The 55,859-nt window shown below is 52.4% G+C and overlaps 1 protein-coding gene across 1 annotated transcript; it reads left to right on the top strand.

The window, feature by feature from the left end:
- The first annotated feature begins 7,536 nt into the window (after positions 1-7,536).
- On the top strand, positions 7,537-53,863 carry SLC29A3 (solute carrier family 29 member 3). The gene is made up of 7 exons (XM_052639728.1): positions 7,537-7,545; positions 8,229-8,295; positions 12,074-12,372; positions 36,014-36,096; positions 43,741-43,967; positions 48,221-48,383; positions 52,692-53,863. The coding sequence occupies exons 1-7, from the start codon at positions 7,537-7,539 to the stop codon at positions 53,341-53,343; spliced, it is 1,500 nt and encodes a 499-aa protein (XP_052495688.1). The 3' UTR covers positions 53,344-53,863.
- The last annotated feature ends 1,996 nt before the right edge of the window (positions 53,864-55,859 follow it).

The following is a 55,859-nucleotide window of genomic DNA, read 5'->3' as shown; positions in this document are numbered from 1 at the left end:
TGGGCTGGGTCCTTTGGGAGCTTATGGCCTGGTGGGGAAGGCGGGATAAACAAGGCATATGTGCATACACACACATAGACCTCCGACTCAGACTGTCATCCTTTCCTGGAGTCCAGGAGTACTGTGAGCCATCACATGTGTGTGTGTGTCTGTGTGTGTGTACAAAGGGAAAGAGGGTATAGCCTGAGGTGGGCAGCAGCCCAGGGAGGGGGTGGGAAGTAGCCCCCATAGGCAGTTAGGTTATCTGTAGTCCCCCCAGGAGTCACCCATTTAAAACCCCTAAGTCTATCCCATCACCTAAGCAGGAAGGCCTTGATTGCCACCTGCTCCTTGGTGGGGTGCAAAGAGTTCCAGCCTAGGAGGCAGGGGCACTGGATTCTGGCCCTGATGTTGTGGGGGTCACTTTTCCTTCCCAAGCCTCAGTTTCCCCATGAATGAAATGGCAGCCCTAGACCTGCTGCTCTGTAAGCCTTCCCTGGCTGGTGTGGTTCTGTAACTGGGGGAAGGGAGGAGACAGTCCCACCCCTTGGACCCTCCTCTATCACTGTCCCAGGGTGGGTGATGGAAAACCAGGAGCAGGCAGAAGATGGGCCAGTTCTGCCCTTGTAACCGGGTGGCCCCAGTGAGATGCTCTAGAGCAGAGCAGCAAGGCGACAAGGCTGCCGCACATGCCAGCCAACCTGGCACAGCCACGGTCTTCAGGCCACCTGCTGTTGCCCTGGAAGGGTTTCTGGGTTCAGGTTTCACCAGCTGCCCCTTCCTTCACTAGGGGCCAGAAGGCGAGAAAGTCCATTGCAACCCCAGCTGACAGCTTAAGATCAGACTCAGGAAGACTTCATCCATCTCTGTTTGGCAAATTTTTGAAACTTTGCCCATTTTAATTAAAAATGCTATAATGCCTATGGTTTAAAAATTAAGGTACAAAAGAATAGGTGAAAAGTAGGTACCCCACCTCCTCCTGTCTCACCCCTCCCCAGCCACCCTCCCCATTCCCAGGCCTTCCCCCATAGAGGCAATTGTTACTTTTCTTATATATCCCCTCAGGAAGATCTATGCATATGCACGCATATATTTGTACATGTAAATATTTAAATATAATGGGTTTGATCCAAGAGTCTCAACCCCTCAAGGTATAAACATGAACTAGTTTTATTTTTCCAATAACTGCTCAGATATTCATTTTGTTGACACCGTCTTTCCCGCTGGATAGCAAACTCCCTTAACGATGTCTCCACGGGGGTCCCTAACTTTTCTCTCCCTTGCAGTTACTGAGACAGATTCATTTTGGTTGCTAAGGCTCAACCGGTCCATCTTGGAACTCCAACCACGTTTAACTAAGTCCCTGGGAGCGCCCTCTACAGGCCACTGGGGGCTGTGCTGCCCGCTCTCTGCGCCTTCCCCTCGCCCTCCCCTCTCTACTGCCTCTGCCAACCACTCCCAGCTTCCAACTTCCGAATATCTTCCTTCCTCTCAACCTCCACCCTTGTCACTTCATCCGAAAAGCTGCCATCAAACCAGCTGCCGCCTCCTGCACCAGGTACCCGAATCTCACACCAAAACCCCAGCCTTCTCCAAGTGGACGCGGGGGCGGATCTAGCGACCGTTATCCACAGGTTGCCGTTTCTAACCATAATCCCTGCCCTGGACCATCGTTACAGGGACAGGAGGCATTCGAGATTAGGAACCGCCAGGACCTGATATTTCAAAACACAAGCTGGGGGGGCAGGGAGTGGCCCCATGCTGCTGCACAGCTCACTGGGCACAGGGGCCATCACTGCTGGGTACCAGTCCAGGCAGCACACACTGCCCCCAGAGCCATGCCGAGGGGGAGACAAGGCAAACAGATGGGCAAGGGGGCCACAGAAGCTCCAACTCACCCTGGAGCTTCCTCAAAGACTTTATGGAATGATGATGCTTTAGAACGCTAGGGTTGGTGTCTCTGAATCAGTTTCTTGATTGTGTATTCTGTTGAAGATGCTTTTAGGCAAATGTCGGCAGCAACTTTTTTTTTTTAATGAAACTTCTTACAAAGAGAAGGTGCTGATGTCCTTTTAGCAGGTGATGGGCCAGATGTAAAGGCTGCTGTCTGCCAGAGGTGCTGGGGTGGCCTCAGGGCCCTGTGTGTGTGTGTGTGTGTGTGTGTGTGTGTGTGTGTGTGTATGAGTGTGAGGGGTGTGGGTTGGCTGGTGTCCCCTTAAGGATCCTAACCTGGGAGAGGGAGGCGGGGGAGAGTCCGTGGGAGGGGGAACCAGCGAGTCTGCTATCCCTGCAGTGGTGAAGGGTTCGCCCAGCTCAGGCCACACTGCAGGGGATTTGAATCTGCCCATCCCAGTTCTTCAGCCCAAGGACCTTCCTCAAGGAGAAGGTCTGGATATTTGGAAATTCAATCAATATTTATTGGGCTGATCCATAGACTGACACAGCACAGGGAATACACAGGGGTGAATCAGACCTGGACTCGGCCCTCAAACAGCTCAACAGAATGAAAAGCAAATTCTTATAGTGGGTACACCAGGACCGGGCAGAAGCCAGGCTGAGAGGGGCACCCAGGACGTGCTCCTGAGCCCCTGGTCCTCTCTGCAGACTGCCAGAGGCCCTGCCTGGTTGTGTCAGTGGGACAGTGGCCCCTGTCCCAGCCCCCTCCTGCATCCCTGCGCCGGATGGCGGCCTCAGCTGCTCCTCTCCCCAGGAAGGGCAGGGCTAAGCTGCCAGCCCTCAGGTCCCAGCAATGTCTCCATGACCAGGAACCCAGGCACAGATGCCCTGCACTCACACCAGTAAATACTGTGACTACCCAAGGGGGTTACACTGGGCAGAGGCAGTCCCTGCGGACTGCAGGGGTTCGTTGGGATCCATTTCACAGACATCTAGGATGGCAGAGCTGGGGTTCTTGACCATTCGCTAATCTATCCTCACCCGATGCCAGCATTCCCTTCACAATGGCCTACACATGGGCTTGACCAATCTCTGCTTGAATACTTTCAGAGTTGGCAAACTTATCACTTACTAACAGTAATAATGGCTGGCATCTGAGTGCTGACTGACTTTCACTGTAGGGGGCTGATTTTATCCTCAGGAACCAATAAGAATAAGTCTAAAGTCTTCTAGTCCCTAAAAGCTTCTCAAACATTTGAAAACAGCCCTCGTGGTCCACCCTGGAGCCATTTCTCCCCAACCAAATGCTCCCAGGCCCTCACGTGATGTGGCTCAGCGTCCCCATGTGGTTTGTGCTCCCTAGGTTCCTGGTCACCTGCCTCTGCTACTTGGACTCCCACAAGGGAGTGACAATGGTGCCCACATCTAGGGTGTGGGAGGCATAAAAGCCACCAACTGGGAGGTGCCAAGCATGAGGGGTGGCACTGAGGAGGCTCAGGAAATAGTTAATTTTACCCATAGCCCCATCTCAGCTGTGGCTTTAAGGGGACAAGTTCAGGGGTCTGCCTGTCCTAGGTCTGAACCCAGACTCCATCATCTGCTTTCCAAGTGACCTTGAGCCAATTGCTTAAACCAAATTCCTGACCCACAGAATCTGTAATATAATAAACAGTTGTTTTATAACGACATTTTGGGGTCATTCATTTTGCAGCCATAGTAACTGGAACACAGGAGTTTCCCGGGTGCCAGTGTTCTGACCTGGGTTCTTAGACTCGTTGGTGGTGGTGTTTAGTCACTAAACTATGTCTACTCTTTGAGACCTTTGGACTCTTTGTGCTGTGTGCTGTGCTTAGTAGCTCAGCTGCGTCTGACTCTTTGCGGTCCCATGGGCTGCACCCCACCAAGCTCCTCTGTCATGGGGATTCTCCAGGCAAGAATACTGGAGTGGGTTGCCATGCCCTCCTCCAGGGGATCTTCCCAACCTAGGGGTCGAACCCAGGTCTTCTGCATTGCAGGCAGATTCTTTACCAGCTGAGCCAGAAGGGAAGCCCAAGAATAATGGAGTGGGTAGCCTATCCCTTCTCCAGGGGATCTTCCCAATGCAGGAATTGAACTGGGGTCTCCTGCATTGCAGGCAGATTCTTTACCAGCTGAGTTACCAGGGAAGCCTGACTCTTTAAACAATAGCAATTGATGAGACCAGGTGAGGAATTCCAGTGAGGCTTTACTAGGACTCATGCGAGCATGAAAGAGCAAGAGCAAGTAACAGGCACCCTTGCTCATTCTCCATGGAGGGCAAGCTGGTTCCTTCAGTGGGATGAGGGCAGGGGTGTATCAATAGGTGGGGCCCAAGAGGTGGCTTAGGTGTTCTGCCCGGCCCCTTGGAGCTGCTGTGTGCAGGGATCACGCCCAGAACCCTGCTTTTGCTCTGGGCACCTCAGAAGTGGCGGTTGAGTTTTGGCCTTTTTGTATCTTGTTGCTCTTGATTTGCCCCAATTGTGCATGCCTGCAGTTACTTTTTAGCCCCTTGTAGTTTCTTGGTGTTCTGTTGCTCGAGGAGACAAGAAGACATTTGTCCAGGTGCAAGCACTGCAGCAGAGGGTCCCAGGCTCCAGCCTGTGTCACTTACTAATGTTCCATTTCTTGATCCAGGTGCTGATGGCATAAATACGTCCATTGTGTGGTCATTCATAAACGCTACACTTACAATTTGTAGGTTATACTTCCATCAGAAAACGTCAAACAAGGAAACAAAAGAAGCAGTGGAAAGAATGCATTAAGGAATGTTAGACTAAAGGTGTAAGAAAAAGAAGCTTTGATGGATCCTGAAAGGCTCCTGAGCTGGGGGGAGGGGAGGGTTTAGGATCTGGAGCGATAGAGGGTAGACCTAGGACAGAGAGGAGAACTTTCCTGTTGTAACTGGAAAGAGGAAAACAGGAGCAGACGGGGGGCATTTTGGTGCTGAGAAATGAGGAAGTTCCTCCCTGATGGTTTCCGTTTTATCTGCCAGGTAGGAGGCAGGAGGCAAGGCCGTCTCAGGGTGGGACGTGTTCAGATGTTTGAGATGAGTGGAGAAGGAAGATGGCAGCCGTTTCTATGGAGAGCAGGAGCTAGGACTGCCATGGGACAACCAGAATCCTGGATGCCCAGCCCAGATGGTAACTTGAATTCCGAGTGGAGCCACTGGCCTGCTGGGGACTTTCTGCAGGAAGGCTCATCCACTTGGGCGTAGGGAGTGCCACTGGGAGTCGAGGGCTGTGAGAACTGAGAGTATTATCAAGATGTTACTGAGATGATGAGCCATGTAATCTAAGCTGGCTCCAAGTGGAAGGAAGATGCCCAATGCATGGAGGGAAGAGATGGGTCAGGGCTGGAGTCTCCAGCAGGTCCAGAACGTTCCTCAGTGGGAGCAGTTAGGCAAAGCAAAGGAGAGGTGGTTCAAGTCAGAGAGATGGTTAGGACTTGAGCTAGTGATGTGGGCGCAGAGAGTTATGGGTCAGCAGTTATGGATAATTCTTTATCTCCCAGGAGCCACATGCCCTGCTTGGCGGCCCAGGAAATCCTAGAAAGCAGGAAGTGCGCCGAGGCAACCCAGCTCGCGAGAACAGCAGTGACAGGGAAGGGCCACAAGGTGGCAGCATCAGCCCGATGAGGCTTCCGCCTCCAGTGGTGGCCCGCCTTCTGGGCAGGCTCTTATTGCTTAATTGCCTACAGGTTTGCAGGCTTTGGAGCAATGAGTTTATGTGAGCCACCCCTCCACCCCCACCCCCCGTCCCCACTCCAAACCACCTTGGATGGAGCCCCTGACTGAGCTCAGGAGGCAGAAAGGTGACAATTTGAATCTTGGCTCTGTGGTTTATCAGCTGTGTGTCTCTGAAAAGCTCTCTCTCAGCACCCCAGGTTCCTCACATGTGAAGGTGAAAGTCGCTCAGTCGTGTCTGACTCTTTTCAATCCCATGAACTATAAGTCCATGGAATTCTCCAGGCCAGAATACTGGAGTGGGTAGCCTTTCCCTTCTCCAGGGGATCTTCCCAACCCAGGGATCAAACCCAGGTCTCCTGCGTTGCAGGTGGATGCTTTTACCAGCTGAGCCACATGGGAAGCCCAAGAATATTGGAGTTGGTCCTCATATGTAAAAGAAGCTAACTAGAGTACCAGCCTCAAAGGAGATGGTTGCTGGGGATAGGGGAAGGCAGCCAGAGCGTCCTTGAGAGCTATCAATATTACTTTTAAACCCCCCAATCCTCCTCATAGAAGGCTATTAGCTTGGGCTGATATGAGTAGGGAAACCAGGCTTGACTTCATAGGGATACCTAGACAGCGTCTAAGCCTAAGCCCAGGTTCATACGGCCCCAGTTTGTCCACCACACCAGGAGACGTCCCCAGCCAGTCCTCGTCATGCCATCGCAGCTCCCCAGAGCCAGAAGCAAGTCCCTTTGTAATGCTGAGATAGCTTCTGTTCAATTGTCAGGACTTTCAGAGTATTTCCAAGCCAAGGTGTGGCAGGATGCTTTACTCTGAGAATTGTAAATTATCAACCCAGTGAAGAGCGCTTGGGATGTTTTGAATTTTCATTTGTTCTTTCTTCTTTCTTCCTCTCTCTCCCTTCTCTTCCCTTGCTCTCCTCCTTCTCTTTTTTACTCTCCCTCTCTTCCTCCGTCCTCTCCCCACTTCTCTCTTCTTCATGTGCATTTCAGAACAGTGGTGACGCCCAGTAGCTGTGCAGCACTGCACCATTTACAAATATTTCCCTGACATTCTCTGCCTACCCGCAAACAGGCATCAACTCCGCCCAGTTGAAATGCCTGAACTCATCTCCACCCCGGACACAGAGTAAATGGCCCTCAGGCAGGAAAGTGTTGCTTCCATTCCCGTGCATGCCTGCTAAGTCACTTCAGTCATGTCTGACTCTTTGCAACCCTATGGACTGTAGTCCACCAGGCTCCTCTGTCCACTAAATTCTTCAGGCAAGAATACTGGAATGAGTCGCCATGCCCTCCTCCAGGGGATCTTCCCAACCCAGGGATCGAACCCGAGTCTCCTGCATTGGCAGGCGGGTTCTTACCTCTAGCACCACCTATCAAAAGGGGCCTCCACAGCCAGTCCACAACATCCGGCCAAACCAATCACCATGGCCTGCCCACGTATTCCCATCCCCTTGGTCCTGAAATCAGTCTGCCCTCAAGTCGGCTGTAGGTTGCAGGGCTTCTGACGTCCTCTGCCCCTTCTGGCCTGTCCCCCGGGGAGAGTGCAAGCTCCTCCCAAGCAAGACCCCAGCCCTTTCCACCCTTGGCTCTTTGCACTGTTTTTACTCTCTCAACACTTCTGACAACAGATGCGGTGGGTTTCTTTTTTACATGTATACTCCAACAAATTCTCCAACTCTCTGGACACCAGCTGGGGACCCAACAATTCAATTCTGACAGTATCTGGAGCTACAGATCCCATACATTGAAGGGTCCCACAAGGCTGCCCCTACTTCAACTTCAGACTCCAGCCGTAGGTATAGAGTACCCAGGGTGCCCAGACTTTTGTCCAACTTGGTGACAAAATCAGGGGTTCCCACACACTCCCTCCAGTTTCAATAATTTGCTAGGATGGCCTACAGAATTCAGGAAAAAACTTACTATCACTGGCTTATTTTATATAAAGGGTACAAAATGAACAAGGTACCAGGTCCCAAGTTTCTGTCCCCATGGAGTTGGGGTGTGCCACCCTCCCTGAAGGTGGATGTGTTTGCCAACCCAGAAGCTCTCTGAACTTGATCATTTAGGGGTTTTATGGAGGTTCATTATGTAGGCATGGTTAATTAACTCATTGGTCATGGATGGTTAGGTCATCACCAGCTCCTCTCCCCTCCCTGGAGGCAGGGCATGGAGCTGAAAGTTCCAACCTTCTAATCCCCAGGGTGGGTTCCACCAGCCCTCAACCAGAAGCTATCTGGGGCCCACCACGCCCACCTCATTAGCATAAATTCAGGTGTGGCTTAAATGGGCTTGAATAACAAAAAAAATCACCCCCATCACTCAGGAAATTCTATGGGTTTTAGAAACATTCTATCAGGAACCAGGGACCAGATCCCATATTTCTGATCCTAACACACCACAGGCCCCACCGCAGGGCCTGGCACATGGTAGGTCTGCTTAATGAAGGACGCACAGTATTCTGCCAGCCTCACCATGAAACAAGGCTGCCACCTCCCCGCGGCCCTGAGAGCACCCAGCGCTGACCCACCACTGTGGGGTCAGGGGACTCTCAACAGTTTTAGAACCAGACAGAGCTAGCGTTACATCACACTTCCGTCGGGGCTTCCCACAAGCCCAGCTTTCTCAGGTCCGTGAGAGGGGCACAGGGCAACTCCGGCCCCTCCGGGCATGTGACAATAACGAGCGTAGACGTCAGGTCAAAGCAGAGAGACGGTGACTGCCTCGGGCGGTAATTTAGACAGGAAGTTCTGGCGGCCGGTGGGAGGGCCTGGTAGGGTCGGAGTGGTCCTGGGGACTAGCTTACTCCTCTGCCTCAGCTAGTGAGCTTCTGGAAGGCGCTGGCTCCCGGGAGGGTTCCCGCGGGTGCGGGGAACAGTAGGGGATCAGAGAGGTGCAGGTGCGACTCCGCCGCTGCCTGGGCGGGGGCGGGGGTGCGGCGGGTGGAGAGCTCTTCGGGTCCTGGGGAGCAGGGCTCTGGGAGCTGACGGGGTGGTCGGGCTCCACGGTGGGGAAGCAGCGGCGGAAGCACCGGGAGCCGCCTCACTGCGCACTTGCGCGCTAGCCTGGGCGGTGCACCTGGCGGCCGGAGCCTCACTCCCTCCACCTGTGAAATGGGCGCGTGCCCACAGCATGCCGCCCGCGTAACTGCGCGCGGAGCCGCGAAAGGAGACCCGTTTGCAAACCCGGAAGCGCCGGCGGGGGTGGGGCAGGGGGCGGGGCCTGGAGGCGGAGCCCGGCCTCAGGGCCGGCCGAGCCCCGAGTCGCAGTGGCCGCGGCAGCCGGGGAGGCAGCGGCGGTGGCGGCGAGCGACGGCGACAGTAAGTGCGGGCCGGCGGTCGGGCGCGGGCCTGGCCCCAGCCCAGCTCTTCAGGCTCCTGGTGGCTCCCCGGGCTCTCGCTGGGGGCGGCCTCCCCCCTCCCCAACCCCGCGGCCCTCCCGGGGGTGCTCCCCTGGAGCCTCAGAACCCCGACCCAGCCTCCAGCTCGGTGCGACGCCTCTCGCTCTGACCCCCCTTCCCCGGCGTCCATTCCCTTCCTTCCTTGCTCTCGCCTCTCACTTTCCTCTCACGTTCCCTCCTCCTGGGTCTGCGTTCTCCTCCAGATTCTCTTCCCGCCCCCTCATGAACTTCCTGAGATCGGACCTCACCGTTTGGATGTGGAGGGCCTGGGTATGGACAAGTTAGCCCAAAGTATCCAGAAGGTGGCTGAGAGCCCAAATTGGGGCGCCTGAGTCTGGGGGTGTCCCCGACCTCAAGGCAAATTCTGCCGTGGCCTCTGCCTGGCGCCCTGTGTTTCCCACAGTGCTTTCCCATAGGGTAGCCTCCCCAGCCCCTTGCCCCCATTTCACAGGTGAGGAAATCGAGGCACAAAGGCGAGATTGACTTAAGAGTCAGTCAAAAACTTCCTGGGAACCAGCGCCCAGACCTGAAAGATGGTCTGCGGTGGCCCCAGGCCCGACGAGTTTCTGCTGCGTTGAGCAGGGTCTACCCCTTGCCCCAAGTCAACCAGGACAGGAGCAGGGCTGAGCGCTGCGGATTCCTACAGGTGCCTGAGGAACACACCCCAGGCATCGCCAGCCCGGCCCCGGGGATGCCAGGACTCTTCCTTGCCTTTCTTCTTTTTTAATCCAAAGCCAGCAGCTAGCTTTCATAAAGAGTAATAAGACTTTGCTCACTCCAGTGCCCCAGCCTGTGACCTGAGTGAGAGAAAATTCCTGGCTCTTTCAGAAGCTTGGTCAAGGCCGAATGGTCCTGGACAAATAGGCCCCTGGAGCTGAGAATGGACTCCAGCCGAGTGTGGCCTGAGTGACTGAACGTTAGCCCCGGCACCTACCCCTGGAGTTTGAGCATCTGGAAAGGACCACTTGCCCATTGTCTGTTGTCCTATATGGGTCATAATTTTTACATTTTTAAACACTAATATAGAAACTGTATGTGTGTATGTGCACGTGTGTGTGCACGCATGGCCATGCTGTCTGGTTAGTTTGTTAGTGCTGAGCTCCCTGTGAACCAAAGCTGGGAAAAGGCTCTGCTCAACCAGGGGAGTTTAAAATAGACTTGCTGACACAGATGCTCTGGGCTTCCGGCCGCCTCCTGCCTGCCTGCTGCAGGGTACGTGCTGCCCCAGTAGGGGTACATATCCTGGCTGTTCAGAACCCATTCATTCAGCAGGTACTGATAAGGGTGCCCTGCAGTGCTGCCTTCGCCTCGGTTCACAGCTCACTGACCAGGAATTCTTCCAGAAGGTCTGTACTTGGAGCCAGTAGACAAGAATGCACATTGCCAACCACCTTCCTCCCAGGGAGGCCAAGGAATCCACATGGCCCTCAGACTGATTGGCTGAGTAACCTCACTTTTCCCATTTGTTAGCTGCATGACTTTGGGCAAATTACTCAACCTCTCTGAGCCTCACTCTTCGCCTATGAAATGGGTCTTAGAGTAGCACCTAACATATTGGGCTGTTGTCAGCCTCAAGTGCCAGGTACAGACCTGAACATGCCCCAGTGCTGGATTTAACTATTGGGAATTCTCACTGTTTGAATGTGGGACAAATCAATGTGGGACAAACTTTACATCCTCGTTCTTTGCATCTGATAAAAAGGAAGCAATAATTCCTGCCTAATTCTGAGAAATACTGTGCGGCTCTCCTGAAATAGCAGATAAGGCCCTATACTATACCTCTGTGACAGTGTTCGCATTTCTCCTGGTCTGGCTTAATGCTGAGTTAAGGCTCAGCCTCCTATGTGAGCCTAGATGCACTGATTTATTTATTGCAGAAGGGACTACAGACTGTCCCATCCTCAGTTTTATGGAAATTTTTCCCATTTATCAAGCTGCTGACACAGCCTAGGTGCTATATAGAGCATAGAAGTAGGCATGCTACCTTGCAGCCAAACTCCACAGCCAGCCAGCCAGCTGACAAGCCCAGGATGGCAGGGAAGATGCTGACACTTATCAGCATTGCCAGCCAGTTGCAATTTACAATACCATTGTAAAAAGGCTTCCCCGGGTTTGCAGATGGGGAAAGTGAGGCTCAGAACTTGGTGCCTTGCCCGAGGCCGTGTACACAATTGTTACTGGCAACCCAGAATCTTTAGTTTGTTTTAGCTGCTACTGCAGATGGGGAGTTGCTGTCTCGTGGTGGGATGTAGTGAACAGAGGTGGGGGCCCAGGCAGGAGCTGCAAACCCAGGCTTGGCCATTTGCCTGGTCTGTGACCTGTTCTTTGGACCTCAGTTTTCCCACAGTGAAATGAGGGAGTGGACTATTAGGTGTTTCAAACCAGCTTCTGGGGGCAGCTCTAGACACTATGAGGTTTACTTTTTTTAATGTTATTTGAATGCCTTTATTTTTATTTATAGTTTTTATTTTTGAACAGACAATACACTCACAAAGTTCAAAATTCAAGAGGCACAAAAGAACATGCAGTGAAGTCCCCAGCCTCGCTCCTCAGAGGCAACCACTGTTTGAAATTCCTTGTGTATCCTTCCAGAGGGTATACTTACATATGTGTGTATCTCCCCTCCTCACCGACCTGATCTGTGCTTCTTATGTACAGATAGTACCATATTCTACACAATTTCCTCCTCCTTAATTTTCTCCCACAAAGTTGAAAAGAGTTTAGAGAGCATTCTTGGCTCATCGAGGGGCCTAATTCTTTTTGTTGTGGCTGCTTAGAAATTTGAATGCCTTGAGACCAGGTTTGGCCTTCTGGACTGACTGCTACAGGCCCCACTATGCCACATTGCCTTACTCCCAGCCAACCTGTCTGCTACCATGTGGCCTCTGTATAGTTTGGGGGCATCCTGAGGTCACTTACAATGCTGACGTCTTGTCTTTGCCCCTAATAATTAAACCTGGAGCTCTCTAATCACACTTTGGTGACTCCACAGATCCCCAGGTAGGGGCAGAATCAGCTCTGTAAGATGGGTGAGTCTCCAGCTGTACCTGATCTCAGCTTCTGATCACCCTCCCTGTCTCTCCGCTCCAACAGTGGCCATCATCTCAGAAGATGACTTTCGTCATACCTCCAATTCCACCTACAGAACTGCAAGCAGCTCCCTCCAAGCTGACCAAGAAGCACTGCTTGAGAAGCTGCTGGACTGCCCGCCACCCAGCCTGCAGAGGCCCGAGGACCGCTACAACGGTACCTACATCATCTTCTTCAGCTTGGGCATCGGCAGCCTGCTGCCATGGAACTTCTTTGTCACGGCCCAGGAGTACTGGATATTCAAACTCAGCAACTGCTCCAGCCCAGCCACTGGGGAGGAGCCTAAGGACTCAGACATCCTGGTAAGGCGAGCTTCTCCCAGGGGGTTGGAGGTTAGTGGGGAACAAGCTTCCTGGAAGGGACAAAGGCTGAGTTCACTTGGGTACACCTTTCCAGGAAGGCTTGTTGCATGTTGCGAGTATGGATGCAAGTTGGGAGGCTGTGTAGAGTGTAGTACGTAGACGGAATTCATTTCAGCCCTAAGACATGCTCTGTGTTATGTATGAGGCCTTTTGTTTCGCATGGCAGGATAACATGGAATTGGATAAGACACAGTCCCAGCCTTCACATTGCTTAGTATTTAACTTGGGGAGGAGATGCAAATGATGAGTCTGTGTAGTGTGGTATAGTAATTGACCCCAAAATCCTGAGTCTATGCCTCCATGGGTTTGAAAGGGTGACTCTAATAGCATCAAGTTCAGCTATGACTTGCAGAAAATTCCAAAAGAGCAGTGGCTACCACAAGATGGAAGGAAGGTCATTTTCTCTCATGTGCAAGCCTGGAGGGGCCAGCCCAATGCTGGCATGATATTCCATGTTGTCAGGAACCTAGCTGCTCCACCATCTGTAGCTTCCATGTTCAAGATCACTTCATAGCCCAAGATGGCTGTAGGAGTTCTTGCCATTACATCACATAGGAAGAGGAGGAGAGGCGTAAGAACATAAACACTCTGGGAATTAAGCACATGGCTTCTGCTCATATTGTATTGGCCATAACGCAGTCATGTGACCACATGCACCTCAAAGGAGGCTGGGAAATATAGTCTTTAAGCATAGTCTTTATTCCAGAGAACCATGTACCCAGCTCAGATGAGAGTTTGTGTAGTTGTGGAAGACAGGGGCAATCGAAGAATGGGGATAAGTAGTCTTGTCATAAAGGGAGAGATCTCTGCAACTTAGAAGAATGGGGAGGAGACATTCCAGGTGGAAGGCAAAGTCTGAGCTATGGTAGGATGGGAGGAAAGTTCAGTCGTCTCTGAGGAACAGGGAACCGTCTAGTTTTCCCGAATGTGGGGCACCCACACACATAAGAGACAGATAAGGCTTGATTTTATTGCCTCGGCCTTGAAGTCCTTGCTCGGGACTTGAATGTCAAGGTGAGGAGTCTCAGTTTGGTTGGCAGTGGCATCAGGTCTACCCTTGCCACCTGGGGCTGCTCACTTTGTGGGCTGACTTTTCCCTCAAACAGGGCAAGTGTTAAAGAAAAAATAATTCTGCCACTTGTTAAAGCAGTAGGGAAGCCTTTACTCAAGACTGTTGCAGTAAGGGAGAGAGACTGGGCTCACCTACTGCAAGGACCGGAGAAGGCAATGGCACCCCACTCCAGTTCTCTTGCCTGGAAAATCCCATGGATGGAGGAGCCTGGTGGGCTGCAGTCCATGGCGTCGCTAAGAGTTGGACAAGACTGGGTGACTTCACTTTCACTTTTCACTTTCATGCATTGGAGAAGGAAATGGCAACCCACTCCAGTATTCTTGCCTGGAGAATCCCAGGGATGGGGGAGCCTGGTGGGCGGCCATCTATGGGGTCGCACAGAGTCAGACACGACTAAAGCGACTTAGCAGCAGCACTGCAAGGACAAGAGGGGATTTATGGCCAGGGAGCAAAGCGAGAGGTCAATGGATGGAAAATTCCTAAGAGGAGCTGTCAAGGATAGGGTTTTTTTTTTTTTCTCTCATAAATTAATGTTTTATTATACTTTGGTTTAGTATAAAAATTGTCAGTAACCTTACTTGGGAAATAGCCAGAGCATTTGAGAATTCTTTTAAAAATTTATTTTATTGAAGTATGGTTGAAAGAGCCTCAGTTTCCACAACTGATCCAGAGCAGTGTCTGTTCTCTCTTGAAAGCTCATGGATGGGGGAAGTAGGGTGTCTCTGAAGGCAAGCCAGACTGGGGCTTGCCAGCTGCCACCTGTCGCCTCTAGGGCTGCCCCAGGGAACAGGAACAGGATACCCTAGCTGACCCAGCCATACCCCTCAACTGGCCTGGGAGTTGGCTCACCAACCCTCTTCTGAAAGTACATTTGAGATCCCTGACCTAACCCCGTGGAACTTTCGATGAGTCTGACATTAACTGAGGCTTCCCTCTTGTCTGACTGGAAGGGCTTTTCCAGTTACATGGTCACCCAGGGAGCTTTTTCAAAAATTCCAGTCTGGGCTCCTCCCCCTGACATTCTGATTGAATCAGGCAGAGATGAAGTGGACATGGGAATTTTAAGACTTCACGTCTCCTCCTCCAGCCCCAGCCCCTAGATTCTGACACCCTGCGAGTGCCTCTCTCTGTTAACTGAGGAATTCATAGATGCTTCTAGGGACCAGAGCAGCCAGTATAAACTCATTTCGCTGCTGAAGGGCTGTCACAGGAATATAATGTAGTAATTTAGAGCGTCCTGCTCTAGGTGTGGTCTTGGAACCAGGCTTCACTGGGAGCGTGTTCGTGAGGCAGTCTCAAGCCCCTGGACTGGCTGAGTCAGGAGTTGCTAACATGCCACCCTGGTGACTGGCAGGCATGGTGGAGCTAGGGCAGGGCTTCTAGAAACAGACTGTGTGGGTTCAAACCCTACCTCTGCTCTTAGCTCCCTGGCGTCTCAGTGCTCATCTTGCAGTATGTAACAGGAGGATTATACCCCCACCAGCTTCTTAGGGTTGTTATGAGGATTAAGTAAATTAACATGCACACACAGCACTTAGAGTCTGGTACCACTGCTGTGAGTGCCGTATAAACATTATTATTATTATCATTCGAGCGATGGGGCCCACACTCTGAGCTGCATGTGGCCCTGGTGTATTTCCAGACGGCTGGCTTAGCCGGGGTGCTTTATGATCCACTTTTGTTTACCAGTGACTCAAGCGTCCCAGCTTTCTGCCAGCCTCGGTAAATCAGCCAGCCCACTTGGGCTTCATCCAGAAGATCCCCGTCTGCCTGGGCCAGCACCCGGCCTCGGGCAGCCCCCAGGGCTGGTTCCATGTGCACCTGTCCCGCCTCCCCCTCTGCCTGGTGGCCCGGGTGGGGAGGACATGCAGTCCCATGTCTGGGAGCCTGCCCTTGCCCGGTGGCCGTGTGCCGTGAGCCGCTCTGGCTGCAAGGCAGTCCTTTCCCAGCTGCAGGCACTTAGCATTCCAGGCCCTGCTACTGTGCTTTATTGCCTCTTTCCAAGTGCTGGCAGGTGCAGATGCAGTACCAGCGGCTGCCCGGAGCTCCTGGCTCCTGGCATCAGAGATGAGAGACCTGTCACCCTTCGATTCATGGGCCGGGTTTGGGAAGCAAGCATGCTGGGGTGTTTCTGCATTTTGTGGACCATTTTTCTTTGCCTAATTCCTCATTTCTGCCACCCTCCTCCCCAGTTCTTTTCCCCTCTCTTCCTGATTTCCCTGTGAGAGGTGATTGGTCTGTGCTGTCACCTGAGGGCTACATCTTGGGGAGGGAGCCGGAAGAGTCAGACATCCGCCTTCAGCCGCCCCTGCAGCTCAGTTAGCTGTGGGTCTGGCTGTTGTGTTTTCTCTGTACTTTCTTTTGTATTTCCCAGGGATGGATACCTTTGGGTGGGGAGTTTGACTCTATAGGAATTTTGCACAGACTGCCTCCCCCCCCAACCCCCACTACCCAAATTATGTACTTTCAAGGTCACCTGCCTTCTCAGGCTCATTTCCTTCGGCCTGGAGCAGCCTTGGGATGGTTTAGAAAGCTTTCTGCTCACCTGTCCCCTTGTCTCCATTTTCTGGAATAAGAACTTTGAATAAACTCACCACAAGAATGTGGGCCCAGAGCCAAAAAAAATTAGAGCGTAAACAAGGAAGAATTGACAGGAAAATCTGATGCAGGGGGAACCACGATGACTGCCATATTCTGAGCCCGACTATAGGCCCACCATGCTGGCAAGGGTGTTAAACACGGTGTCTCTTGTTAACCCTGTTTGTTTGTTTTTTTTTTTCCAGACAAAAAAGCTAAAGGCTCAAAGAGGTTCGATAGCCTGCCCCTAATCAGATAGCTAGAAGGGTTGTAAACAATTTTACGGAGAACTTAGGTGGATGGATGACTGCAACATTTGTCATGTTCAGAGGGTGGTGCAGAGGGGACTGTTGTGGAGACAGGGGCCGACCCACACCTGGATTGGGCCAAACCCTGTCTTTCTTCCTATGGAGAGCCTGACTCTGGTCTGGTCTCCTTTCTACCCAGGAAGCCCAGGGCCCTTAGCTCTACTCCTGGATTCTGGACCCAGTTTCCAAGGTGTCAGCTGATCCCTCCCCAACCCCCCACTTTCTCCACCCCGGCCCCAGTCCTCCCTTGGCTCTGGGGTTTTTAAACCATCCCTGATCCTGTGGGGCCTTCTTGCCCTCCCCTCGGCCTTTCCTGCAAGCCTGTAGACTGCTGCTTGGCCAGGGACTGTCCGTCGGCCACACACCCCCTTTCTGACACAGAGAGGACAGTGGTGACGTTTTCCCCTGGTCATTCTCTGTCACGAGGCTGCCATGGCCCCTCCCCACACACCCAGGGCTCCTTTCTGAGAGGGCTGTGGACACGGCCAGGTCATAGGTGGGACCCACAGTCTGAGTTGGTGTCAGCAGGGCCAGAACCCGGGCCTGGCAATCTATAGCTGTCCCATCCATCAGCTGACCAGAGGGGGTCCCAGTGGCCCAGTCCTAAGGAGTGGAGGCAGGAGGCGGGTGCATCTCTGACTCTTGGGAACCTCCCCTGCTGCCAGCCGTCTGAGCTATGGGCTTCTCATCGGCATCCCCAGCCTCCAGTGCACTTCCCCCTCAGGCCCTCACCCCACAGCTGCTGGTCCTGACCACTTATTCTGGGGAGCCATGCTCTCAGCACTTTGCATTAGCTTGTTTGACCCCACTGCACCCTGTGAGGTGGGAAGTGTTGTCTTCCATGGTGACAGCACACTTTTCACAGACCGTTCGCTCCTCAGGGGTAGTGAAATCAGGCCTCTGACTGTATGTCCCTGTGTTCCCAGCAAAGAGTTGCACATGATAAATATTCGTTGCATTAGTTATTATACGACTGGGGAGGAAAGCCTCGTGACCCCAGTCCAAAAGAGGGCTTTGCAAGGGAGCAGAAGGTCTGGAGGTCACAGTGGTCACCACTGAAGGAGTTCTGATGTTTCAGGTGGTGGGCAGAGACATGAAGTGGGGTTCCTGCCTCGGGAAGGGACCCAGGTTGATCTGATTTAGCAGGTGGGGATCTTGAGCATCTTCCCACTTATGGTAGCTTTGTCCTCACCCAACCCCTCAGCCCCACCCAGCGGGGCAGGATAGCATGACTGGGGAGCTATTCTTACAGCTAAGGGCAGGCATCCCAGTCCAGGGAGGAGGGTTCAGAGCAACCAGGATGAACTAGTTTAGAGAAGGACACATTATCAGATGCCTTGGTTATGACTTGTTGGTTTTACAGAGTCCCCACCACGCAGCCTGTGCCCGGCACCAGTGGACCCACCATCTTACTAATATTTCGTCTGCAGGATGACCTGGTGAGTTAGGTGCTAGGCCCAGTTTTCAGATGGAGAAGCTGAGGCTCACAGATTTGGAGCTAGTGACCCAACGTCACTGACTCCCAAGTGACAGAACTGGGCTATGGACCAGTCTGGAAGTTAGCAAGAGCCTGTGCTGGTAAGCAACATGCTCTGGACTCTCCATCTCCCCTGGTGTCCTCGGTTCTGGCTCCCCACTAGAATCACCCAGTGAGCTGTGAAACCTACCTGCCTGCCCCACCCATCCAATTCTGGTAACACTGAAGGAGGGGCCTGGACACAAGTATTCTAAAGCTTTCTGGGTGAGGCTAAATGTGCAGCCACATGATCTAAGAGAAGGGTTACCAGGTGGGGGTAAGGAGCAGCCTCCACCAGATCATCCATCAGACAGGCTTAGGCTACCTCATGAGAGATGTAAGTGAGCCCTCTGAAAGGACCTCCTACAGTGCAGGTTGTCAAAGCTGGCAGTGGAGGGGAGGATGAAAGTAGGCTCCCTGCTGGAAGTCCAAGGAATGGCTTTCCTTGACCTGGGCTTCTTCAGAGAGAGTGGGGTCCTCACTGGGACCCTTCCAAACAGAAATGATGGTGCTGAAAGCTCAGCTTCTATGCACCGGTGCTGAATCAAATCTGGGAGACAGAGTTTGGGGTGAAGTAGAGAAGAATAGCTTTGTTGCTTTGCCGGGCAAAGGGAGACACAGCAGGCTCCTGCCCAAAATATTATGTGTCCCTACATGGGAGGATTTGGTGAGGAGTTTTATAGCAATAGTTCAAGAGTGGGGTTGCTGATAAGAGGAGTGTGTGTGTGTGCAGGGCCTGCACGCCTTTAATCTGGCCTCAGGTCGTCTTCTGTGCAGTGAAGAATGCTAATTCCATTTGTTGGGGGTTTTGATTCTGTAAAGATCTCAGAGATATTGTGTATCCCATGAGGTGGAACCAGAACCCAGCCCCAAGGCTGCACTGTTTTTTCTTGGCTGCCCTTCCCTTATCTCTGTATAGCTTCCCAGATTAGCAGCTGCTGGAATCTGCCCTTTGGAAGCTGGAGTCTGTTCCCTGCAAGAAGAAAGGACAGAAAGGCTCCCGTGCTCAGAAGCCCTGCAGGGTCCTGCTCAGTTTCACTGAACGGGAGTTCTGGTATTCCTTTGACCTAAACACTTCAGGCTCGATTAATTCCTCAGCATGCCTCTGCCGTTCCCCCAGGGCCTGACAACCTGGGGAAGAGGCTTCAGCCCTTCCTCCGGTCACGCGCTTAGCCACCCTCCTCTTACTCCTCACTTGCCAGCCTCCTGGAAGAGGAGCAGTAGGGCCGACTGGGTCCTGAGGTGGACGTCCTAGCACCTGGGGTGACACGGGCAAGAGCAGGGGGGCCATGAGGCTGGAGGCCCACCGTTCAGTGGAGGTGGTCCTGGTCTCCCCTCTCCTGCGCGGCTGCCTCTGTGAGGACCAGCCAGTGGGCTGTGACCTGCTCCTGGAGTTTCAGAGCCACGGGTCATTTCTTCGGTAAATGCTCAGTGCCTGGGAGGAAGCTGGGTCTGTCTGTCCCCTGCAGGGGAGTTGGGAGGAGCCCAGGAGGGTGACAGGACTTTATTCAGCTCCAGTTTTAGTGGTGCCCTCCCTCACTATGTGGCTTGGGGTCAGGCTCTGTGGCTTCTGGGTCTTTTGCACGCAGACCCACCTGCAGTCTCTACAGAGTGCTCAGGATATTATTGCTGGGAGGGAAGCCTGGTATTTACTGAGCATCTCCTGTGAGGCATCTGCAGTGTGCGAACTGGGCCAAATCCTTATAATATTCACCACCTTTACCAAACTCTCACCCTGTGCCAGCCACTGCACTAACAGCCCTGGTTTGTTTATTAATTCCATGAGATTTATTAAACAACCTACTGTGTGCCAGAGGTTTTCTTTATCTCTCTTGGTCGTTATAGCCCTCAGGGTATTATTATGCCCATTTTACAGAGAAGGAAACCAAGGCTCGAAAAATACAAGTGATTTGTTCCCAAGCACAGTCAGTGACAACTGTTACTCAAGCCAGGCCATCTGAACCTGCGTTGTCCGTGCCCTCATTTCCTGTGCCCCAAAGCTGCCTTTCTGATCTTGGGTCGCCTCGGCCTGCAGTGGCTTGAAGCAGGGCTTGGGTTCCCAGGTAGGGATTGAGGCTGGCTCATGGGGGTGAGAGCACCAGATCCTAGCCACTAGACCAGTGGTCAGTGACAAGGGCCCAGCCCCTTCACCTTTGCAGAAAAGAATTTCCACAAAGTTGGAAAGTAGTGAAGGAAGTGAAGAGTTTATTAGGGGAAGAAAGAGTACACAGTACATGTGGGTAGACACATGGGCAGACTCAGAGAGAGAGAGAGTCCCAGAGTCGCACCCTGGTGGCAGTTTGAATTACTTTAATGGGGCATTTCTTCTGGGTGTCCTTTGGCCAGTCATTTTGGTTTGCCTGGTTCACAGTCCATATTTGGGCTTCCCTGGCGGCTCAGACAGTAAAGCGTCTGTCTACAATGCGGGAGACCTGGGTTCGATCCCTGGGTCGGGAAGATTCCCTGGTGAAGGAAATGGCAACTCACTCCAGTATTCTTGCCTAGAAAATCCCATGGATGGAGGAGCCCGGTGCAGGCTACTGTCTGTGGGGTTGTAAAGAGTCGGACCCAACTGAGCGACTTCACTTTCACTTTCAGTCCATATTTGGTATATCTCAGGATCATCACATGTGTGTGCACGCCTCTCTTAGCCAAGATGGATTCTATCGAAAAGGTTGTGGGTAGCTTAGCATCAGTAGATATCATTCCCCTTTAGACCTCCAAGGAGCCTTTCTGTGCCTGTGTGGTCAGGAAGGTACCCTGACTTCAAGAATAAGAAATATGTGGCCTGGTCCAGCCTCCTCCCTTAATTGTCCTGCCCTGTCTTGGAGCTTCGGTCCTCAGGGAATGAATCCCTTATCACTTTACCCCGGGGGTGGGGGTGGGGGAGGGCCCATCTGCCTCCTGCCTCATTTCCAGATGTTTTCAGACTGCTTTTGACCCCAGTGCACGTCTCACCTGGCAGAACCTACCTGTCTGTAAGGGAAACAGCGCTTCACGAAGCAGCATCTACACTTTTAAAAGAAGATCTCTGATTGTAGTTTTCAAAGAGGAGCAAGAGATCATGGGGCTGATTTTATAAATGGCTTATAAGCCACCCAGGCTGAAGATGGAGAGTTTGCTTTGGGATTTAACCTTTGGTACGAGCCCATGATGGCCTTGGGGAGCAGTGATGTGGGGGAGGGGCAGAAGCTGGACCTGAGGCGGTGGGGGAGAGGATGGGGGAGGAACTGGGGAGACTGCACACCTGGGAAATACCTCGAGGTGTTCTACTCTGAAACTTTCTCCCTTTGGAAGTTTGGAGCGGGAGTTACAGGGGGACATGTGGTCAGGAGGGTATGGATTTCTCTGGGTTTGTTTTGTTTTTAATGCAGGGGAAATGGCAGGCAGTGTGTATGCTTGTGTGAGTGGGCCAAGTGGAGGGGGGACCATGGGTGCTGAGGAAGATGAGGAAGCAGAGCTGGGTGAGGTCCGCAAGCAGATAAGGCCTGTGCTCAGAGCACAGTGGAGGGGTCCCAGCCAAGCCCACAGATGATTCATCCTCAGGAACAGGAGAGAAGGCAGCCAAAGAGAAAATGAAATAAAATTTTGGTCCTGACCTATTAAGTGGATTTCATATCCGTCAAGGGGTTGCAACCTGTTATTTGAAGAGCCCTTCACCTGTTTGCCTGTGACCTCACAGTCAACCATAAGGATGCATTTTCCCCAGAGAGAAGGAAAGTGAAGCGGTAAGTGACGTGCTGATGCCATAGGGCTGTGAAGACAAGGGTAGGGACTATAACCCAGGGATACCTGAGGCTGCGTTAGATTTTCTGGGGCGCTTCGGCAGACACTCAGATTCTCAGGCTCCACCCTGCTGGCTGCCTCTCCCGGGCGGGCCAGGTGCTCCTGACCTAGCCAGCTGGCAGGGGGCTGGGCATCCAGGTCTCCTCTGTGCCACACGCTGTTCCTTGAGAAGCTTGCGCCTCTCTGGATGTAGATAGATCATGGCCCTCCTGCCGTCTACTCCTAGCGCAACTCACATCTGTATTAAGGCAGGATTTTGCCTGAGCCCTGTCATCCCAGAAAAGGAGACAGTAGGGGCAGTCTGGGGGTCAGGCAGAATGGGAGGGGGGCTCCAGGCTTCTTGCGCAGGGCATGGGCGAGTGGTTGCCAGGCAGAGGGCAGGTCCCTCCCCTCGCACTGCCCAACAGCCTGGGCAAACATGGATGGCTGCTCTAAACCATTTTTTAAAATTAGAACCAAAGTGAGTCATTTTTTTTATTCCCTTGTCCACCCTCTGATTCTAACTGCAGACCCAGCCAGCATGCCATTCCCAATAAATATACTGTGATGGCTTTTTCTTCTGTTTTTAGCTCTTGCTGTGTCCTGCAGAGGGAGAGAAAAAGCCTAGCCTGAGATGCCGTCACTCGTGCCTTCGATGGCCTCGACTTCTCTTTTTGTTTTCTCCCCATGTGCTCAGGGCCCCTCTCCACACCGGCACCTTGCACCCTGGCCCTCCCAAGCTATTGATCACTACCCCTCGGTTTTATTCCTTCCCTCTTTCGTCCTTAGAATCTAGAGGCGATTTCCTCGACAAATTCGAGGGCTTTGAGTCTCCTTAATGTGATTGATCATCCCAAGGATCCAGAGAGCAGAAACAGACTGCAGTCGTTGTGGGCGCCTTTGTTACAGGGCCGTCACCTGGGAGGGGCATGTGGTGGCGGCAAGGACTGGGGGGTGGTCCTCTTGGGAGTCCTGTCTGTGTCTACACTTGTGTGTGCACACATCTGAGGTGTGTAGCAGCCTATGGTTTCTGCCCACATGGACCTCAAAAAGAGAAACAGGCTCCCTGTAGAGGAGAGGTCATGTTGGGTGAGGAATTGCAACCTAGGCTGCTAAGGACTCCCTCCTCCTGGTGGTTCTCCTGGGTTTCCTTCTACAGAGAGAGTCTGGAGCACTGCCACACCACCTCCACGTTACACACATGCCGCAGGGCCTGGTCCCTGCCCTCAGCGGTCAGCCCTGGGGGCCGATGCACGTCAGCCCTCTGGGAGCTGCAGAAACTGAGGGTAGATGGGGAGTTTCCTTGAAAGACCTCTTCCTCCTCGCCCTGGCCACATGGTCAGGCAGCAGATGAGGAGGGACAGGCTGGCCAAGCAACATCAGGGGCCGAGCCCCAAATCAGCTCTCACCCCGTGGAGACTGTGCGTGGACTTATAGGCTTCCAGTTTCTCTGACCTTTTGTTCTGTCTGTTTCTGAGCCCTTTCCCTGCCGACTAAGGTTCTAGCCTGACGGTGTGTGGTGGTGGTGGATTGATGAGTCACGAAGTCGTGTCCGATCTTGCCACCCCATGGACCGTAGCCCGCCAGGCTCCTCCGTCCATGGGATCTTCCAGGCAGAAATTTTGGAGCGAGGGTGTATAGGTAGCACATAAAGGATGAAGATCCCAGGCCTGCTTGCCCCTGGTCAGGGACCAGGTGAAGGTGAAGGGGGGCGGGGAGCAGAGTGGAAGGTTGGCAGAAGTGATGTTGCCATTTACCCTGCTCACCCTGCCTGGTGGAAGGACCTGGGGTTCAGGAGGGCTGGGTTGTTTCTGACTCTTTGTCGAATTTGCTGGGTGACTTAGGGCTCTTGTTTCCTTAAGAAACTAGATTGAGGCTGGCAAACTTTTTGCAAAGGGCTAGATGGTAAATATTTCAGGCTTTTTGGGCCACGGGATCTCTGTGGCAGCTGCTTGGCTCTGCCCTTGTAGAGTGAAAGCCACTGTGGATAATTCATAAACAAACAAGCATGACTTTTTCAGTATTTCCCAAAAAAAGGAAGCTGGACAGATTTGACCCCAGGCCAATCTCTTGCCAACCCCAGGACTGGCCGCTCCCTGTGGTTCTTCCTCCTACAAGTGTTCTGAGATCTGCTATAGAGGTGCCTAACTGGCTTGATTTCTCTTTATAACACTTACACTGCCTGACATATTGCCTGTTTATTTCCTTATGCGTTTGCTGACTGTCTCCTTGACCCGAACGTCAGTTCCATGAAAGCAGGAACTTGAACTAAATCCCTCTGAATCACTTCTGGGCTCAGAAAGATGAGCAGAGTGAGGAGCTGACGGATAAGTGTGTGTAGAGGACCTGTCTGTGCTGGACTCATGGGGAGAGGGCACGGGAGGAAGACCCTTGCAGGATTAGATGCCGTGGTCCAGCATTCAGGGGGCTGGACTCTCACCATGGGGTCAGTTTTGCACAGAATACACTGGAGCAGATGTCCTTCCCTGCCCAGTCGAGTTGCTGAAGCCTGAAACTGAGGGGTTACCCTTTGTCTTCCTCTGTCCTTCTACCCCCGCAGTCAGCCTACCTCTGAAACGCCTTAATCCCTCTAGTTCTTCCCTCCATGGCCTCGGCCTCGCTGGCTCCCAGGGTGTCCCCTGCCATCAGTTCTCCATGGAGGCTGCAGAAGTGGTTTCTTTAAGGCAAAATAGAGAGGCCAGGTAAGGGGACAAAGGACTGGGTCTGAGCTGTGTGACTTTGAACAAGTACCTGACCTCTCTGAGCCTCAGTGTCCTTGTCTGCAGTGTCGAGGGATTACGTACATGAAGAACACTTGAAATAGCTCTGCATGGTGGGGCTTGGTGAGTGGGTGAGTGGGTGCTGGTCCCCAACTTCTCAAAGGCTTAGAACCTCACATCCAAACTCTGGCCTCAGCCAGTTTGGTCCCCCCTTCTCTCCCTCACTCCCTGGATTCCAGAATCACCCTGGTTTTTCAGTTGTTTGAACGCACCAACCTCATTCATCCCCTCACCTTTCATAAGCTTATCCTTGGGTCTCTGTTCACATGTTACTGTCTCACTACCCTCGCCAATAGAAGTCCCCGCATTAGGCCCTGTTTTATTCCCTTACTTGGTTTTTCTTTTCATTGCATTTGTTACAATTTGCTGTCCTTTAAAAAGCTTGTTTACTCTTTTTTTCCTCCCTAACTAGAGTACCCCAGCCTCTAGCGCATGCTGGGCAAATAGAGGGTGCTCAGCCATTACCTGTTGCATAAATGAGTGGGCTCTGAACGATTGACTGCCTTTAACATTTCTTGAGTGAATGAATGAGTGGATACATGCATAGCCCCTGCCACCAGCTTCTGCCCCTCCATTCATTCCACTACCTTCTGCCAGGTGACCCTCTAGACCTAGCACTGACCATATGGTTTTGCTGTTCAGAGGCCTTCCATAGCTCCCTGCTGCTGCTGCTGCTGCTAAGTCGCTCAGTTGTGTCCGACTCTGTGCGACCCTATAGACGGCAGCCCACCAGGCTCCCCTATCCCTGGGATTCTCCAGGCAAGAACACTGGAGTGGGTTGCCATTTCCTTCTCCAGTGTGTGAAAGTGAAAAGTGAAAGTGAAGTCTCTCAGTCGTGTCCAACTCTTCGCGACCTTATGGACTGCAGTCCCAGGCTCCTCCGCCCATGGGATTTTCCAGGCAAGAGTACTGGAGTTGGCTGCCATTGCCTTCTCCATCCATAGCTCCCTAGTACCATCTGAAATAAACACCCCTCTTCAGCCTGCTACATGAGACCACCCATTATCCTTCTTCACCCCCATGTGCCATCATATAACCAAACTGGAGCTTAAAAAGGGTCAAAAGGGAGGAGACAGTGCGTGCAGAGGTCCAAGGAGGGGCCAGGAGGCCGGGCTGCATGGGGAAGAGTCCACAGCTGCTGGACTTTGAAAGGCAGACAAACACAGGACAAATGGGCTTGGATTGGGGGTGAGGAGGTGTGGGCAGAAGAAGGAGCTGAGCAAAGACATGGGTGGAGCTGGGATCTGGTGGAGTGAGCATGAGCCACAGTCAGCTGCTGGGGATATGGGGACCAGCAAATGAGGGCGCGGGGGTGAGAGTGAAAGGGAAACCAAGCAAACTTTGAGAGGAAGATAGAAAAGGAGGAGGAACCCTGGGCCTTTGGAGGGGGCTTGCCTTGAGGGCCTTTGGAGGGGGGCTTGCCTTGAGGGCCTCTGGAGGGGAGCTTGCCTTGAGGGCCTTTGGAGGGGCTTGCCTTGAGGGCCTTTGGAGGGGGGCTTGCCTTGAGGGTCTTTGGAGGGGGGCTTGCCTTGAGGGCCTTTGGAGGGGGGCTTGCCTTGAGGGCCTTTGGAGGGGGGCTTGCCTTGAGGGCCTTTGGAGGGCGGCTTGCCTTGAGGGCCTTTGGAGGGGGGCTTGCCTTGAGGGCCTTTGGTGGGGGGCTTGCCTTGAAGGTCTTTGGAGGGGGGCTTGCCTTGAGGGTCTGTGGTTGGGGAGGGTGGAGCTTGGGCTCAGGTAGGATGGCCAGCTGGCAGTGGAAAGTATTCTGGAGGCAGAAACTGATGCATGTGTGGGGCTGTCGTGGCCAGGGAACGGGCAGGGCTGTAGCGCAGGAGGGAGGAAACTAACAAGGCCCGTGGCAGAGAGAGCAGGACAGGAGGCCAGGGAGGTGGCCCATGAGTCCAGGTTGGGGGGTTCCTGTTCCTGTGGCTGCCTCACGACCCAGGAGGCGTGGAACAAGCAGGAGTTTCATCCTCAGGGTTCTAGAGGCTAGAAGTCAAAATCAAGGGGTCAGCAGGACCATGCTGCCCCTCTCCCTGCCCCCTCCCCCGACAAAGACTCTGGAAGAATCTTGCCTCTTCCAGGTTTCAGGACTCACAGTCAGCCTTGAACCTCCTTGGCCTCTGGCAGCACTGCTCTGGTCTCGGCCTCTGCGTTCCCTGGGCGCCCTCCCTGTGTGTCTGTCCAGGCGCCCTCTCCTTCTTGGAAGGACGCTAGTCCTTAGATTTAGGGCTCACTCTTATCCAGTATAAGCTCATCTTAACTAATTATATTTCTATAAGACCCTGTTTCTTTCTTTTTTTTTTTTTAGGTTTTTTATTTTTTTAACTTTAAAATCTTTAATTCTTACATGTGTTCCCAAACATGAACCCCCCTCCCACCTCCCTCCCCATAACATCTCTGTGGGTCATCCCCATTCACCAGCCCCAAGCATGCTGTATCCTGCGTCAGACATAGACTAGCGATTCAATTCTTACATGATAGTATACATGATAGAATGCCATTCTCCCATATCATCCCACCCTCTCCCTCTCCCTCTGAGTCCAAAAGTCCGTTATACACAGCTGCGTCTTTTTTCCTGTCTTGCATACAGAAGACCCTGTTTCTAAATCAGGTCACCTCTGAGGTCCTGTGAAAGTGAAAATCGCTCAGTCTTACTGGCCCCATGGACTATACAGTCCATGGAATTCTCCAGGCCGGAATACTGGAGTGGGTAGCCTTTCCCTTCTCCAGGGGATCTTCGCAACCCAGGGATCGAACCCAGGTCTCCCGCATTGTAGGCGAATTCTTTACCAGCTGAGCCACAAAGGAAACCTTGAGGTTCTGGGTTACTGTGAGTCTGGGGGGACACTTTTCAGCCCATTATAGGGGTGGCATGTGTGTCAGGAGCCCATGGGCTGAGAACAGGCCTTGGATGTGGGTGGACTGCAAAGGGGACCCTTCAAAGGAGACTTTCTATAGAGCCATCCAGGAGCGATAAGGAGTTCAGACTGAGGGCAGAGGCTGCTTTTTTAGGGAGCTTGGAGTGAAAGGAAGGAGGGGCCTGGTAGCTGGGGAGAGTGAAGTCAAAGAGGTGTTTGTTTTTTTTTTTTTCTTAGCCCAAAGGAGACCTGAGTGGGCATGTTAGGCAGGAGAGAAGGAGGAAGCAGCAGTGCAGGAGAGAGAAAATGCAGACGAGGATGCTGAGGCTTCGCGGAGGAGTCTCCCAGAAGCCGGCTCTGGTGGAGGAAGGGCACCTTCTTGCCCCAGAGAGCTTTACACAGAAGGGAGGAAAGGCAGAGAGGCTCCTTCCGGAAAACCTCAAGAACTTTGCTTATTATCCTCTGGCAGGAATTCCAAAGTAGCTGTGCAAAAAGATCGCAGTCTGGGAAGGCCTTCTAAGCTATAAAAGAGCAAGAGCGATAGTAACCCCAGGGACTCTGGGCCTGGAAGCTGCCAGCCTTGAGGCCAGCTCAGGCCAAGCATCACGGCTGATGTGAGAACAGCGTGCAAGGGTTTCATGGGGACTTCTTTCCTCTGAGTGGCTGGGTCATCTTTCCGGACCTCACCTGTTGACACCAGCTTTGTTGTGCCCTTGGGTCCCTGGTATCCCATCACACCTAGGTGGATTTGCACTTCTGTTTCTCTCACCTGTCTGACATTAGAAACAGGCACTGCCCCTCCCGCCCTGCCCAGCCAGCCCTCCCTGTTCATCCAGGCCTTGGGCCACAAACCCCTTAGCTTTCTGAGGCCAATGCCCCAAACAGGGGCCTTAGAACCTGCAGACAGAACGCTACCTGAATCTTTGTGGGGATACCGGCCCTCTGCTCCATTCTTGGCCTGCCGAGGAACCCCACCCAATGCCGGGGTGAGGGTGCCTCCCCAGCAGCATCTGGGACACAGAGCTTGGCTCTGCACTGTCCAAAGGCAGCAAGTTTGCAACGGCAAGCTATTCTTGGCTCTAGCCTGCTCACTGCTGCTAATTTCATGCCCCTGTGATCCAGGTAATGCTTTGCTGCCTCAAGCTGCCACCCCCAGGCTTGAATCGCTTTTTCTCGCCCCGCAGGAGCCCAGCTGCCTCTGCCACGCTGTTGAGGTGGGGGCCACGCAAAGCTGCCTCTCGGAAGCCACTGGGTGGCCAGCCCAAACTAGTCGGCCGCGGCTTGTGACTAATTTGCCGCACTTATTTCAAAGTGCCCTAATGGCTTTCGGGGAGAGGAGGCTTACCCGGAGCCTGCCAGAGATAAACAGGCTCATTTTGGGGCCTCCCTGCCCGAAGAAACCTCTTTACCTGGACTCTGAGCTCGGAATTAAATTCTTCCAGAAGAGATGCTTAGCATGGAGCCTCTCAGCATGGCAGAGGAGAGAAAGTGTTCCCATCATAAAATGGGCCTCACATCTGGCCAGCTGGCTCGGGTGGAGTTTTAGATTGTGTTTTTAGAGCATCTCTCCCCATTCCTGGTGTTCACAAGCTGGGCTAGAGTGTCACAGATAAAAACGGGTTTCCTCATCTCCATCACAAGTGGATTGATGCCCTGCACCCTGACCACAGGGCAGCTCCACACCGCCCTGGCACCTGGGGGTCGCTGATACCCTGGTGCGCCCCTGGTGGCTCTGTCCAGAGCCTGGCTTTTGGTCCCCACCCCCACCTGTCCTGGGGCGTCCTGCTGGGGGTTGCCCCCACCTGTCTTGGGGCGTCCTGCTGGGGGTTGCATGGTCAGGAGAGAAGCTGGAAGCCTGCCCGGTGCTTCCCAACTATAATGTCCTCCTTCACATGGTTTGTTCTCATCAGCAGACCGTGTCCATCCATCTTGGTGGCTGACAGAAGTGAGGGCTTTTCTCTTAATTTTTTTTTTTTTTCCTTTTTGATGCTATTCAGATCCACAGGCCTGAGGAAATGCCCATGGGAATGGATGGTGGGGTTTAAGGAAAAGAGATAGTTAGCAAGCAGACGGGAAAAATCAAGCCTGTCATTTGCTGGCTGGGGCAGAGGGAAGATGTCACCCTGAGGAAATCTTTGACCCGTGGGCTGGGCCCTGCTCACTGCAGGGAAGCCGTGTGCACTGCCAGTCGCGGCCTCTGGGCAGCCAGTGGCCCGCTGCAATCCCAGCGATGGTCTTTGGGTTGGTGCAACTGTGAGGCAGGCAGCCCCGGCTACATGGCTTTTAGATTTGAGGAGTGATGATAATGATCTCCCATCCCCGCCCTGCCCTGCGTCCTGCCACCTCACTCCCCAAGTGTGCCCCTCTGTGCCATTCATCCACCTGTTAGCCTCAAGCTTCTTATCTGTAAAATGGGAGCAATCCCAGCTCTTATAGGCTGAATTAAGAGCAAATGGACTGGGGTCTGTGCAGGTCACGTGAAAGCAGTTTTGTTCGAATGTCAATAACCTGGTGCTCTGCAGGGGCTCCGTGTCCATTGGGTCGCCTGAAAGTGAAAGTGAAAGGCGCTCAGTCGTGTCCGACTTGTGACCCCATGGACTGTACAGTCCATGGGATTCTCCAGGCCAGAATACTGGAGTGGGGAGCCTTTCCCTTCTCCAGGGGATCTTCCCAACCCAGGGATCGAACCCAGGTTTCCTGCATTGCAGACAGATTCTTTACCAGCTGAGCCACCAGGGAAGCCCAGGAATACTGGAGTGGGCAGCCTTTCCCTTCTCCAGTGGATATTCCCGACCCAGGAATCGAACCGGGGGTCTCCTTCATTACAGGCGGATTCTTTGGCAACTGAGCCTTGAGGGAAGCCCATTGGGTTACCTGGCAGGTGCCAAAGAGGACCTTTGATGTTACCTTTGCCAGAGGCCAAGCCCAAGGTAATTGCAGAGTGCAGGGAAGATACTGGAGGGCAGGGGGATTCAGTTAGACCTTCAAGGAGCAGAAGTTTTCTTCCTGTTCCTCAGAGCTGGGCTTACTTCACGCTGGGTTGGAGAATTCAGAATGATGGGGCTGCTCTCTCTCCTTAGCAGCCCCAGGGCGCCGGGCGGGTGCCCTGGCTGCACTCCTGCCTCTCTGCCCTGTGGATTGAATGGACCACTCGTGCCTTCCTGCCTCAGCTCGGTAGATTCCTGTGGCTGCTGAGGGAAGCCAGCCTCAGGGTAGTCTGTTCCGACAGATGAGCCGGGGTTAGAGTCCTAAGTGCCGAAGACGTGTCCGTTCCTGTCTTCGCACGTGTTCTCCTGCCTCTTGGAATGCCACTTCTCTTTCTTCCAGCATCCACCCCCTTCCCATATCTGTCTGGCAAACTTCCCCCATTTTTCAGGCTGCAGTCCAAGATGGCCTCCTATGGGAAGTCCCCCTAAACTCCCTCCTTCCCTCCCCACTCCTTGGATCCATTGTTCTACAGCTGTGGGATTGTACCCAACTACATGCTTCCTAAGGGCATCAGCCACCCTATCTCTTCTGTATTATATGCCAAACCACCTGCCTGGTGTTGGGCACACAGGGGCTTGCCGCATCTTCAGTGAACCAGGGAGTGGGTAGAACATGAGGGGATGCTGATCCAGATGGACGTGGTCACCCAGCCAGGCTCAGGGCTGTGGGGTTATCAGCCTCTGGGTCTCCCACTTGCAATTACATCAGGCCCAAACTGACCCCTTGGTTTTCCATGAGCCTTGTATAAACAAGGCTGCCATGTTGCACAGCTCTGAGGAGCTCTGTTCATTTCACCGCCCACACGACTATTGCCCCTTGGGGTTGTGCAGTGCCATAGGAGGTGGGGGGTCCAGTGCCATTGCCCTGGAGGGGTGGTCTTCTCATTGCCCCACTCCTCTGTCACCGGAGTCCTTGGGGCCTTTGGGCTCATCTCTGGAGATGGAGGCTGCAACCTTGTTGCCAGGCGCCTGGTGGGACAAATAACAACGGAGCCTATTGAGGGAGCTCTAAGGAGTCGGTCCCAAGTGGAGGTGAACTATATGACACGAATTATCTCCAAGCATTGCATTACTCAAAAATCACCCTATAGAATGGTGATTTCAGATTGCTTTGGAGGGGGCAGTGCTGTTACCATTTTAACTGCAATGTGTTTGAACCAGTGTTCGGCTGTCTTCATATTTCCTTGAGTAAAATAGGAGAAGGTAACCTCAACAGGCCTTGGAAACAAATGAGACGAACCCAGGAAGGGAGCACCAGCTGCGAGTCTGCAGTGTGTAGTCGAGAACTGAACACAGGGCCTTCGTTGTTGGATGTTTCTTAGAAAGGAGCCTGAGGCTGCATCTTCTGTGCCATACTCTGTTGGGGAGTGCTGTCCTAGGGAAGTAAGAGTGAGGAAAAGGGAAGTGAGGCAGGGATGGAGGGGAGCAGATACAAGCTGTGGTATCACTGCACTGGCCACAGCTTTGCGACCAAAACACAGCTGCTTGCTCTGGCACATGGGGTGTCTCCTGAGGAGCCACGTGGAGCCACCACATTTCAGAACAGATGTTAGGCCTGAGAAGGAACGGCAAGCAGTGTGTCTCTGGTCTCCTTCCTGTCTCCCGCCTCTCATTGGTTGAAACCTACCTTGTGGGTGGGGCTTCCTCCACCCTTCTGAGAGGGTTGCCTGGCCCCTCCCACAGCCACCCAGGGAGCAAGAGCCTCTGCAGGCGCAGCCTGGGCAGTGCACAGGTGCAGGGGTCTCTCCTTGGCAGCTGGCTCCCCTGCTGGTGGAGCAGTGGCCATGGCTTCATGACTATGTGGGGCCAGACAGAGAAGCAGATGGCCTGAGGGGGAGGCAAGACGAGCAGACCTGGGGTGGTGCAGAAGCCAAGTCCAGTTCCTTGAAATCAGTGCACGCTGCTTGCAAAAATGATCCTAATTCCAGCAAAGGATTTGGAGAGGAAAGGCTTGGGGGACTGATGTGGTCAGCCAGCATAACCTTTGTTCCCCTCGTGGGCGGGCGCATCGGTCCTCATGTCTGGCAAGGAGTTGAATGAAATCATGGTCAGCTGTCTCTGCTTTCATCAGGAACTGAATTTAAATAGCTATAGGAAGGCTGCAGCATTCAGAAAAACCCCAGTTACTAGGAACTTGGCTATCCCACACCCTCACTAATTAGGAATCTATTGCTATGGAACAAAACACTCCAAACTTAGTGGCTTAACGATGGCACATGTTTATTATCTCACAGTATCTGTAGACCAGGGGTCTGGGCATAACCTATCCCTGTCCTCCCCTCAGGGTCTCACACGGCTGCAGTAAGGGGTTGGCCAGGGCTGCAGTCTTACTGGAGACTCGACTGGAGAAGGATCAGTTTCGGCTTACTTGGGATGTTAGCAGAACTCAGTTCCTTGCAGTCGTTGGATTGAGAGCTTCAGTTTCTTGCTGAGTGTTGGTCTGAAACCACTGTCAGCAACTAGGGGTCACCTGCAGTCTTTGCCACTTGGGATTCCTCAGCCTGGCCACCGGCCTCCCCCAAGCCATCACGGGAGGAATAAAGGAGCCCAGCAAGATGGTGCCACCGTCTCGTGAGACATAATCCCGTCCACACACTCATGCATACCCTTCACCTTTGCCATGCCCTCTTGGTTAGGAGCAAGTCCAGGCAGGTCCCAGCTACACTCAGAAGAGAGCAAGATTCAAGGGCATGAACACAGGAGGCCGAGATCACGGGGGACATCCTAAGAACCTGCCCACCACATCTCATTTTGTTAGAACTCCACTGAGAGGCAAAAGCAACAATTAATTAAGTAAAACCCACCACGTTTATATCAGGAATTAAGTGTGGGGAAAAAAAGAAAGAAAGAAAGCTCTTTGGGATGTATAGAGTCCACTTTATCACCAACCACAGCTTCCCGATCTGATCCAGGAGAAAGATGGCACATGGTCAAGTCCATTCTTCCCCTGCCTCATCACCTACCTTCCCCTGCCTCATCACCTACCTTCCCCTGCCTCATCACCTACCCCCACCTGCCTCATCACCTACCCCCACCTGCCTCATCACCTACCTTCCCCTGCCTCATCACCTACCCCCACTGCCCGGCCACATGCTGTTTGTAAGGCAGAGAAATGGGCTCGATCAGCAGAAAGGGAGTCCTAGCCTTACCCACTTGTCAGTATTTTAAAAGCTTTCCAACACTAAAAGGAACTTTTCCTGCTTAAATGTCAACAAGCCAGAACAATAACCTAGAAAATCGCCATTCCTAAATTGTTCAGGGAACCTGAGCCTGCTTGATAAAACAAAGACAGCTTCTGCATCCCACGTGATGGCCATTCATAGACTTGTCACAGAATGAGCAGCCACTGACGGAAAGCTGTCATCTGGAGCTCAGATTTGGGGCCATCCTGGCCCCCACCTGCAGCCATCTTTTCCTTGGGGCCTTTTTCCATTGCTTCTGCCCGCTCAGCGCCTGCCTGGCCTCACGTACACCCAGCCACTGTATCAAGACGTAATTGACTGAGTGCCTCGGACCAGTCCAGGCTCTACTGAGCCCATCAGGGCAGGAACAATGAGGTAGCTCCTCAAAGGAGGAAGGCTATTTCTGAGGCTCATGGTTGATGGACCGCACTAGCTGTGATTATCATTTTAATTGCAAGGCCACCACCACCTTATATTCAGGGTGCAGATTTCAGAGACCACAAAGCACTCCGCAGGCTTAAAAAGGGACCATGGCAACGGTCTGTGCTTCAGACTAAAAGGGGCCCTTTATGACATCTTTCTTTCTTGGCCTCCATATTGCAACCAGAATCTCCCAGAAAGGAAAGAGCTCCCCCTCCGTTTTAAGATCTGACACAAATCCTACCTCCTCTGGGATCTTTTCCCCAAACCCTTATTCATTCCTGTTCTCTCCAGGACTCAGGCCCCTCATCCCACTCCCCTACCTGGAACTCCCTTAGAACACATCACCCCTACCACAGATTTGACAATGACAACAATAACCAAAAAACCCCATAGAATTCTGACAGCTCTTCCTATGGTGTTTTGAGACATTAAAAAACCTCCCACTCTATCTTATACTCTCCATGGGACACCCTGTTCTTAACAGGGAAGAAGCTGTCTTAAATTCTGTAGAGATCCCTGTTACTGGGGCTCTTTGTGCATTGGCAAGATTTTTGCACACATTGTTCTTTGCACTTGGCACATTTGTATTCAAAATATTTCCCCAGTTAAGTTCAATGTTGTAAGCTTTCCAGAGTACTCACAACATTTTCATATTTTCGGGTGAAAAAGAACATCATTTGTATAAAGCCCTTGTACTTGCACACAGTAGGCTTCATTCATGTAAGCTGTTTTCATGGCTTAGAACTGTCAGCTCAAAAAGTGCACAGTGTGAGAGTTGCAAGTTAAATTTTATTTGGGGGCAAAATGAGGACTGTAGTTCAGGAGACAGCACCTCAGATAGCTCTGAGAAACTGCTCCAAAGAGGCAGGGAGTGAGGAGGTGAGCACATATGTGATTTTGGTAGAGGGAGAGTACATGCAATCAACATATTTTTTGCAGATTTCTGCTAGTCACGAGGATCGGTCATCACCATGAAGGATTTTAGTGCTTTTCTACGTATGAGGAGATACAAGAATTGGGCTCATAAAACCTGTTCTGCCAGTCCCCTGAGCACAGAGTTCCTCATTTTTTCTCTCCACCCTGAACGCCTTTCAGGGGGTGTTGAAAATCAGCAGCTGCAGCAGCACGTGATTTAATTCTTATAGAGGTAGATGGCAAGTGCCAATGGCAAGTGCCAGTTTGTAATTGACAGAACCCATCGTCATTACTGATCTGGGGTTCACGATTTGACATAAAAGCACCAAAGCCAAGATATATCATCCCATTCCAGTGTTTTGGTTTTTTGTTCAACGGGTATATTGAAGGATAAGGTATACTCAGTTAAAGCCACCCTAATGAGTGGACAGTCCCCTGAGTTTTGAAAAATGCATACAGTTGCTACTTAGCTTCTTCAGTTGTAAGTTCCAGCATGTCATACTCAGAAATTCTTCATCCTCTCTGTGGTCCCGTGCACTCTTTGTCTACACTACTGTTGAGCTACTTCCAGGAAAATGCCCCTTTTGCTCATCCTGGCCAGTTTAGAAGCCGCTTCCCAAAATGACTGTGATCTTGGGGTACAGCTCTATTGAAGGAGCAAATCCACAGTCAGAACAGAGTTTCTCTGCAGGGATCAGGGCCCTGTGTATTGCTAAGAGTACTCACTTGGTTGCAAGAATGTGAGACCATGCATGAATCATAATTAACCCACTTGGATAACTCCAAAATTTGACAATGAGCAAAGATGTCTGAGAGGACAAAATTTTTTATTATTTTTTTTTTGTCAGCATACTTCGAGTCCTGTCTCCACCGCCTCATCCATGAGGGGTGGGAATAGGTGGGATGGATGGGAGCATGGACTGCAGAACATTAGGGCAGGGACAATGTCCTACCCTTCCTTATGTCCCCATCACTTAGCACAGCTCAAGCTGGTGTCTGTCAAGTGACCGAGTGAGTGGTCTTAGGTGAGAGATGGAAGAGACCATCGTGTCTCAGGGTGGACTTAGCCATCACTCATAGGTGTCTGAAGATTATAGGGAGAAGCACCCCCAAGAGGATCCCCGACCCTGCTCTCAGGTGGGGCCCCTCCCCTGCACCCCAGGTGACCTCAGCGATCCCCTCTCTTCTCTGCTTGCAGAACTACTTTGAGAGCTACCTGGCCGTCGCCTCCACTGTTCCTTCCGTGCTGTGCCTCACGCTGAACTTCCTGCTTGTCAACAGGTAGGCCACTTTCCTTCCTCTCCCAGGCCCCCGACCTTCTCCTGCAGCCTACCCACTCTCCCTTGGTCTACAGCTGCCTGAACTGTGACCACCAAAGTAGGAGGCAAGCAGTTCAGACTCCTTCACAGACTGAGAGTCAGATCGGTTACCTGGGCCCTGCCCCAGAATGTGCAGTCCGGGGGCAGTGGGGTCAGCTGCCTGTCTGCAGCTGCCTGGGCTGCAGGAAGGCCATGGATGGTGGGCGGGACCCAGGGAGCAAGGCTTGTGGAAGCTGGTCTTCCAAGCCTTTCTGAGAGCAGTAGGAAGTTAGGAGCCTGGGGACTTCCCTGGCAGTCCAGTAGTTGGGACTCCACAGTTGCACAGCAGGGGCACAGGTTCCATCCCTGGTCTGTGGAACTGAGAGACCCTATATGCCTCATGGAGTGGCCAAAAAAAAAAAAAAAAAATCCGAGCTGGAAGTTAGCCTGTCAGCTCACCAGCCCGGCTCTTCTGTATGGAATAGGGTCACCTGTGCCCAGTGCAGAGCTGGCAACAGCAGTTCATGAGGCGAGCAGTCACAGGGGGTTACGGGGTGACTTCTGACACTGCATCCGTGAAGGGTGGGATGCACCGTGGAAGAAAGAATGGTTTAGGAGACAGCCCTTCAAACCCACTGTGTGACTGGTGCCGTCCCTTCTCCATTTAGGTTTACAGGGGTAACAGCCTGAGCTACTTTGCCCCCATTTCTCCTAAGCTATCATTGTCTGATAATGGTGGCTATGTGATGATTCAGAAACCTGGGCATCTCTCGGGCACAGCCTACTGAAACCTTTGGTCCCTAGTGGGAAACTTGTTTTACCCAACTCTGCTCAGTTTGTAATTGACTCCTTGGATCTCTGCTCGAACAGGATTCTAGAGCAGGTTTGGCCTCAGGGAGTGTGCTGTGATCGATTAGTGATGTCTGTTCTGAGTCCATGAGGAGGGAGGGCAGCACAAGTGCCTCAGGTGTGCTAAGCCTGAACAGCCCAGTCTTTCCAAACATGAGGTTATTCCAATGATCTATTGTTGCATAAAAATGATCCCGAAACAGAGAGGCTAACAGCACTCTCAGTAATCGGTGTCTCTCGCGGTCCTGGGAGCCCACAGGCTCAGCTGGCAGCTCTGGCTGGCCGTCTCTCATGCGGGACAGCTCTTTCTCTGTCCCTCCCCTTGGTCTCTTGTAGGTTGGCCTCAGGTAGTAGGACTTTTCATATTGTAGCTGAAGAGCAGCTGCTCCTACAGAGCAAGGCAGAAGCTGCTTGGTTTTGGTACCCTGCCCTCTGCAGTGACATACTGTCCGTTCTGCCAAGGCAGTCACCAAGCTCACTCAGTTTCGAGGGGAGATAGACTCCATCTTTCAACGGAAGGAATCTCAATGAATTTGTGCGGCTCTTAAAACCAAAGTGCAGGCTGGACAAGCTAGAGGGAGGATGGTCTCAGGCAGCCTAGGGGCTGAATGCCAGCTGCCCCTGCCCCGCCTGCCTCCTTGCACCTGCCCAGCACACAGGGCTATGATCAGTGTCCCAGCAGGGGGAACACAGCCTCCAGGGACCCTCCCCAGGAGGAGGCGGGGAATGGGCTAGGAGTAGGGCTGAGTGGGGACCCTAAGGGGAGAGCTGGGCTCCTGACAGTGACTCAGAAGAGAAGGCATGAGAAAAGGAAGGGCATGTAAGAGGAAGACAATGAGGAAGAGGTGACCGAGCCACAGCGGGGGGTAGTCTCTTGGCCTCTCACTGCCCTCTCCCCTTTCCAGGCCCCTCTCGTGATCCTCTGTGCAAAGTGGAAGTCAGGAGATGTGTGCCCAGGCCCGCAGGGCCAGGAGGCGGTAGCCTGAGCTGACATCTTACCCAGCACTGCCCCCTCTGAGGTCGTGAGGCCCAGCAGGCAGCAGCCGGCCAGGACCTGGGGTCAGCAGTGGCAGGCCAGGTTCAGCCTAGGGCCCAGGATCATCTCTAATCCTCACAGTTAGCAGTCTGAGCACAATCCTTGGCAGCATTCGCTCCTTTAATCCTGGCAGTGGCCTAGAGCAGCACTTATTCCCCTGTTTTATTGACGGGAAAACAGGCTGACAGAGGTGACCTGCCCAAGGTCATGCAGCCATTAAGAGGTTGAGGCAGGACTGGAACTGGGACCCTTCTCCCCTCACATCTGGACTTGGAACCTCTGGGCCTCCTGTCTCCTAGCTCTCTAGCTTTGCCTGCCCCCTCCCTGCACCCAGAGACACATCTCAGACCCTGTAAGTGAGCCCGTTTCTGCCCTGGCTTCGAGATGCTGGAGGGAAAGGAGTGGTGCAGAAAGTCTGCATCTGTCTGCAGTGGGGACTGTGGGCCGTCCAGGTAGCTGCCCTCCTGAAGATGGCTGGGAGCTGAGCTCCCAGAGCCAGCTCCTAGGCCCATCCTCCAGAAGGGTCTGGTCCACTGCAGGGCCTGCCCCGGCCCTTTCCTGGCTGCAGGAGGGGGTGAGAGCACTGTGGGGAACGCTCCAGCCTCTGTCTGTTTCTGGACTGTGGAAAGATGGTTTGGAGCTAAGCTGTTTTTTATTTAATGTGTGAGATTGAAATGTCCCCTTTTCTTCCCTCCTGGAGAACCCTGGCTTTCTCTAACTGGCTCATCCATAATCGCCAAGTGTTTTATTATGTAAAATCTGTAGCATCATAAATACTTATGAGGAGGATTTACATTTTGGAGACTTAAGAAGAAATCAGTCCCCTGGGGTCCTGAGCCCTCACGAGCAAGGGGAGGGGGGGTGGAGCTGGCAGCTTGGGTACAGCTGGTGATCCTCTCCAAGAATGTCACATCAGTGTGGCCAGCCACACAGTCCTGGGACTGGAGCTCTCACCTCAGACAGCCCCTGTCCCAGAGCAGAGCCACCAACCCCAGGCTGCACTTGTCTAGACTTTCCCTCATGCCCTCCGGTGTCCCCAGCCCCTGGGCCACCGTCCAGGTGGAAGGAGCAGAGAGTCAGGCAGCATGTCCCTGTTAGTGGATGTGGGGTGGGTTTGCACAGGGCACATTTCATGAAGCTTTACTAGCATCGAAAACAGCCCTGGGCAAGATCCCTGAGGGCTTGGAGCCCCTGCAGGGATGATCCTGCTGAGAATGGGTCCTGCAGCTGATAATTAGGAGGAGACCTGTGCAGGTGAGGGGCAGGATGCATACGGGAGAGTTGGGAGAGTTGGGAGCTGCGTAGCTTGTGTTCTGCATTTAGTGTTTACCTCCTCACCTCCCGCTCTGCACCGCCCCTGCCCTGGGGGTGCCTGGCTAAGAAGTCCCCCAGCTCTCTCCAAAGCCACTGTCTTGTTCAAGCAATGATCTACCTTGTTGTGAAGACACAGGAAAAGTTTCCGAGATGCCCACAGCGTTCCTGGGGTGGACTTTTTCTGTGTTGCTTCCACGAGGAGGTGGTGAGAGGCTGAGGCCATTCCCAAGGCTGGCTGAGGTTGCTGCTGCTGTTTCCAGCTGTCTCCCTGCCACACTGAGGGGGTCAAGAAGCCGGGACTGAAAGAGAGCTTGAGGCCCAGCGTGCACTGCTAGGCTCCTTGCTGGTCAATCTGCGGGTCCAGGAGGTGTTTACAAGTGCCGGCCAGGCCCTGTGCCAGCCCCATGGGTGAGAATAAGGTCCTGTCCCTGTGGGGCTTCCCACTTCTGCTGTGCCTGCTTCTTGCCCCAAGGAACTGCTAAACTTTTGGGCTTTTGTCCTCAGTCTCTCTCTCCACTTGAATTTTTTCAGATTTAGAAGCATAAGCTGGAAGAGACACGCATGTTATCTTGTCCCACCTCTTCTTTTTCAGGATAAGGAGACTGAGGCCCCGCAAGGTTAAATGTTTGCCTGAGGTCACACTGTGAACTGGTGGCAAAGTTTCAGGGCTCCCGTCTCTGGACTCAGGCTCTGTGCCCCTCTGGCTCTTATCTTTGAGTGTGCAGGGAAGCTCCCGCTGCTGGGATAAGGTGGGGGACATTGTGTGACAGGGGCTGCATCAGGAGTAAGGCCTGACTCCCAGTCTTCAGGATATCTGGTGTGCATTTAAAATGGACGTTCTGGGTCCCCTGGAGTACAGGTGCTCACCCGATCGCCCACCAACTCCCGCCCAGGTCGAGGGCCCTGCAGATGCTAGGAAGATGTGTCTTAATGTGGAGTTTCTCAGAAACAGACCTTAGAACAAGGATTCAAGTGCAGGTAGTTCATTTGGGAGACTGTGGTAGAAGAAAGGGGGGACCAGGAAGGCATGGCAGCCAATAAAGGATGCCTTGTCAAGCCAGCTCCCATGGTGGGTGACCGAGCTCGACCTGCCCCAGAATGCTGACAGCCAGTGTGGAGCACACACTCGAGGTGGGAGGGAGCGGGGGCAGGGGATTTATCCTCCCACTGTCCCATCATTGGTTGAAGGCAGCTTTTGGGAGGTGCTAAAAACCTAGACAGCATATTAAAAAGCAGAGACATTACTCTGCCTACAAAGGTCCGTCTAGTCAAAGCTGTGGTTTTTCCACTAGTCATGTATGGATGTGAGAGCTGGACCATAAAGAAAGCTGAGCGCCAAAGAATTGATGCTTTTGAACTGTGGTGTTGGAGAAGACTCTTAAGGGCCCCTTGGTCAGCAAGGAGATCCAAGCAGTCCATTCTAAAGGAAATCAGTCCTGAATATTCACTGGAAGGACTGATGCTAAAGCTGAAACTCTAGTACTTTGGCCACCTGATGTGAAGAAGTGACTCACTGGAAAAGGCCCTGATGCTGGGAAAGATTGAAGGCAGGAGGAGAAGGGGACGACAGAGGGTGAGATGATTGGATGGCATTACCAACTAGATGGACATGAGTTTGAGCAAGCTCAGAGAGTTGGTGATGGACAAGGAAGCCTGGCGTGCTGCAGTCCATGGGGTCACAAAGAGTCAGACACAACTGAACTGAACTAAACTGAACTGAATTACCTGTCACTTGCAGCCTGCCTCCTGGTGAGAGGAGAGGGCAAATGGGCAGGGCACCCACAGGACAGAGGTAGAGTTCCAACCATGTTGCTCCCCAGCCATATGTGCCTCTTTGTGGGTCTGGCACTCATTTTTTTTTTAAGATGTATTTATTTATTTACGGCTGTGCTGGGTCTCCGTTGCTGCCCAGGCTTTTCTCTAGGTGCAGTGAGCAGGGGCTACTGTCACTGAGGTACCCTGGCTTCTCACTGCGGTGGCTTCTCTTGCTGCAGAGCAGGGGCTCAATAGTTGAGATGTAGGGGCTTAGTTGCTCTGTGGCATGTGTATCTTTCCAAACCAGGGATTGAACCCATGTCTCCTGTGCTGGCAGGCAGACCCTTCATCCCTGAGCTACCAGGGAAGCCCAGTTGGTACTCTTGGTGACAAACGGAAGAGACACAAAAAGGATCTTCTCATTCTTTCCCTGGAAAATTAATGTCAGGCCTGCCTCCATTGCTGGATCTAGGAGAGTACCAATGTCCTCATCCACCAACCTTGGGCTCTGTGTGCGTCTGCTTGGCTTCATCTCAAATGTGGCCTCTCTCCATGCAGCTGGCCAGATAGTGACCAGCAGCCCCCAACACAGTCTTGGCAGACAGTCAAGTTGCTCTCCACCTCTGAATCCCAGGGTTCACTGACTGGCCCTGCGGGTCACATGCTGACACCTAACCCAATCCAGTGGCTGGAAGTACGGAGCACTGATCACCCCAGACTGGCCTGTGTGCACTCATTTGTAGATAGGTTGGTGCAGACGCCATGAGCAGCCACCTCTGCAGGACAGCTTGGCATGGAAGGAGTGCTTCTGGTGGAAGGGACGCCGGCAGACAAAGCCTGCACATCCACTCTCTGCTCCACCCTGAGGATCAAGTCTTGGCACTTATCCACGGGACAAGGCCCTCCACGGAGGGGTCCTGTATCTGTTCAGCGCCCTGTGCTCCTAGTGTCACCTGCGGCCAGAGTTCACTTCAGTTCCCTGAATGTGCCACACTCTGTCTCACAAGATACATGCACTCCCATCCAGACATACCTTACACTCAAGCTTAGGGATCGCCTCCAGAAAGCCTATGAGAAGCCCAGGGTGGGTCTTGTGCCCCTCAGAAGTGCCCAGGAAGCTCCATGGCCCTGCCGATGGAACGCTTTGTGCTGGAACAAAATGCCTGTCCCTCATCTGCCCTGTATCCCGGGCATCCAGCCCAGGGTTGGACACACTGGTTCACCTGTGTGTTTGTGGAATGAACACACCAGAGCGGATGCGTCTCAGCTAGAGCCAGGGGCTGGGTCTCAGCAGACCTGAGTCTCATCCCAGCTCCTCACACCACAACCTTGAACTCTCCTTTCACTTCCACGGGCTTCCCTCTGCCCCTGACCCAGCGGAGGTGGCACCTGGTCTCCAGTCAGCCGAGGATTGGAAGGAAGCTCAGATTATCCTTGGGGCCACAGAAGCACTTTGAAAAAAATCCTTTCTTGCTTTTTATGCTCATCATTTCACACCTATTTACATATGTACAGATCTTTCCTACCTTTCGTGTCTTTCTTATTTTTATCCAAAAGAAATTTGTGTATAACTAATCTGCCTTTTCACTTAGCCCCCTTCCAACTGGTTAGCGGGAAAATTAACTAAACATCCAATCTGGTTTAAAGCTTAGTGTAATCTGATGATTTAAACAGCCTCTTCAGATGATGTTCTCTCCCTGGAATAAAAATGCAGTTTCTCAGAGATTCCAGCTTCCCTGCTTCTCCCTGCAGGGTGGTGTCTGGGCAGGTTGGGGGCTGGGAGGAATGTACAGCTTAGATGCAGAAATAGAGTTAGAGGAAGCTGGCTCTTGCTTGGCCTCAGCTGCTTCCCATGACAGCTGAGACCATCACAGGAGCCTCCTCCTGTCCTCACCACCTGTTCTGGAGCACCATAGTTCCTTCATGTCAAGGGAGGCAGTGAAGTGGCATTCTGAAAGCACCGATGGGAGCAGACCTCCTGGGCTCACAGCTGAGTGACCATGAGCAAGTTGCTTAGCCTCTCTGACCTCAGTTTCCTTATCTGTGTCTATGGAATAGGTAAGAATACCTATTTTGAGGAACTGGTGTAAGAATTCAACACATTAGCATTTAGAAAACTCTTAGAAGAGTACCTGGCATGAAGGAAGCGCTGTCTGCTGTGATGATGATGACAGCGATGATTTTCTTCCCTTCTCCCTCCTCCCTCTGCCACTGCTAAGTTTTGGGGGAAGGAAGCCAGGTGGTTCTGTTTAAATACTAGACAAAGCCACTGGGAGGAGTAGGGGTCTTGCCTCGAGAGCTCTCATCTCCTGTCCTTGAGCATCACAGCAAGATGAAAAGAAGCAGCATCCAAGAGCATGTGCCCCGAGCTGACCCTGCCTCCTTTCTCTATGTACTCCTCTCTGGAGACCCTCACCGTGCCTTCAGGTAGATTGATCTTCTTTCTGTTCTACGGATGCAGAGGCTGAATCCAGTGTGATAGAGTCACTTATCCAAGGCCACACAGCCTGTGAGCCAGGAAGGCAGGATTCAGACCCAGGCCTCCTGAGTGCAGAGTGCATGGTCTCAGCCACTAAGAACACCTGCTTCCTTAAGAATGGCCACGAACCCCCACCTGGCTTGGGAGGCCTGGGGGCGGGGTGCCTCTAACCACTTCTGGCATCCTTGCCTCAGGGTTCCAGTTCGTGTCCGCGTGCTGGCCTCGCTGACGATCATGCTGGCCATCTTCATGGTGATGACCGTGCTGGTGAAGGTGGACACCTCCTCCTGGACCCACAGCTTCTTCACCATCACCATCGTCTGCATGGTGATCCTCAGCGGCACCTCTACCATCTTCAATAGCAGCGTCTTCGGCATGACTGGCTCCTTCCCCATGAGGAATTCCCAGGCTCTGATATCAGGTGAGAACTAGGGCCCAGACAGCTGACCAGGTTGGTCTACCTGGGGCTCATTTGAAGGACCCAGAGGTGAGCATGTGGTAGCCCTTCCAGAAAAAGAAACGAGTGTTAGGTGTGTTTCCATGATCTGTTATTACAGAACAAAGCACCCCCAAGCTCAGTGATTTAGAACAATAAGAATCACTTCTTTGGCAGGGGGCAGCCATATGGCATCAGCCAGGATAGCTTGCCTGGGGCTGGAGGATCCACTCTCAAGGTGGCACACACACCTGGCCGGCATGTTGATGCTGGCTGTTAGCTGGAAGCTCAGGTGGGGTTGGGGCTGGGGCCAGGGTTCCTCTCCACATGGACCTGCCCACGGCCACTTGAGCTTCCCCAGGGCGTGGCATCTGGGTTGCAGGTGCAAGCATCCCAAGAGACCCGGGCAGGAGCACTATGTCCTTTTATGACTCAGCCATAAAGGCATGTCGGGGTACTTCCACTATAACCATGAGCCTACCTGGATTCAAGGGGAGAAAGCACAGACCCACACACCTCAGTGGATGAATGTGAAAGTTATACTGTAGAAGGGCAGTTGTGAGGGGAGACATAGCTTCTGCTACTTTTGGAAAATATAGTCTGCCTGCCCAGTGGGTTTCCTGAACAGCGTTCCTTTCTTTCCTTCCCCCTTCTCCCCCTTTCCCTTTTGTCCCCTTTCCTTCTAGTTTCTTTTCCTTTCCCTTATCCTTTCCCCATTTTTCTCTCCTTTCCTCCCTTCCATTTGTCTTTTCTTCCTCTCTAATTTTGTAGAAGACTTACTGTGCACTAAGGATTCAAGGATGAACGAGACTCAGCCTCCCGGGAGCTGATAGCCTAGTAATAAACTCCGCTGTTTCCCTGAACTTTGGCATTTTCTGGGGGGTGCTGATGTGATTTGGGCCAACTCCTTTAACTGAATGTTGATGCTCACCTGAGCCTGTTGCCTAGAGCTTAGCAGTTCTGTTCTCTCACCCAAATGTCTTGACAAGATAAAAAGGAGCTGGGTCAGAATCAGTGCTTTTCCAGGAGACCACCATCCCTTAAAGCAAGACTAGGGGCTCAGCTGCTCTGTTCAGTGTCCCTGAATGTCTGTCTTGTGTGAAGGAGTGCTGTAAACATTTGAGAAGAATTTTGCAAAGAATCTTCTCTGTGCCCATTAATTGATGATGCCGAGCAGTATGTGATGACAAACACCTCGACAAGTGTATAACTCCACCCCATCCCCACACCAGGGCCAGACATCACTGATTGATCTGTATCTTTTCTGCTAAACTTCTAAATCCTTCTCAACATAGCAGTGGAGACACTTACTGTCGACAGAGCAGAGATCAAACGTGAGCTCAAATGTGTTTGCCATTTTTGATATAAGATTGGGCTTCTGGCTATATCCTCAGATATGCTCTCGGGCCTAAAATAAAATAAAAGTGGACCCATTGCTAAGTTTCCTGAGTACAATCAATATACCCCTTGTAGTGCTTCAAGTAGGGCCTGCCTAGGCTGAGGGAAGTGATCATTGAACTTTGGATTTAATCCTTTATGTCACCCTGGTTTCTTGTCCTCTCATCTCCCTCCATCCTGCTAGAGGATGTATTTTTCTATATAACAGTCTTGCTGGCTCTCTCTCCAAGAACCAGTGACCAAACACACCAATATGCTGGCAAGAGGCCTTTCAGGTTCATCTGACCACCTGCAGATCTTCCAGAGAAGGAGACTCTCCTGTGCATTTTGAAGGAAGTCCATTTTTGAAAAAGTGCAGTAATCTGGTACTCACACTTGATGTTCATTACCCTGGGCCCTGGGCCTTGTCATCAGTGTGTGCAGCCCCCAGTGCACACCCTTCACCTGGGAGGATTTGGGGTGTCCAAATCTCCCAGAGGCCCCAGCACCCCTCTCCAGCCCCCATTGTCTTCCGTCCAGAGGAGTCCATCTGTGAATTTCTGTGTGTTGGCATCTGAGGAACAATTCATTTGTTTTGTACTGGTGTTTTTTTAAGCCTCTCATTTGCATGTATTTCCATAACTGATGAGATAAAAGTGGGGAGTCAAGAAGGATGAGCTCCCAGAGGCCTGGTTTGTTGTTGATGATAATATTGTAAATTCTCTACAAGTTGGGAAGAGAGAGAGGAAAATCAATAGGCAGTGATGTTAAAATCTCTTCCTCGGGGCAGCCAGGGAATGTCTTACCAAGTTTAACTCCGGTTCTTACAAAACACCCAGGTGGGGATTACAGCTTCTCAGAAGTTGGCACCCTCTTGGCAAAAGGTTTACCCTGTTGTTACTGCTTTGATGTAGGAAGGACAGAAATAGCCAAACACCTATTTGGGGATCAGAGAGGATTTATATGGCATTTCTCAGCATGAGACACTTTCCTGCTTTACATGTAATGATCCTTTTAATCTTTGTAACTTTCCTAAGGGGTGAGTTTTAACATTCCCATTTTACAGATGAGAAAATGGAGGCATAGAGAGGTTAAGGGATTTGCTGAAGGTCATACAGCTAGAAGTGGTAGAGCCAAGATTGGACTGAGATGTTCTTAGAGTCTGTGCTTTTAATCACTATGCCAACTTTCATTTCTTTGCCCTTCCCTCAAGTTCCAACCTCTGGCCCCACCCAGTCTAGCAGAGATCATAGAGAAGGTTGGGGAGGAAAGGGTCATGGGGTCTTCCCTGCAGAGCCACAGAGGTCCTGGGCTGTGGTGTGGGTGAGGCAGTGGGTGGTCATCATGGCGGATGAGGGCCTGACCATCACTCTCCCACCACTGCCCCACGCAGCAATGGGCAGAAAGGTAGTATCTGGTCAGACCTGCCAAGTAATGACAAAGCAGCTGGTGCCCACTTGGACCAGTTGGCTGTTTGTAGTCAGTGGCCTTCTTGCCTCCTTGAGAATCTGTCGTGATCCTCTAAGGCCAGCAAATCCATCCATGCAGCCAGGCAATCCTGTATTCACAGGCCTTTACTGTGTTAACCCTATTGGACATGTCCATTTGTTCAGTGTTTTTTCCCATTCTCTGATTCCATCCCACTATAGTCTCAAGGGAGGAATAGGATAAGTATGAGCCCCATCTTCCTGGCAAATAAACAGGCCGAGAGGAGTAATGATCTGCTCACATGTGACCATGTATAAGCTCTAACTCGTGGCCGCCCACGGCTGTGACGGCTCAACAGAGAAACAAGGTGCTTGCGCTGCCTCCCAGAAGTGACTGTGTGATCATGGCAAAGAAGGGGACTGGCATTTGCAGAAAGCCTGCTTTGTGCTGGGCCCTTTCTAAACATCATCTCTCATTCAGCTCTTAAAGCAGCTCTGCAAGGCCGGTGTCATTGTTCTCACTTTACAGATGAGCAGACTCTGGTCCCAAGAAGCCCTGTGAGCCCCCAGCTCAGATGTACACCTGTTCGACTCCTGGACCCGTGGGTCCCTGGGCTAGGATGTGACATAGCACAGAAGTGGGTGGTGCCACGTGGTCACCTGGGCCACCTGCCAAAGCCCTTGGCGGCACAGCACCTTCCAGGTGGCGGGGCAGTTGCACACATACGAGTGTGTGAAGCCTCGCGTGTGACTGCATGGGGGCGTGTGACTGTGAGTGTGCGTGATAGGGTGTGAGTGTGTGTGCGTCTGAGACAGCTTGTGATAGGGTATGTTTGTGAGTGTATGTGCGTATGTGACAGTGTATGTGTGGGTGCGTGTGCATGCGTGTTCATACATGTATGGTACACAGCTAGGGTGAGCTCTGTGGGCTCCTGGCTGGTTTTCCAACCCTCAAGGCCTCCCAATCGGCCAGCCTCACTCAAGGCAGCGGAGAAGCTGTGCTCGGACAGCCCAGAGCTTTTCCCCCAGGGTGATTTGTGGGTGGGCCCAGGGCAGGAGCAGAGCTCTCTGACATGTCCCACCCCAGAATCTAAAGTTTCTGACCCCATCAGAAGGACAGTAAAGAGAGAAGGAGGGTCGAGGGTCGGAGCTGAAACCGGGAAGCAGGTGAGACCTTGGAGGCCATTTGCCTCCTCAGGCAGCAGCCTCTTCACACCCACTGGAGAGGAGCTGGGCTAGGGACACCTCCGTGGAGTCAGAAAGCTCACGGCCGCAGGGCCCTCCTCGTCTGCCAAGGCCTCGGGGTACTGTGAGAACTGAAGCATCTTTCTCACCAGGGAGAACGTTAAGCCGGAGCAGAGAGCGGGCAGGCCTGAGAGGCAGGGCGGATGCGCCTGCCCTGACCTTCCCCGTGATGTCCCACGCTCTCCGCAGGAGGAGCCATGGGGGGCACCCTCAGCGCCGTGGCCTCGCTGGTGGACCTCGCGGTGGCCAGTGACGTGACAGACAGCACCCTGGCCTTCTTCCTGACGGCGGACATCTTCCTGGCGCTCTGCATCGGGCTCTACCTGCTGCTGCCGCGGCTGGACTATGCCAGGTGAGGCCCACACGTGCTCTCTGGCAGCGAGTCGGCTTCTTCCAGATTCGTTTCCTTGTAGGCCCTTGCAGAGTATTGGAGAGAGTTCCCTGCGCTACAGTAGGTCTTTATTAGTCATGTTTTACATACAGTAGCGTGTTCTGGTCACTCTCACAATTTCTCCCTCCCCTCACCTTACCCCTCAGTAACTGTCAGTGTCTACATATGCAACTCTATTGCAGTTGTGTAGGTAAGTCCATTGGTAGCCTTTTCTTAGATTCCACATACTAAGCGGTAGCAAATGATCCTGTGTGGCGTCCTTCGACCTTTATCCTGTCTACCTGCACTCTTCTCTCCTCTAGGTAGAGCTCCTGTTTGTTTCCGGGTTTACTGCACGTCTCCCCATTGAAGTGTGATCCCTCTGAGGGCAAAAATCCTGTGGGTTTTGTTCATTGCTGTATCCCATGCCTCAGGCTGAGCCAGGCTCACAGAAGTTGCTCAGTAAATTGGCTGGGCCCTTGGATGTAAGAAGCTGGCTTTGCATCACAACCCCAAGCAGCTGGAGTCTGCATGCTTTCTGTTAGAGGGCAGGCAGTGAACGTGGGACCTGAGGAAGGCTGATGACCAACAGTAACTCCTTGGGCTGAGCCCTTCCGCTCCTCTCTGCAATCAGCCCAGCCTGCTGGGTCCTCTCACTTAAAGCTCATATATCTACTTCTCCTTGGGGCAGGGCTGTGATTTACCGCAATTATTCCCACTCTCACATGAGAAAACCAGGCTCAAAGAGGTTAAATTACTTGCCTGAGTCCTGCAGCCCTTTGGCAGCAGAATCAGGATTTGAGCCCAACTCCAAAACGGTGATTTCAGTCCCTGTCTCTTGAGGCCCCTCTCTGCTCTGCAGGACCACTTTTCTTGCCTTAGTCTCTCTTGATTTCTCTCTCTCCTTCCTCCTTTTTCTTTCTTCCTTTATACTTTTCTTTAAAAAAACAACCCATGGCTTTTTCTTGCTTTTTACTCTTTTCAGTGCATTTTCACATCCATTGTTGTATTTGTTACAGGAATGGCAGGAGTTATTTTTCCCCACTTCACAGGTGATGAGATGGAGACAGAGAAGGCCGGCGATTGGCCTGTGGTCCCATGGGACACAAGCCAGCAGAGCTGGGGAGCACACAGGTCCTGGCTCTGCCGGAGCCACAGGAACCTATCTGGTGTCGGGGCGCTGAGCTAAGCAGTTCATTTTTTTCACTCAGGCTCTATGACCACCTAGCACAGTTGCTATCATATTTTCCCATGTTACCAATGAGGAACTGAGGCTTTAGAGAATTAACCAACATCCCCAGGTTGCTCACCTGGTGAGTTGTAGGCAGGGATTGGAACCCGGAGCTGTTTCTGGGCTGCATTCTTTCCGCTGCTTCATGCTGCATCCCTGGCTCGTGACTGCAAGGTCCTCCCTCCCCACTCATTCCTCCTGTCCCTGTGAGACTCACCTGCCTTCATCAGAACCCCGACTCTGCCAGGGGCAGGTTGCTCCCTCCAGTTAGAGGGTTGTTACGTCAGCTGGCCCAGTGGCCTCAGGATGAAAGGGGATGGAGTGATGACACCATGTGCCACAGGTGACTTCAAATCCATGAGTCTGCCCCTCCCCTCTCTGACCCTTCAGGGTTGTCATAAAAAATTACCCAGTTGTATTCTGTGATGATGTCCCTATGATTCCTGGGGTCTGGCTGGCTTACTGTCCCCAGGACCCCATATATTAATACTGCCTGGCACCTTGTTGGTGCTGATTATTTGAGTCATGAACAGAAGGCAGGAAGCTCCCCAGCTCCTCCTGCTGTTTCCTGTGTCCTTTTCAGGGAACCTCGCATGTGCTGTTTCCACTGGGGTGGCCAGCCTTCTTTGTTTGCCTGGGACTGAAGGGGTCCCCAGGACCAGGGACTTTCAGTGCTAAAACCAGGACAGTCTCGGGCAAAACAGGACAGGTGGTCACCCTAGTTTTCAGTGTCACTGAAGCCATCCAAAATGGCTGAGCACATGAGACAGCATACGCAGGACTCTGCCAGCCCGTGAAGCTTCTATTTCTTTGCTGATTAACACTTCGGTCAAGACTTTTGGGTTTACAGAAACTCATCTGAGGATGGAGCTTTAGAGCAGTGCCCCAGGGCTGCTCAGACTAAATTTTACTTGAAAGGAGCCCTAGGTTGCCACAGGTTGCTGTGCCCAGTGGGGCTGGGCCACACTGCCCCGTCACACCCAGGAGGAACTGAGCCTCACACAGTGCTGGAGTCTGCTGACCACCTCGGGGGCAGTTAGATCTGGAAGAACTTATGGGGAAGAGCTTCAGCCAGAGGAACTTGGTGAGGAGCTTCCTCAGAGTCAGCTAAGGCAAGGACTTGACACTGAGTAGAAGGGGAAGTAAGAAGAGCCCTTTCCCTAAATAGTGATTGGGAAACAAGACAGGGTTCAAGGCCAAAGTGCCCAACTCAACATCACATGGAAAAGTGATTCTGGAGAGGAACTCGCCCACTGACTTGCTTGTTGACAATATGTAGCCCTTAGGATAGGAGGGCTGGCAGGGATCTCAGAAGCTTATAGCTACAGAATGCTCCATTTTATAGAGGAGGAAACTGAGGCCCCAAGAGACCTCAGTCCCAGACTTGGCCTAAGGTCACACGGGGAGGCAGAAGTAGGGCTGAAACCAGAACCCAACTATCACCAACCTTCTGTTCTCCCCAGCCTCACCCAAGTCTTCTGTTTGAGATATGTTAATACATATTGGGGCTTCCCTGGTGACTCAGACGGTAGAGTATCCACCTGCAATTCAGGAGACCTGGGTTCAGTCCCTGGGTTGGGAAGATCCCCTGGAGGAGGGCATGGCAACCCACTCCAGTATTCTTGCCTTGAAAATCCCCATGGACAGAGGAGCCTGGCCAGCTACAGTCCATGGGGTCACAAAGAGTTGGACCCAAATGAGCAACTAAGCACAACACAGCACATGTTAATACAGTCAGCCTGTATCTCCTGGTTTTTAGGCACCCAAGGCCCAGAGAGGTTGACTGACTCAAGCAGTGCAGCAAGGCAAAGTGGCAGCAACGCAAAGAGAACTCAGCCTTTTCTACTCTGGTCAGAGTAGAAGAAATTGAAAAAAATGATCATGTTCAGTGTTGAGAATATGGGGGAAAATATATTTTATAGGCTTATCAGTTCTTTCAACAGTTTTGCTTTGAAGGGTTATTCTCTGCCTAGAGATTTAGCTGGGAACAGCCATACATGTCCTTGCCCCAGGGAACTGTCTTCACTTGAAGGAGACAGATGATAAACCAGTAAACCAACACAATGATTATAAATTGTGGTCAGTTTTTTCTAAAGAAACGGGTGCTCTCATGGAGATTGAAGGGTTAGGTTACGTTAGTTTGGACGGGTAGGTGGCACAAGCGGAGATAAATTGGTTCTACCTATCCGGAGAGCAGGTTATCAATATCTATCAAAATTTTAAAGATTTTAAAGCAATTTTAAAAATTGCTTGTGATCCAGCAATTCGTCTAGAAATCTGCTCTACTGAAATTCTATACAAAGATTTATGTATAGGGATATTCATTGTACTATTATTTCTAGTAGAGAAAACTAGAGCTAACCTAAATGTCCAGCATTAGGGGAACAGTTAAATTGTATATACATGCAGTGAAATACTCAGTGGCAACACAGCATAGAGGCAGAACCATGTGTCCCTGTGTGAAAGGATGGCCACAAGATACTGTCCTTAGACAGTAGTACACATGCATTTATGTGTAATAGTTATGCATCTATTTAGGCAATTATATAATATATTTATATTCTGTCATTTATACTATTGGATAAAGTTTTGCAATACATAAAACTTTAGTCCCACTTTTGCTTAAGAAACTTCACTCTGTATTATTTGGGTTCGTTTCATCAAGCATGTGTGACTTCTATAATTTAAGATTTTAAGCTATGTTATATTTGAACAATAAATACTGCTTCAGCCCCGCCTCTCCCCACCGTATAACCAAGCAAAACTGAGCGAGTGAGGCCTAGAGCCCAGCTCGCCGTGCAGTGTCAGTACTGGCTTCCTTTGTCCCTGCTCATGACGTGACCAGCACTACAGAACAATGGACCGGAGCCCAGCCTTTCAGGCAGCACCAGGGCAGGAAGCCTGGGGACTGTGCAGGCCTCCCTCCAGCCACGCCACAGCACATGTGCCATCTGAGGGCATCCTGGGGCTTGGGCTCTACATGCTGGACCACCTTGTCCCTGGAAAGCCCAAGTAGCCCTTCTTTCTAGGCCCTCTGACCACCAGCTTCTCCCCTGCAGGTACTACATGAAACCTGTCTGGCCAACCGTGTTTTCTGGTGAAGAGCAGCTGCCCCAGGACACCCCCAACCCCACTTCGGTGGCCCCGGGATCCAGCGACCCCCAGACGCCACCCCTTGGCCCCATCCTGAAGAAGACCACTGGCCTGGGCTTCTCTATCGTCTATCTCTTCTTTATCACCAGCCTCATCTTCCCCGCCATCTGCACAAACATTGAATCCCTCAGCAGGGGCTCGGGCTCGCCGTGGAGCACCAAGTTCTTCGTCCCCCTCACCACCTTCCTCCTGTACAACTTTGCCGACCTGTGTGGCCGGCAGATCACGGCCTGGATCCAGGTGCCCGGGCCCAGAAGCAAGGCGCTCCCCGGGCTCGCGCTCCTCCGGACCAGCCTCGTCCCCCTCTTTGTGTTCTGCAACTACCAGCCCCGTCGCCACCTGCGCACGGTGCTCTTCCAGTCTGACGTGTACCCGGTGCTTCTCACCTCGCTGCTGGGGCTCAGCAACGGCTACCTCAGCACTCTGGCTCTCATCTATGGGCCCAAGATTGTGCCGCGGGAGCTGGCTGAGGCCACCGGGGTGGTGATGACCTTTTACGTGTGCCTGGGCCTGGTGCTTGGCTCCGCCTGCTCTGCCCTGCTCGTGCACCTCATCTAGGAAGGGCTGTGACTGGACTTCAGTGCTGCATGGCACCCGGGGGCTTCAGCAAGATGGGCAGGAAGTGCCAGAAGGTGCCAGGTGGCGAGCAGGAAGGGCTGGAGTTGGTCTCTGCAGAGCCCAGCACGCACCCGGGCCTGGTTGCTCCCAGGGTTCTGGGACTAGTGCCATTCCCAGGCCAGGCAGACATTCCAGACACTTCAACAGATGTCCTGAGACATTTCAGGACCAAAGACACCTGAATAAGACACAGTTACCAGATACACAGTCAGAAAACTCTTCGCCAATGGGCACATTCCACCTGTCATTTTTCCCTCTTGGGAACTGTGTTGCCAGGATTTGGCTCTGAGTTGTTAGTGGGTGAGTGCCAAGACTGTCTCCAGTCCCAGCCTTGCTCCTTCCAGCTAATGGCAAGATGCGAGACTCCTTAGCCCTCCTCCCAGGGGAAGTCCCCCTGGGATAGCCAGTCCTCAGGCCTAAGACCCAAGCCTGTGCAAACCCCACTTTCCACTAACCAGACTGCAACCCTTGGAAGACAGGCCTTCCAGGAGCCCTTCATTCCCTGGACGTGGGCTCCAGAGGGCCTCCCTGTGTACACGGGACCAAGCATGTCAGGCCTGGATTTCAAACAGGGATCCTTCAAGTAGTCTGTGGCCTGGGTCAGGACAGGGTTTACGTCCATGTTTACAAAATGTCAAGGCCATTGGTTCAAGGGCCTAATAAATACTTGGGTTTTTAATGAAAGCCTTATTGATGGCTGTTTTAGGGTCTTGGCAGGAAACAGCATACTCAAATTGAGTAAGAATATTTGAAGAGTGGATATAGGAACCTTAAGAGGTTAAAGCATCTGCCTCCAATGTGGGAAAACCCAGGTTCGATCCCTGGGTCAGGAAGATCCCCTGGAGAAGGAAATGGCAACCCACTCCGGTATTCTTGCCTGGAGAATCCCATGGACAGAGGAGCTTGGTAGGCTACAGTCCACGGGGTCACAAAGAGTCGGACATGACTGAGTGAACCAGTAGTAGTAGTAATAAGGGGTAATATGCATTATATCCCAGAAGTAGTAAGGTGGTTCTATTCCAGGCCTGAAGAGAGGGACACGTCCAGCCTGCTATAGCCCACAGGATGTATGTTCCCTCCCTGCCATCCCTCTACAGCCGAGAATCAGGTGGAGAATGGAGAGTGGATGGAGGGGCAGATGTCCAGGGGGAGCCACCAGCCCCTTCACTTGCATAAGTTGGTTTATTATGAGCATCAGTAGAGCTCTGAAGCTTTGTCAACAGAATTAGATGTTCCTTTTCCTGGCTTGTTCTGAGTAGTTGTGTGTTTTGAAGCTGTTGTTTCCAAAGGCAATGCTCGTGTTCTGAGGCCCCCACATGCTCACGATCCCCAGACATGAGTAATAATTTGTACTTTTTCAGGTTCCTTGAAGGCTCCCACAAGGCTGCTCCTGGGGGGAGCAGGCTGACGTGGGAATCGGAGAAAGGGACTAGATCAAGCAGGAGTTCTTTCTCAAGAATCATCCTGGAAACACAGCGCTCACCCCCAAGAAGTGGCAACCCTGAGAGACATAAATCAAGGAGCCGCCACTCTGAAGAGTGCCAGATCTGAGATGTCCTGCAGACAGCTGATTAAACCGGGAGGCAGCCAGTGGTCCACCCCGTGGCAGCAGGCCATGTTCCCCGCCGACGCAGGCTAGTGCACACTACTTGCCTTTCACCAGAGATTGAAAAGGGCGCCCTTGAAAGGTTCTATGAAACCTGACACTTGAAAAAGAATTTCTTCTAATGATAAAAATGAATTATCCCATCTCCCCTCCCCTTGCAGGAAGCTGAAATCTCCCCCTTGGTTTTTTTCACTGCCTTCAGTGCTGTTGATCATTTGGGGCGTCGGTCTGGCAGGTGGCTCTTCTCAACCTCAGGTATCTTATAAACGGGCAGCATGTGTGTGTGAGGGTAAAACAGCAGTCTCTGAGCTCGGAGATGGGGACCACCTGGAGCTAACGGAGGAGGAGTGGGGGTCTCTCATGCTCTGTTGAGGAGGGGTAGCTTTCCTCTGGTAGTGAGAGGATTTGAGATTAGTGTGAAGTGAGAGGGGAGGAGGGTGGCCAGCCATGTCGGTGCAGCGCTGTGGGAACTGAGAAGATGGACTCTATCAGTGCTGGCGCCAGCACCAGCTCTGCCGCTAGAGGAAGGGCCGGCTGCTTGGCTGGTGGGAAGAGTATTCAGGCTTTTGCCCACTCTTCTTTGTTGCTCACTTTAGTGGGCATTTTGCAAAGGATCATTTCTTCTCAGGGAGGGAGGAAGGAAAATAAAAACACATCTCCAAGTAGAGCGGCAGACCGTGGAGTTCAGGCACCCTTGTCCCCGGGTTACTGTAACAGCCGCTCTTGGGGCCTGGCCGCTCTGGGTCTCAAGTCTCACGTGACCCCAGCAGGCTTGTGGAACTAGCTCACAGGTTCTGGGTGTGAACAAAACTTGCTAAAGAGAAGGATTTTTCAGTGAAAGAGGTGGAGA

This window comes from Budorcas taxicolor, chromosome 5, assembly GCF_023091745.1.
Source record: "Budorcas taxicolor isolate Tak-1 chromosome 5, Takin1.1, whole genome shotgun sequence".
Lineage (NCBI taxonomy): Eukaryota > Metazoa > Chordata > Mammalia > Artiodactyla > Bovidae > Budorcas > Budorcas taxicolor.
The sequence above is the reverse complement of the archived record's forward strand: the minus strand, read 5'-3'. Positions and strand labels throughout refer to the sequence as shown.

Excerpts from the sequence above, each read along its gene's own strand:
- SLC29A3 (XM_052639728.1), top strand. Across the intron at positions 8,296-12,073 it reads CAGGTCAAAGCAGAGAGACG|TGGCCATCATCTCAGAAGAT; the intron begins GTGACTGCCTCG and ends CCGCTCCAACAG. Across the intron at positions 43,968-48,220 it reads TTCCCAGGCTCTGATATCAG|GAGGAGCCATGGGGGGCACC; the intron begins GTGAGAACTAGG and ends CGCTCTCCGCAG.